At 46.1% G+C, this 71018-nt stretch overlaps 3 protein-coding genes and 4 pseudogenes across 6 annotated transcripts; 2 read left to right on the forward strand and 5 right to left on the reverse strand.

The window, feature by feature from the left end:
* Positions 1 to 4241: 4241 nt before the first annotated feature.
* Positions 4242 to 7991, reverse strand: LOC136459477 (protein FAR1-RELATED SEQUENCE 5-like; annotated as a pseudogene).
* A 4862-nt stretch (positions 7992 to 12853) lies between these two features.
* LOC136456885 (uncharacterized) lies at positions 12854 to 16190 on the forward strand. 2 transcript variants are annotated; one of them, XM_066456876.1, is made up of 5 exons: positions 12854 to 14455; positions 14568 to 14643; positions 14778 to 14953; positions 15023 to 15388; positions 15466 to 16190. In XM_066456876.1, the coding sequence occupies exons 1-5, from the start codon at positions 14168 to 14170 to the stop codon at positions 15703 to 15705; spliced, it is 1146 nt and encodes a 381-aa protein (XP_066312973.1). In that variant the 5' UTR covers positions 12854 to 14167; the 3' UTR covers positions 15706 to 16190. The 2 variants fall into 2 exon arrangements, with proteins under 2 accessions (XP_066312973.1, XP_066312974.1); XM_066456877.1 differs by having other exon boundaries at positions 12869 to 14455; positions 14778 to 14941.
* LOC136456884 (RNA polymerase II C-terminal domain phosphatase-like 2) lies at positions 16173 to 25564 on the reverse strand. 3 transcript variants are annotated; one of them, XM_066456873.1, is made up of 16 exons: positions 25059 to 25564; positions 24134 to 24604; positions 23631 to 23841; positions 23057 to 23214; positions 22901 to 22971; positions 22706 to 22811; positions 22539 to 22628; positions 22169 to 22226; positions 20887 to 21017; positions 20754 to 20807; positions 20062 to 20158; positions 18791 to 18999; positions 18590 to 18670; positions 18088 to 18153; positions 16868 to 16941; positions 16173 to 16646 (listed from the first exon to the last, which is right to left on the reverse strand). In XM_066456873.1, exons 1-16 carry the CDS (start codon positions 25413 to 25415, stop codon positions 16634 to 16636), a joined length of 2247 nt encoding a protein of 748 aa, XP_066312970.1. In that variant the 5' UTR covers positions 25416 to 25564; the 3' UTR covers positions 16173 to 16633. The 3 variants fall into 3 exon arrangements, with proteins under 3 accessions (XP_066312970.1, XP_066312971.1, XP_066312972.1); XM_066456874.1 differs by lacking the exons at positions 16173 to 16646; positions 16868 to 16941 and having other exon boundaries at positions 18114 to 18200; XM_066456875.1 differs by lacking the exons at positions 16173 to 16646; positions 16868 to 16941; positions 18088 to 18153; positions 18590 to 18670 and having other exon boundaries at positions 18866 to 18999; positions 19999 to 20158.
* Positions 25565 to 26388: 824 nt separating this feature from the next.
* Positions 26389 to 27717, reverse strand: LOC136456887 (uncharacterized; annotated as a pseudogene).
* A 12-nt stretch (positions 27718 to 27729) lies between these two features.
* LOC136456886 (probable 3-deoxy-D-manno-octulosonic acid transferase, mitochondrial) lies at positions 27730 to 33580 on the reverse strand (annotated as a pseudogene).
* Positions 33581 to 38369: 4789 nt separating this feature from the next.
* On the reverse strand, positions 38370 to 43743 carry LOC136459478 (GABA transporter 1-like). The gene is made up of 6 exons (XM_066459324.1): positions 43350 to 43743; positions 41272 to 41502; positions 39813 to 39910; positions 39502 to 39688; positions 39273 to 39403; positions 38370 to 39138 (listed from the first exon to the last, which is right to left on the reverse strand). Exons 1-6 carry the CDS (start codon positions 43468 to 43470, stop codon positions 38524 to 38526), a joined length of 1383 nt encoding a protein of 460 aa, XP_066315421.1. The 5' UTR covers positions 43471 to 43743; the 3' UTR covers positions 38370 to 38523.
* Positions 43744 to 45235: 1492 nt separating this feature from the next.
* LOC136461184 (uncharacterized) lies at positions 45236 to 46242 on the forward strand (annotated as a pseudogene).
* The last annotated feature ends 24776 nt before the right edge of the window (positions 46243 to 71018 follow it).

Below are 71018 nucleotides of genomic sequence, written 5' to 3' on the forward strand. Positions count from 1 at the left end.
GTCTACCAGTGTCGTTCTCATCCTCCTCCGCCTGCAAGGCCGCCTCTGCTACAACAATTAGCTCACTAAGTCTGGTAGTGTCGTCCTCATCCTCGTCCTCCTCATCAGACAACACAATCGGTGATTCAACAGTGCGACCAGCTCGCTTTCTGTGCTCATCTAACTTCCTTTTCTCGTACCTTGCACGAGCCACCTCTGCAGCATGTTCCTCGCTGTATCCAATCCCTTCATATATAAAATGCAATTAGTTAGCAACGTGATTATATTACATTTACAATCAGGCAATGAAAATAGGCGTTCAAGCACTTACGGGCACATAATGCAGCAACATACTCGTTCAAGACCTGCATATGTACTCTTGTCTCCTCCCTTGTCTCCTTCCTTGCCCTCTCCTCCTTTAACGTCATCCGTCTCTCCAATCCCCATTTGTTAAGCCCAACATCGATCGGGTTACAAATACCGCGTTGTCTCGCAAACTCACGCATCTTTTCTTTGTGATGTTTAACGAATAGGTTGATATAGTCAGGTCCATATCCCCTCTTCCTTACAAATAGTTGCCTCTTCTTCAGTTCATCCAAGAACTTAGCTTGACCATCGTAACGTTCCCACCTGCATTTCCTAGTGCTCTGTTCAAAAGAAATATTATATCATATATGTCTTAGCAAAAGAAACAAAATATGATTTTATGTTTACCATAAAAATAACGAACCTCTTCGTACTCAACCATATGACCGCAATAATGGCCTATTCCAAGCTCCGAAGGGACTAGGCCATAGTTAGAATTAACACCACATTCACACTTAACTGGTGGTGCTTTGTAAATTAACATTTCTTTCTTCTTTTGTTTTGCTTTTGGAGGTTCTTCGGGCCATTTGTTCTTAGGACCATACAACCACTCCTTCAAACGACACTTCGCCATTGAATACACCTAAAGAACGTGACATTAGTACATGACACATATAGCTCAACATTTCAACACATACACTTTGCACTTACTTCATGCTTGTTTGGACACACAAACTCCAACGTATTGTCAGGGTTTATCACGGCTCGGTCTCCGCAATGGCACAGAGGAGGTTCCTCGAGTTGTCTAACTGCGGCTAAGTGCTTCTCCTTAGCCGTCATTGGAGGGGGGTTAGGGAGAGGTGGAACCCACCGCTCAAAGTGCTCTCGTGGATGTCGCTCTCTCCACCAATCGTCGAAAAGGAGATACCTAGAGTCAAACTTGTCTGCACCATTGATCCACTGAAAAAAGCACCTCTCATGGGCATACACAACAAAAACTCAACAAAATATTAGTAACCTAGTAATACAAATGAAAAAGAAAAATATACGAAAACAATTACTTACATTAAAACGACTGCACGTATAGAAGCAACGAGCCGCTGTGTCCGGATGTCTCGATTGAAACACGTCGGCCGGACGACCATAGTCACAATTAGGGACGGGGAGTTCAGGAGGGACAGGGGCATCTTTGCTAGACTCGTCGGGGTACATTTCTCTAGGATGACCCCGTTTTCGCAATAACTGCTCCCGAAACATGTCTTTCATCTAATAAAACGGTTCAAATTATACACCAATCAAAACAACGTAAATTAATGTAAAATGTAATCATTTGCAATGCAACTAAAATATTATAAACAACAATTATATCAACAAAAATATACATGGCAAACATACTTCTAACTAAATAATTAACATTAACATTGACAAAATCATACTAATATATTCACCATAGTTCCCAAACATAATAGGCGGCAATGGAGGGCCGGGCTGCCGCCGTTCATGGCGCGGCGGCCGGCGTGCTTGGCGACGGGTGGGAGCGGGAGCGATGCCTAGGCCGCTTTGCTGCTCGGGCAGCGGGACTGGCCGCGGCGAAGGTTATACCCGGCTCTGCCGCGCCATGGATCAGGACGCGGCACTACCGCGTCAAGATCGGTGGCGCGGCAGAGCTCTGCCACGTCAGCGGCCAGCGCTTCTGGTCGCCGCCACGTCAGCCCTCTGCCGCGCCACCATGCATGGCGCGACACAGGCATTTGGCCACGCCAGAACAATAGGCGCGGCCAAAAGTGTTAGTTTAAAAAAACGAGAGTGTTAGATTTAAAATTAAGTTCAGAAAAGTGTTAAAATTAAAAAAAAAATCAATTCTGATGGGTGGGATGGAAACCACCGATTCCAACCACTGGGCTATCAACCTGTCCTCGGGGTGGGAATACCTGGTGGGCACTCTTCACCGGTGAAGAGAGAGAGACGGAGGCCTCGGCACCTGGTGTAGGGCGGCGGTAGCCCAAGAGAGAGAGAAGGTGACAGATGCAGCGGCGGTGGCAAACGGAAGAGAGGAACGCGAGGAGGGAGACGGAAACGAGGGTCGTGGTCTCGTGGAGGATGGTTGGGCTTGAGATGGGTACTTTCAATTGGCTACTCTATCTGACAAGTTGAAGCATCTTTTGGAGCGCGCGTTGCAGCTGGGAGGGGAGCCGCCTCCGATGGTCCCCAGCAAATAAAGCCGAGTACTCGCGCCAGGGAAAGAGATAAGTTGTTCGCTTGGGTTAGACCAAAAAAGCTGCCTCCGTTGTGAGTTTTGAGAGCTCGATTTTTTTTTTTTGTCTACGAGTACTGCTGCTTTTGGCTTAGGCCAACAAACTTGTTAGCCCGCATTGGTGAAGCCATTAGTCACTCAGTCTCACAACCACATGGTCACTCAGTCACTCCGCCACTCATGTAACTCAGCCACTCAAGAATTTAGAATGGATTATAATGCATACGCATGTGAGTTTATATTTTATTGATATTAATGGCAAATGATGGTGGGAAAATTCACAACCATAATCATCAAGAGCATCATATACAAAAAAAACTTTTTAAAAAAATATAGTAGTCTATAATTATATAGTCCACCAAAAATATATAGCATGCACACCACGAAAAATATTTTATACACAGTAGTTGAATATTAATGAAATTTTCTATGAGTGAGTTCGTATATCACATAAAAATGAAATTGGTCTTTCCAACGGTAGAATCGGATACGACACCATATCCAGCTACAACTCAATTATTTCCAAAGCCCGCTTTCATTTATCCTTGAATGCCATAAATATTTGGGTAGGTACTGCATCAGCAGGTAGCAACACAATGAAAATTCAGTACTCCATAAAAAAAAACACAATAGAGTTAAACATCCTGTTAAAAAGAACCATTCTCACATCATAATTCATCAGGCTGGATTCGGTTAAGCGAATGAAAAGAGCAATACATGTTTTCATTTCTCATGTCAGAATATACATACATAAGGATTAATCTGCATACCTGGCCAATATCAGCAGACTGATGATTAATCATCTCCATATGCTTTTTCTATTGTTCCATTTTCATAGCTCAATCAATTTCCATTAAAAAAGACGATATTTTGGCGGGCGAACAATCAACAACACCTTATATACGTATTTTTATGACGCAGGTTCTAACCATGTTCTTCTCGCTAATAATTTAAGCAACTGGTTCAGTTTAATGAGTGTTCAAAATCATACCGCAAAACCAAAAGCATGCAAGCTACCTCGACATCTGGTTGGACACGGGGCACGCCTGTCCCACATTCATCTTTCCCACCACCACCAGCAGATTAGTAGCAATGTATCATACCACCTAGCGCCCGGACGCCCAGCTTCTGCACGTGTTCGGACGCACCTAGCGTCCGACCGGCTTCAACGCGTTGTCCCGTTTCGATTCGAGTCGAACGCACCAAATAACGTTTCGAGTCGATCCCACCAATCCAAACAGAGCTTCACTCGCCAGTCGCGGCATCCCACGCTCGCAGGCGGCCGGTCCCTCCGCCGCGCCGCCCGTCCCCCAGCCAATCCCCTTGACTTGAAGGAGCCATAGAACTCATCGTACGTAACGAGGAAACCAGATATCTCAATGAAAGGTGGCCTTTTAGAAAAGAAAAGGCGATATAATTACCACAACCCATGTAAAATAAACAATGAACATATAAGCAAAACCTACTAGAACAAAGATGAACGAAGTGTTAAACCAAAAGAAGCTTCAGTTCATAAAACTAAATTGTGACCAATAATAAACTTTGTTGTGACAATCAATGAACCATATATTACTATAGAAGTGTTGAAGCAAATGGTCAACAGAATGGTTAAAGTCTCACTTAAGCTAAATACAACTTTGTCTTTAACTTATAACTTCATGTGGCTCATATATACATTTATTTTTGCTGAAGCAAGATAATTCTATAGCTTTAGCTCGGTGTCCCTGAGATGCTTTGCTGCTGCCACGTATTTGCATGTCTCTACACCATGGCCTTCTTCGTGGCATACCAAGCACGCCGAGTCTTTGGCTTTGGTCTTCCTAGCCTTGGACTTGTTCTTCTTAATTGCTTTATCTTTCGCTTGTCGAACAATGGTCTTCAAACGGTCGACCTTGTCCTTAGGCCTTCCCTTTGGATCTTTTGTCAGAGGGTTCTTGAACTTTGTTCGATTCACCCCTCCCTCCACCTTCTTTTCACTCCCAACTGCACGTGGTGGATCATTTTGCCGCGAAATCAATGCTCAGGTGGTTGCCTTCACCTTTTCCCTCAGCTGGTCGATCCCTTCTAAACCCACCATGTACTCTTCTGGCTCGACACAAGCATCAGCTGCAAGCTGTGTCATTTTCCTGCACATCGCATTGTATCTCAGCTTGTTTGTCACTGGAACACCAAACACTGGTTCAGGCCTGACAAATGTTGAGGCACTTTCAGCATTGCTTCTTCTGACCACCTGTGCAGCAAGTACTTCTGTGATATGTGCTGCACATCAAGTGTGGTAAAGACTTTCAGGATGTGGGGACATAGGAGACCATCTTGGTCGAACATGTTGCAAGAGCATGTGTACGTTTCAGACCCCTGATTCGCAGCAACATTGTATGTTTTCAATGTCGCCTCACCTTCCTTGTATACTCGTTTCACCACCTGGAACACAAAGGAAATATTGTATGTTTTCAGAATAAGAAACTATAAAATAGGGGTATCATGGAACACAAAGGCACCTAGAATTCTTGTTGCAGTAGACTGTGGTTAGTGTTTCAGTAGTAATGTAATACATCTAGTCATGGTATACATAGGCACCTAGAATTCTTATTGTAGTAGACTATGGTTAGTGTTTCAGTACTAATGTAATGCTTGTTTCAGTAGTAAAACAGAGCATCCACTGCAAAAAGTATGCTACAACAGAGATGTGCAGTCTGAAACAAGACAATTCAAGGAAATTGAGGCATGAATGTACACCTTACCTGCACTGTCATTTGGCCGCCCTCTTTAGCAATCAAACCTATAGTTAATGCCGTCGAATCACGCAGGAGCTCTTGGAACTTGAAGAAAACACTTCTGGTGTAGAACTTAGATGCTTGCCTCTCAATTTCATACCTCCCCCACAATGGTGGATTTGTCGTTTCACCTTTGGCTGCTTCTTGATACTCCTTCTCAATCCTTGTTTCCATTATGTACTCATACTGGGTAAGGAACTACAACACTGAGTCCTGTGGGTGCACCATTTTCTTGAATAATGCATTCATACTCTCAGATCTCCCTGTTGTGCTTGTGAAGGGAACGAAGCATTTCCTGAAATATGCAGGCGCCCACATAGACTTGGTCGAAGACATGTTCTGGAAGTGTTCGTTGCCATGCATATCATTCTTCACCTCTATGTTATGCCACAACATTTCAAACTCTTCAGGTGACTCGGTGAAGTTAATGCAATAGTCAAACTCGTCTGCAAAATCTAGGTTGTTCCTGATTAACCAACCAAACTTCTCACAAGCTTTGCTCACACATGAAACTTGTAGCACCTGTGTGTTGCACAAGGGAATACCTGTGCTATTGCAGCTTTCATGGCCCTGTCCCGGTCAGTCATGATGTTGGTTGGTGCCATCCCTCCCATTGTAGCCTTGAGTGTTTGTAGCACACACACAAAGGTTTTAGTAGTCTCATCCTTTCGGGTTCATAAACCTAGGGTCCCCAATGGACCCGCTTCCCCACAAAAAACTCGACCTATCAGACGGCGTTGCGACAACGCACGTCGGGCCAGCCTAGATACATAATGATAGGCCAGGGCAATGATCGGTCCCTGACTGGAAGGCCTGGCCAAGGTGGGGATACAGTCTGACTCCGACCTCCTTTTCTGACCAGGGATACACCGGACCTCTGCTCATGATTCTTCCCCGATCGATACGGTCGGGGCCAACTGGGAATGACTGACCAGGGACGTCTGCTCGGTGAGGGCCCAGGGATCAGGCAAAGCAGATAAGGTAAGGTGCTCAAGTCAACCACGATACCAAGGACCGTACCCTGCCATACCCTGCGCACCTACAGGACGGTGCCACCAGGTCATGCCAGATAGGCACTATGCAACCTTTCAGACGTGTCAGAACCCAAACAGTGTTGTAGGTGTCGACATTTGCCTTACAGTATTGTAGGCGCCGACATTTGCCATACCAGGCGAACACGGTAAAGTCTACCAACATGCATCTGGACATGAACAGTATTATAGGCGCCGACAACCATCTCGTACCCGACAGCGTGGGCAACAAGACTAGGTAGCACACATATACTTTCTCTCTCTTTCTCTAACTTGTAAGAGCCCATCCCCTTCGACTATAAAAGGGGATGAGCTCTCTCCTAAAAAGGGATCGGTTTTTTGGATCTGAATAGCTCTAGAACTCTAGAGCAACATAGAGCATACGCTCCAATACTTAGCGTACGTTAGAGCCCCCGTCACTCAACCCTTCAGTTCAGAGTCTGACCAGACCTTTAGCGCCCCCTTCTTATTCCTACTCGTTTGTAACCCCACAGCAAAACTTTAAGCACCTAGGCTCAGTAATAAAGTCACCGACTGACTAAAACTGGACGTAGGGCATGTTGCTTGAACTAGTATAAATCCTATGTCATTGAGTGCTAGGCTACATCCAATCACAATGCACGGCAAAACTACAAATATTTACTTGTTGGTCACTTTTCGCACCGACACATCTAGAAGCAAAGCACAACCCAGTAGGATGCTTTGGGTGTGATTGTTGATCCCAACAATCGACGCAAAGGGCATGTTGAACTAGTTAGTGCAAAACATCGTGTCAAAGAATATGCAATCCCTGAAGCACTTGTATAACTCCCTTGATCTACCATCAACCCAAAACAACCCCCTCACTGCATTCGGAACATCTAGCATGACAGCATAGAAGAAGCCGGGGCTCTTGGCTTGCAACTTTTGGAAGTACTCTAGGACAGCATCCATGTCTCTATACCATACTCCTGCCCTCAAGTGTGTCCTCATATTGGAGACATCCTTACTATTGAATGTTAGGTTTCCCATGCCTCCATGAAAGTCTCCTAACACCGACATAATCTGCATGGTGGATATGTTCTGATGGTGCAGTGTCTTCAACAGCTCATAATCTACCCATGATATCCATCTGTGGGACTGCAGCTGCTTTACCCTGCCCTTTATCTTCACCATAGGGTGTGTGTGCTCTGCTTGAAACACCATGACCCTCCACCTTCCCTCATGCAGACCCACAACCATGTGTGCCTTACAATCTACCTTCTTCAACGTGCTCTGCTTCCTTGTTGCAGTAGTCATTACGGCTGTTGCGCTTTTCTTCTTCGATGCGGCCGTTGCTACTGATGATGCATTACTTGATGCATTGTCTTCCTTTTCACCAGGTGTAATCCTTGCATGCGAACACTCAAACTCCTTCCTTATCAACTGCTTACTCACACAGCTGTTTCTCGATGAGCCTACCCTGATATTGAATCCCATCTTGAATGCATAAGCATTGTACACCCTCCTTGCTTCCTCTAGTGTATCAAACTCCATTCCTTCAAATGGAACCACCGGCTGGGAGCTTACAACGTCCTCTTCTTCTTCATACACCACCTCGTCATCAGTTATATCCACTTCAACAACCTCACATGGCTGACCTTCTGCCCCATAAGAAAGACTCTGATCAAGATTAGGGCCAACGGAACCCTGCGTTGCAAATGTGTTGTCAGATTACACATGCAGTCAATAGCAAATAATTATTTTGATGTAAACAAACAAATTCGGTTAGAGTGTGCCCAGAAACATACTTCTGAAACATAGACAACCATGTTAGCGCTTGAAGTTGCAGCAATAGGCATGTTAGCGCTTGAAGTTCCAGCAATCTGATGATGTCCAGTGACGGTATTTTTCCCATCAATCATGCCCTCCTGCACGTTTTAGAGTGTTGCAAATTTGGTTTAGTTCACATTTTGTTACAGATGTGAGGAAACTACAAAATAGGAGTATCATAGAACACACAGGCACCTAGAATTTTTGTTGCAATTCAATCTTGTTTAGTGTTTTAGGAGTAATGTAACACATGTTTCAGTAGTGGTAAAATAGAGCATCTAGTCATGGTGTACACAGGGACCCAAAATTCTTGTTACAGTGGACTCTAGTAAGTGTTTTAGTAGTATTATAACACACGTTTTAGTAGTAAAACGGAGCAGCTAGTCATGGTATACACAGGCACCCAGAATTCTTGTTGTAGTGGAATCTGGTAAGTGATTCAGTAGTATTATAACACATGTTTTAGTAGTAAAACAGAGCATCTACTGTAAAAGTATGGTTCCAAATCGCCAATGTTCAGAAATTTGTAGTCTGAAACAACACAACTCAAGCAAATTGTGACATGGGGTCATAGATGTACATCTTACATGCTATTTTGAAGAAGGGTTCATCTCCACCGCCTCCTTGCCCCTGGCAATTGCAACACAAGACTCCAATCTGCCATAGACGAAGCTTGAGCCCTCCTTGCGTCCCTCTAACCATAGATCTGCCTCACAGCCCTCAACAATCGACGAGGGACGATGCCCTGTGGGGATCTCCATGTTGGAGAGGAGATGAGACATCTTGACGCGGTGATTGTTGTAAAGCTGCGTGGTGAGGGGATGGGCTGCGTGAGGCAGGATGGCTAGGGGATGAGTGACACGGCGGGATGCGGCGCGGCGGAGGGTCTGGCCGCCCGTGAGCGTGGGATGCCGCGACTGGCGAGTGAAGCTCTGTTCGGATTGGTGGGATCAACTCGAAATGTTATTTGGTGCGTCCGACTCGAATCAAAATGAGACAACGTGCTGAAGCCGGTCGGGCGCTAGGTGCGTCTAGACGCGCGCTGAAGCCGGGCATCCGGGCGCTAGGTGGTCTGAAAAAAAATGAAGTCCCAACATTAGGAAATTGGGGCTACAGTATATGGAAGCACATGTAATGAAACATGTATAGATAGCCACTGCAAGACATAAGGTAGTACCAATGAAACAATAGAAAATTAGGGCTAAAGTATATGGAAACATATATACTGAAACATATATAGATAGCTACTGCAACACATGAGGTGGTACCAATAAAACAGATTAGCAAAGTTATTGCAATGGGACTACAAAAAGAATATAAAACAAAAGGAAAAAATGAACATACCGCCAAAACAGCAAGGCAAGAGCCAACGTAGGGGCTTGCGGCAACACCTTCAGCTTGAGGATCATGGGTCTAGTACTTTTGGACTTGATTCATCAACTCATCAAGGATGTGCCCAGCCCAGTCAAATGATTTGATTTTAGAGACGTCCAGTAAGTTGTACAAGTACCTTGGGGTGGTTGCATTATCTGTTTCTGGGCAGAGTACATACCCTAAGGCAAGCAACATGAATGCCCTCGTAAAAGAGTCATTGTCCTTAGGTTTAGTCAATACCTCCATACACTTGGGCTACTTCCCTTTGAATCCATCCATAAAAGGCTCATGAATCTTCTGGAAGGCTTCATATTGATTGGTGGTGGAAGTAAGCTTAACAGGCTCTTCTCCGCTAGGCACACCAAGAATGTTGCAAACAAGCTGCTTGTCAAATACAATGACTTTATGTTTGAGCCTAAACTCTCTCAAATCAACGTCGATGTGCTTCATGATCCATGCAACGAGCTTCACGGGGATGGAAAACTCAGACATGGGAAGTAAAGCACAAAAACCAACATCTTCAATCCACGCTATCTGATCCTGACTGAACTCGTGGTCACTGATCTTGTGGACTGAAAATCTTGTTGTGAAGGGGTCGCCATTGCCTTTGCCTTTGGTTTTGGGAGCATTAATTCCTACGTAAAAAAGACAAAGAAACAACATATTAAAATCAAATCCAAAAATTGGGGTACACAGTTCATAATAACACATAAAAAAGTAGACACAAGTTGCTACATGTTCCAACACGCAGATGGACAACATAGATGTGCCGATAACACATCACATTTAAAAAAGAGTAAAATACATCATAGGTCTATTAACTTTTCGCCCTGTGTCACTTAGGTCCAACATCTTTCGAAGTGCAGGTTTTAGTCCTTAAACTTTTTATGATGTGCACTAGAGGTCCGTACCATTCGTTTATGTTTTTATTTTACACAAACCTCCCTCTATTTCTTTTTCTTTCACAAGCATATCCCTCCTGCGGTCTAGCTCTCCTATGCGCGCACTCATTGGCTCACCGGCCATGCCCTAGCCCCGTAGGCCCTAGCTCGCCGCCAGCTCGGCTCCACACGCATCAGCCTTGTAGGTTGCTCCGCCCGGCCGCGCGCTCAAGCTCGCCGCCTCGTGCCCGCATGCCGCCTTGCCACGCCACGTGCGCCAGCGCTGGTGCCCTGCGTCTCACCTCCCCGTGTCGTCTCAACATGTCGTGTGGCCCTGCGCATGTGTCCAGCGGATTGACCGAGAACGGTAGCACAGTACCAAGAACTTGGTTCGGAGCGCCGACATGTGGTTGCCATGCATGCACACTGCCGACCGTAGCGGGATTAGCATGTGACGTGTCGGTTGTGGAGAGCGTCGTGTGGACGTGGTGACAGAAACGCTGCAGGTTTGTTGCAGCACCATGGTTGTGTGAACTCGGTGGCAAGAATCAGATCGGAGGTGTCGGAGCGTCGGCGTCCATGGACGTGATTGTCACCGGCACCGGACGATCGGAGAGGTCGAGTATTAGCATCTCTCGTTTGATCTTGAGACTCCAGCTAGTTCATTCAGTTCACTCCGTACCTTGAAACCTTACATGGCATCGCATTCACGAATTGACTGACTCGGTGTACAGGCGATCGATGCAGTGCGTCAGCGGCAGTGCCAGACAGCGAGGTAGCATCGGCCACGGTCGGCGTGCATGGTCAAGGCCGTCGACGGCGTCGGTGGCACAGCAGACCGCGCAAGGCGAACATGAAGTGCGCGACGCGACAGGGAGGAGAAGCCGAGGCTACGCAACCCGTACGTGCCTCTGCTGCGAGCTGTGCGCGCGCAACGCCAGAGAGAGGAGGGTCCGATGACGGTGAGGGGCGGTGCTGACGACGTGTCTGCTACAAGGAATGCTGGTGACTATGCGCATCTTGTTTGTCACGGTTCACGGCGGCGGCGGCGAATAGGGAGCAGTAGGAGGCCCCGGTTGTCGTCTGCAGCGAAGTCCTATGCCACGACGGCGAAAGGCCTCGGGCGCGGCCAACATCCTAGAGGCGGTCGTAGCGGCGCCGAGGCCCATGCCGGCGACCACGGCCTAGCTGTGCATGCGGTTCAGCTGGTTCAGCGCCGGCTACCTGATCTCGTAGAGCACCCACCCGATGGCGAGCGCCACCACGAAGAGCAGCAGCTGGCCGCAGTTGTTGCTCCCAGCGTCCGTCGCCACGTTCGCCACAAGCTGCACCCAGCGCCGTGTCCAACGACGCCAGCGACGAGAAGAAGGCGCCCGCGAGCGCTGCGGCCGCCGCCAGTGTGGTAGACAACGACGACACGGCCACCGCGGTCTTCTTGGCATGTGCCGGGACGTGCAGCGAGACGTTGCTGGTGGCAGTGCTGCCGCTGGTGGACGCCGCTGACTGCGCCACGATCTTGGCGGGTTTCAGCAAGGCCATCGTGGCTATGGTCCCCATGGTAGGCAGGTAGGCGAGCGTGCTTGAGACTTGCGAGAGCAGAGATGGCGGTGGCACCTGCTGGCGGCAGATGCGAGGTGTGGGTGAGCAGTGCAGTGGCGCCCGACATGGAGGGGCATGCATGTGAAAGAAAAAAATAGAGGGAGGTTTGTGTAAAATAAAAACATAAATGAAGGGATATGGACCTCCGGTGTACATCATAATAAGTTTAAGACTCAAACCTACACTTTGAAAGATGTTGGACCTAAGTGACACAGGACGAAAAGTTAATGGACCTATGGGCCCTGTTCGGCTTACCCCATATTCGACTTGTTCGGCTTCTTTTTTCAGTCGGAACAGTGTTTTCCTCTCACAACAATTCAGCCAGAACAGTGTTTTCAGTCAGTTTCAGCCAAGTTTAAGACTAGCGAACAGGACCATGGTGCATTTTACTCTTTAAAAAATGAAACATGCCAATATATAGACGCCCTATAGCTGATTGTTGCAATACATATTTACGATAGTTGGGTTACTATAACACATGAGATATTTACCATAACATTATAGTAAACCACTTAGTAAGGAGTTATTATAATCTCATAAATTAACATAGTAATTATCGTAACTCAAAGTGGCTACAGAATAAGTTATTTTATAGCCAACTACAGGATAGACACACACACACAACGCATGACAACATAATGAAACATATTCAAAGTTTTTATCCAACACTAACCCTAGCAGGAATCAACATACATGTTCAAAGTTGCTATCCGACACTAGCCCCAGCAGGAATTAACATACATGTGACCATATATGATAAACAGAAAATCCATTGGAGATGCAATAAAGAGTAATGGCATGTCTGATCTCAAGATTTCAATTATATTCCTTCAATATCTGCAGTCACTGGACATATGCATCTACTGCCTAGCAAGCACAACCAACATACATTGAAGACACTATCATCCTGTGTGTTGCATTTACGAATTCTGAAAATGTGCATATGAGATGCTTCAGGTATCCAGGAGCTACATGTTCGATGCCATATCTCGCTGGTTCAGGACCTTCTTCATTGGAGATTTCTTCACAGGGATGTTGGTTCGTCCTTTGCTCGAAGATGCTTGGCCTGCCTTGCGGTTGGGGACCTTGCTCATGGCCAAACCCCCTCGTGCCTTGCTGTTGGGGACCTTCCTCGGCTCCTCGCTGCCAGACGCCTGCGACCATGTCCTCGCCCAGCATCTACCTCCTCGTCGCTGCTGCTGGGCAAGTTGGCCCTGACGGGTGACACATCCCTGCCTGATCTCGTATGCATCACTCGCAACCGGCGTTTGGTCGCGGTGGAGAAGGAGGAGTGGGCAGGAGGCAGGCAACCGGCGTGGTACCTAGACAGTTAGGGTTGGGGTGACAGGCAACCGTCGCAATCCCTGTGAAGGCGGGCCACGCTATGGTCGTCATGACGGTAGGATGACACCGTGGAAATGGTCAGCGACTGTCGAGGTGGAGTGGAGCGGCACGGTGGACCAGCCGCTGTAGGCAGACGCCGCGGCGAGCGGGGCAGGCTTGCGGTGCGGGCCAGGCCGGCGGCGCAATGGAGGCCGCCTCGACGAGTGGATGGCGCGGTGGAGTCCACGGACGGCAAGGTGGATGCGGCCGCGACCGCGGTCTGGTGAGGTGCTGATTCAGAGTGAGCGAGGAGTGGGGAAAACTGTTCCCTGGTGCCTTGGCCGCCCGTCCACAGGCCCAGCGAGGAGGCCGCAGGCCGATGCGTCCGGACGCGCGCAGATCGGCCGGACGTCCTCACCCAATCAATATCGGCAATGTATCGCTTTCGTTTCGTCTGGGACAGGAAGCCAGGACCGTCCGTTGCTGGTGGGCACCGCCGTGTTGCGGAGCGAATGAATCATAGTCGTCAGACGCAACGAACGGCGGGAGCAGACGGGCACGAAACGAAACCCCCGCGCGCGCGGATCCTGACGCGCGAGACCAGGAGCAGGAGGGCAGGGCCCCGGCGACGAGCTAACTGCCACAGTCACCACGACCACACAGCCACACAGCCTGACAGACACCCCGCGATCGGCGCGCCACTGCCACACACGTAAAACCACTCCAGAAGTGGCCAAAGCGCAGTGGCCGCCCGCAGCCCGCCTGCGGAGGCACACTGGCACTGCGCAGCTGACGACGACCCGGCACGGCACGGCACGCCGCCTCTTTCCGTGTAGGCTGGCAGCCACCACCACCATGCATCCGCCGAGCTCGAAACCGATGGAAATCGCGGCCGTGGCGTGCCGCGCCGGGCTGCTAGCGCGGGCCCGTCCTGGCAGCAGGGCGCGCAGGCGGGCGTGGGAACACGGCGTTGCCGTCGGCCCCGCCCCGTCCGCCGCTCGAAGAAGGCTGCTCGTCGCGTCGCTCGGGGTCGGGGAGCCACTCCCGGCGCAAACCCTGGTCGAGGAGGCCGTGGTGCTGGAGGTTGGGGTCGTGGAGCCACTCCCGCCGCAATCCCTGGGCGAGGAGGCCGTGGCGCTGGAGGTAATCCGATGTCGTCTTGCCGTAGGTCGTTGGCTTGTTACCAGAAGCTTCGATCGCGAATTCGCGATCACAGATTCACACAACTATATGAAGTCCATTGATTTTGGTGCAGGTGGGTGAGGATGATGATCTGGACTCGCTAGTTTCGGCCGAAAACCTACTGCCTCCCGCTGCTGCTATTGCTGACGGTATGAGCTCTACTCCCAGTGGTCGTGCGAATAGCCGTTTAAGAACAATAGGTTCATGTCAGTGGTGTGGTTTATACGGACGACAAAAAACACTAAACTAACGTTGGCACGTCTCGCGAATCTGACCCTGCCAGTTCCTGAGGCCAGGACAGTGCGCGTCAAGTTCGTGCTGAGGAAGCAGTGCGCCTTTGGCCAGCAGTTCCTCGTCGTCGGCGACGACGCGGCAGTCGGACTTTGGGATCCAGCTAAGGCGATCGCCTTGGTTTGGTCAGAAGGCCACGTCTGGACGGCGACGACGGTGAGCTCCCAGGTCGTGTGTAAGTGCGTTCCTTCAGCGACCCTGCCCATGTGAGTCTGACTCGATCGTTTGTCTGACCAGGATTTGCCGGCGAACAGGTCGATCGAGTTCAAGTTCCTGCTGCGAGATGCCTCGAGGCATGTCCGTTGGCAGCATGGCACTAACAGAACTCTGCAAATTACTGAAACCCCAAACACCATGGTTGTCCACGAAGACTGGGATCACGGCAACAAACAGAAAGTATCAGAGGAGGAAGAGCTCTCCATCGGGGAAGAAGACGTGATGTTTTCCGAGGATCTTGCAGGAACAAATGGCGCAACGCCGGTAGATACGGCAGATAATCCCCAAAAGCATCAGAATCTGGAGACCGACAGGTCGGCTGCGGTGGTTGCAGATGCTCCTCTGCAGGGGGAAATGGTAGCAGCCAATGGAACGGACCAACCACAGGTAACCACAACCCGGCACAACATCTTGTTCCGTATAGAAGCATATATACCTGACAATTCTTCTCTTTTCTGAATCAGCTGATGGTGGACAAACACCAGACGATTCTTGAAGAGGTCCCCGGAGAACAAAACGGCACCCCTTCTGCCGATGATTATGCTGGCAATGGCAACGACGACGACACTACCTTGTATCAGGGATGTGATCTGCTGCCGAATAGGCCGACAAGTATATTTGAGAACGACTTCGCCTGGGCCGGGAAAGCCATGCAGCAGATGCTCCGGATCCTTGGTTTCCAGATCGGCACAACAAGAACATGATATTCAGCTTCAGCAACCGTCGTGTATATGTTGCAAACCTGCTGTTTTGAAGGAATCACCTATGCCTTCAAATCACATTTCTACGCTGAAAGAAACGTCAGCGCTGAGGATTGTAACTGAAACTCCAGTAACAGCGGCAAACATCAGCCGTCTTCCCCTGCACTGTGTTGCATATAGCAATTACTAGGAGATAAGTAACTAGTACTGCAAGTATGTTAAGTTTAGAAATAGTGACTAATAAGGTGAGAATCATCCACTTCTTATCCACTTGTTGTGAAGGCAGACTCCCATCTGTACAATATGGCAAATCTCAGTTCCATGAGAAGTCGAATCTGTGGTGGTAACTCCAAAAGAGGAATAGATGTGAGTGTATTACTCAACAAATATTAGCACTCGAATGAAAATGTATTCATGGTTGAACTAAGTTTGTAAAAGATTTAGCACCATTTATAATAGACATGTAAACATGACAACTGGTACAAGCATTCCATTTTTAACGATCCATAACTGTTAATAATGAGTCACCACACCCTTCAGAACAGTTTAGAATTTTAGATCCACATCTACTCTCCTACTTGTTTACAGCCAACTATGCACTATCCTAAACAAGACAGAACATCTATACTTGTATGGGAACAAGTTGTACATGGGAAGATTCTTTGATGAAGATGGTCAAAAGAATCCATAAAGCACCATCTCCGCTCTCTATGTTACCACCTTCAAAGCCAGGCTTTCCAGAACAAGACATGTGCTTACAGTTTGACACACATCATGTGCTCGAAGTGAGATGCCAACCATACTCACAGAAAGGGTGATGCACTTCTGCGAAATCAATATCTGTAACGGTGAAATGAGCTGTTGCCCTCACATTCCATCCTTCTTGAATATTAAACTCATTTGGTTGTGGAGCTCAGAGCGTGGAAGGAAATCAGCCATTGCATCTGAAATAGACAGGACAAAAGGAAACTGTAAGACTGACCACACGATAAACATTTAATATTCCACCCAAAATGTCCAAATATGACGATTTTCTACGAAGGATACAAAATACACCACAATAATAAACAAATTCAAGCTATTCTGTACTCTACAGAAGTTACAAAAATAAACTGAAGAGCGAGAACATCCTAAAAGCAAAAAAGTGGAACTGTCAAATTATTACCTCACAGGTCTCAGATACTTCTTAATTTGTGGGTCAGTGGTTGATTTTAAGGTCTTCAGTGCCTCTTCTGCAGCCTGCAACCAAAAGAGGTGGGACAAGAATAACTGAGTACAAAAGTAAAATATAGTGCTTGATACCCGTCAGCCTTCCGCAACAAAGTGACATATCACCATGTAATTATGCTAACAATTATTTGTGTATTTGAGGGCAATTACATTTGTCACGATCCTAGCTACATAGTAAATTAACGAATACTATATTTTTCAGAGGAAAGAAACACATATAGCATGCATCATCGTTTGAAGGTGTTCCCGCAAGACTATACATTCCACTATGGGTCAAGTAGCCAATTTGACTGGTAACTGGCATGGCATAAACCCTGAACAAACTGCTCAAATGAGATTTCTTATTTTGAATAAATTTTCAGTTGAAACGATTACTGTTTAAACCATGCTGCAGTAATTTGTTTCCAAAGATACAAGCGCGGATGAAAGTAATCTTTCCATTGCTGCTCTGCAGGTATAATTTGTTTCTTTGTAAATCATATGCATAATTTGTTCCCATTTTCCACATCTGAAGTTTTGGTTTGGGCACCCAAGAAATGACCTAGTGCAGAGAAATTCTCAAGGCTAATTGTTTTGACATGTAAAGAGACAACCATCTCCCAATAGAAACGTGAAAGTAAGTTTGAGAACTTGTCATGACTCTATATCAAATTTGAGATCTCGAGTCCTATAAAACTGTACCATGCTGAGTTTTTGCCAGAACAAAATAGCACATCTTTTGAATAATGAATGCAGCACGTTAGACAGTCCACTCAATTTATTTTTGCTTTTCCAGTTAGTAATGATTTGGGTAATCAATTACCTGCAGAAGTGCATGTAGAATATGGAAACAATTTGAAATTCATTACTACTTAGGTGAAAATGAATTTCAATTCTAAAAAAAGGTACATAATATGTTCACAATTCTATCTAACTTTGTTTCCCCATTTTGATAACGGTTTACATACAGTAACAGAAGACTACTTTCACCTAAACCTGTGTACTAATCTCCTCTAGACCGGATAGTTGTTGGTTGGTTACCAATGCAATTCTGAACTGTGATCCCATCTGCATAAAATTTAGTGCACTTCCAGATGCAAAAAAAAAACAATTTAATGTGGCAATGAATGCAGATATACAAGATTTTAAAAAGGGAAGCACTAGAAAACACATTACCAGAAGCTTCGCAGCTTCTCTGTCCGAACCAACACCCCTCCCGAGAATCAATCCTGCTAGTTCAACCTTCAAAAAGAGAATATAGCGGCTGATTAACAAGCCAGCAAAAGGTGCTGGGGCCAAGCCATCCAAATCAGATCAGTTTCTTAAAAACTGCCGGCAAGTTAAATTTGAATGCAAATATTAAATTCTGAACAGCCGTCAATAGTCAAGAAAACAGGTGGTAGCCAGCCAGTTCCCAATAATGGTTAGGTTGTGTCATCTTTTGAAGAAAAAAATAACAACTGTTTTTCAATTAGCAAAACCTGGCTGCTTTTATATTTGTTCATACACTTATAACTTATAAGCAGTAGAGACAAAAGCTAGTAACAGTCACAGGTGCGACTCAAATCTGTGTTTTCAAGTTTAGAACTACAACACCTTAACACATTACAATATAAGGTGGCCACAAGGCCCAGAACTATCAGGTTTAAGAAAAAAGTAAGCATGAACAGTAACTAACCTGGAAATGATATTCTTCATTTCTGGCTGGGCTAGAATTCTGGACTCGATCTCGAAATACTACATGTTGGTCCTCCAAGCACTACAATATTAGATGCAAATTAGCATTTAATGAAGGAAACAAAATTTGGAAAAAAAAAGGTACAGCGCATCAAAATAGTATACGGACAAAAATAATGGCAAGTGCAACATAGTCTCTTACATGTTCTCTAATAAGACTCATAATAGACGACAACTTATCCATATTATTTGAATCATCCAGTTTCAATGTACTTAAGGAAGGTTCTCGCATAGAGATATCATTGTCTGAACAAGGAGTGTCCTCCAGAAAGCCATTACCACTCCCCGGGGACTTCCTTGAATCTTTCTTAGGAACTCCGGCAACTGGAGCAACAGATGACAAATAACTGCCTGCAATTCAATCCATTAAGTTATTAGTGCACATAAAACTAGCCGCCAAGTGCTCTCAAACAAGAAAAATTTGGAAAGGACTTCACAAAGGTAAGTAAGCTTATTATTATTTACAAACTTGTACACAGATAGTAAGGCAAAGCTGAAAACTGCCAAACATGCCCAGTAAAGAATGATCGATTGTTCTTTCGATGTAAAAGAGTTATCCTCTGTTTCTAAGAAACCAGTGTTTTCCTAAACAGTAAATGGTAACAGTCGGTCACCTACTGTTTAGTCATTATTCAGGCTAAACGATCAATTAACAGGCAAAACGGCTAACAGGATAACGGTCAATTAAACATAAATGGTGGACAGCCGTATAGCATTTAAATGGGTTTAAACAGGCTAAACAACCGTTTAGGCGGACAGTGAAGAAAACCTACCCACAAGTTACTTTACTTTTCAAATAAAATTTCTTAAGAGGATATTGAATGAAGTGCTGTTTCCAGATTCCTAGGAGTAACATCTATTACTGGAACGTCCACCAGAGTGGTATTGAGAAGTATGCAAATTAGTGAATGAGTTATTTCAAATATACTGCGTTATTAAGCACTCCCGGTCAGCTGCTATTCTTATTGATGCTAACTGCCACCAGAAATTTCACACTGCAATGGGGACCCAGCTGTAATATTTGGTTTGCATTTCCGTGGACAAGGTGATCTGTGTGCCCATTAATCAGACATGATATAACCAGCTTATGTTATGTGCCTACAGCTAGTCTGTCAAACAGTACCAATTGACAAAATCTAAAAACCCAATAGATAAGCCAAGATGAAAACTGATCCATCGCATGAAAAATCATAGGCTGCCAAAACATAAAACACAATGATAGTAAAGCATTTACAGATCATCTTCAGATAGTTTACCGACACTTAAAAGGACGTTGTCTATAAAACTACATGAAAGCATTTTAGTGCTTCCAGGATGCTCGGTTGCTCAGGTGTATCCATTACAACTTACAAGTAACTTTTTAAGTACATAGCAAAGCCTGGTGTACACAAGATGTAGAGGATATATACTCACTCTCCAAATTTTGGAGAGCTTTTTCAGCAGCTTGAACTTGAGCTTCATCTCTTGTTTTTCCGATTCCTATTCCAATTTTTTCATTACTAAACAGAACCTGGAACACAAAATAGATAAGGTGAATGTGAAATGATTAAGCAAAAATTTGGTAGTATCCCAATATAAATCTAAGAGTAAAATGCACCTGGAGACCTTAAACTTTTCCTGGATTCTCACCTAGGCCCATAAGCTCTCAAAATGAGGATTTAGGTCGTTAAACCTTTTAGGTGGTTCACTCCAAGCGAAAACCAGGTGCATATCGAGCGCACTCAAAAAGTTGAAGGACCTATAATCCTCTCTTTGAGAGTTTATGTACCTATGTGCAAATCCGGGCAAAGTTAAGGACCTTGAGTGCATTTTACTCTGAACCTAAAAATGCATAACTAAGCTACCACATAAATTTAACCTATAGCAGCTTTACTGCTTTCAAGCCTTGTTACATCTAGAGCAGCTGTAGACACTGAGGCTACATGCTTTTTCAAGTGTGAAATATTTTACCAATCACCACAAAACAAAACTTCTAGAATGAAGATGTTGTTGATGTGCACTCAGGCGGTATGCTAACATAGCTCTTTCAATTCAAAATGGATACAATTGTTGACAAGAGAATATATACTATAAATACTGATAAGTCACAAATTCAAAATACTAACCTCTACAGAAAATAGCATACTTTTGCCATTGCTCACGGTAGATCTGAATTCCACCTGTACGAGAAAGGGTTTAGGATTACTTCAAGGCCAAATAGGAAAACAAATATAAGCTAAAACAATAAGATGCGAATACCTTGGAGTCACATAGCCGCCCGATTTCTTGCAACACTGTGACATATACCGAGGGGGTTATTGCTAGTGATCCCCCATTTGGCTGGATAGTCCTAACTCCTCCAGTACCTCGGATAGGCATTCCCTCGTCATCTAGACCGAAGATTCCAGTTAGTTAAACCACCAGGTGTTGATTCTTATACAGCATATGCAAGGTTGTCAGGAATAAGAATCCTAGGCAGGAATGCATTCAGGATGGCATTATTAAGATCATATGATAACTGGCCTCAAATGAGAAAGGCCATATGGTCCACCAAGTCAGGACTGGAGAATATGGTATCTCGTAATTACATATCTATCCCTAATATTAAAGAGCAAAAGGTTTCTTCATCGTTCATCGCTCACAGCTGTCTGATGGGGAACAGATCGACTAAATCTCTTCCGTGCATGTACAAGTAAGAGTAGTGTGTCCAAGCACGGTATGGGATCCAATTCTGAAATGAATTGGAATACGAAATGTTTCCATGGTCGGCTACTCTCTCCCATACCCGTACGAGTTAAGTGTTTGGGCATGATGCAAAGTCCAATGCCAAAACAAATTGGAACTTGGAACGCATGACACGACATTGATAAATCTCTAAACATCTCGTACCCATACGAGTTAGATCAACATGGGTCCAGGCATAGTACGGAGTTCGATTCCCAGACGAATTGAAACGCATGACGCGATATAGCTAAATAAATCTCCAAGCCACAAGTCATCTAGGTAACCACGCAACAAGCTGAACATCCCGTTGCAAAGTATGGGTATGTTTGCTAGTGAGATAATAAAAATAGGATCTGAGATCCAGACAGCCTTGGATAAAAGTCGTACTGATTTAAAAAATGAATAACAAATCATGGGGTAATGGGGGTAAATGAAAGAGCAGCACAATTCCTTCATATGTTCAAAGCATGGCCAGTGACAAAAGAGAACAGACCATTAATAATAATATTAAGTAAATACGAACCAAGTGCAATGTTCTATCAAGCATCAGACAAGAAAATTTCTTCTCATGCCAAATGGCTCAAGATAAAGTTCACCATGAATAACACAGTAACATTTCTTTGATAAAGGAAAATGGCAGAAAAAAGGCCAAATCCTCTTAGCAAATAAACACAAGAATCCAATCAATGGAATTTTTTGAGCTAATAGACAAAATAAATATATCTGGAGATGCCTAATATAAACATAAAAGGTAACAGGAATTGCCAGAAAGAGAAACCAAAAGATAGCTAACCAAATTTATGAAATTGAGAGGTACCTGGTGAACGGGTTAAGGATGACATTTGCTGTCCTTCCCTTTGCTCCCACCGATATGACTGATAAGGAAAATAATTGAAAACTCATCCTCTTGAGTTTATTTCGAACGTTACGAGATTAATAACAACAATTAGTCAAGTGAACAGACTAGAGTACTTGGGGCCCTAAACTTTGTAGAGGTGCAGATCCATTCTCAAGAAGAGCAATGTAGTAAATAAAAAGGCATATAGTTATAAATGGCTAAAAGCAGACTGCATGAACCATATGTTGCCATTTAAACAGTGCTTGCTAATATATTCCAAAGGAAATAGGGCACTATTAGCCTGCATCCTCTAGTTAGATCCAAGTAACACGAAGATATAAAAATTCACCTGCCCATTTAATCTCTTCTCTACTTCAGTTCCCCTCATGCCCTCAGGTATAGGAGCCTGATCTTTGTTGCCTGGTACAAAATTGGTATCCTGTAGAGAAATTGGAAGGTAGCATAAAATTTCAGAAAAAATAAACTGTAGGGAGAACATATCCAGAATATTAATACCTCGCAGACTAAATAGTCACCAACATCTGGAGCATATGGAAGATCCAGTAACCCATTTTCATAGTATAGTTCAAACACTTTCCTCAGTAGATTCTCATCAAACTCTCTGCACGAAGAAGAAAAACATGCCCAGTATTGAAGAAGTAAGAAATATATAATTACAATACAGAAATTTCATTACACACATTTACCAACCTGAAAAACCCACCACGAACATTGCAAGCAACATTCCTTGCAACACATAGAACTGGAACAGCATTGGCCATCTAAAATTTATAGAAAACACACATATCATTCCATAATGGGTATATGTTCAACACAAAATACACAGAGTAATTAAATAATAAGTACCTCTGCCTGTGGAGCATAGTATGGAGTATATGCAGGGACAACATGAACTCTGTGTTGATCTTTATCATCCCAAACATTAAGTCGGTCATCAATTACCATGGCCATCTTTGGATGGCATCCTCTGTCTCGGAAAACATTCTGCAGGGACTTTCTGGAACCTGCCATGCAATAAAGAGAAAGGATGCAATAGATGGTTAACCCAGAAAAATTCTGGAGGAAGATGAAACCAGAGTGATAGGAAGGTTGTGCACTGTTCCATCCAACCACACTGTACGCTATTTCATTTACTCCTATATATTACAGCAGTTCCACTGGGAACAAGTTATTTAGGAATACAAATGATGCTGTATAGATAAAATGGAGCTAAATACCTTACTCATAAGTGTATGCATAATGACAATATGTTCCAATAAAAGGAGGGCATCGTAATATTAGGAAAGAAAAGCAAAAACAAAAAGAACATTTGGAATATAAAGTTTATGGCAAAAAGGTGTTGCTGGTGAGTTTGTCAGGATAAACGAAACAAAACAGATACAGGAAATCATTGCACAATAGTTGAAACAAGTTCACTTGCCTGACTTTACACAATTTACGCGTTCTGAGAGCTGTTGTGGACTTATTAAGTTGCCTTCTGGATCAAGAAGTCTCCACATTTCAAGAGCATAATCTCTCTCAGCCATTGTACATACATAAACCTCAAATCTTTTTCGTCCTTTTGCAGTTAGGTAACTCCTCAATTCTTCCCAAGCAGGCCTTAGCTTTACGAAAACACTGGTATCACGAATCTGAAAAGAATATATCATGTAAATGGGTAAGATGATACTAAGCATGAAAAAGGTAGAGTAATCACAGAACAGTAAGTTAAATGAAAGAATTAAATCTCTAGATATCCAAAATTGTCACCTTCCAAATATAAAAGAATTTATGCTGAGTGCCTCAGTCCAATAGTTTTGTATTAAATCTCGAAAAGCTTAGAAGGGTCAATAAATCATGTCCCCAAAGTAGACAAGGCTCTATTGCAGCCCACGAAAAGCCTACAACAATATCATGGAATTCATTCTACTAATTGAAACATACCTCTGGATTGATGCGAGTCAAAATTGCATTCCTGTCAGGCAGTCTGATAACTGGACGAAGAACACGCTCCTGACCACCAGACATAGGTTGAACCTCCTCTTTCTGGGTTCCAACTATTTTGCCATTGTCCGTAACTGTATCGGTGTCAATGAATTCTTTGAGAAGCTCTTTGTCCTCAATATACCGTTTGATTTCTGCAGACATCCCTGCTATTCTGTAAGGATCATCTTCGACATCCATTCTGCGGGAAAGCATCTCAATCCGATCCTCAAAGGACTTCATAGTGTTAGCAACGATAAGGGTCTCATCAAGATCAAACACAATGGCAAGACAGCGCAAGTTGAGCATGCCAACGGACGCTGCATAGAGCCCAGAGCGTGCTGAGCAGCACCAAAAGCATGGCACCTTCCCTGATTTGGTCGGCATTGCCACCAGGTGCAGCTCCTCATCCCCAACTACTACCACAGCGCTCTACACAGACAAATGAGAGAACGTGTTATACAAATCTTAATGTTCTGTGTAAAGTCCTATCAAGAAGAAACAGTCCCTGAATCTAACTACATGAAACTTACAACCCATGAAAGACCCGAAATGAAATGTACACAATGCTTCAGCATATGAAACTTGTCTCACGAAGTACAAGTACCACCTCAGTAAGTTACGTTTTCCGCTTCGACTTCAAATGAATATGGCAATGATATAAGCACATCGAGCCAAGACACCTATGGTAGACCCAGAATGAAATGTGCAAAATGCTAACTCCTGATACTTGTTCGACGAATTACAAATACAGTGAATAGATATTCCTAAGAGGTCACGCTCTTAAATATGTATACTCCTTCGATTTCAAATGAGCATAGAAACTACAGTCACATGAAGACAAAACCACATATTCGCGGTTGTCCAAAAACAATTGGGGACAAACCTTGAACTCGTTGAAACAAGTGAGATACAAGCGCTGGAGGCTCGGGTTGGGAGGCGTCAGCTTGGTCTGCAGCTTGCATCGCACGGAGAAGGGCGCGATGGTCTGCAGGATGGCGAGGGGCGGGCACCTCTCGCTCGCCGGCGAGAGGTGGCTGACGCGGATCTCGTTGCTCGGGAACGGGAGGCCTCCCTCGCCCCCCTGCTTCATCGGGAATACCTCCATCTCGCCGAGGTACACCTCGCCGTGGAACATCCGCATGCTGACTCCGGCGGGCGCCCCGGCGGCGGGGGCGGCGCCACCGCTGCCACCGACCCCGCCTCCCAGTGCCCCCGGCGGCGGGGGTCGAGGCGCGGCCATCGCGAGTGGGAAATCGGAGTGAGAAAAGAGAGGGAGGGGGAGTGTAATTTCACGCAGCGGGAACAGGAGATTGCCCCCGCCCGCCTCCCGCTTCGGCGGAGACGCGGAGCCGCGGGTTTTGGTGTTTGGGGAATGAGGGGGCGGAGAAGGGAGATTGCAGGAGGGGGGCTCGGCTGCGTTTATATAGAACTTTGGGACCGGGCGGCGGGGTGGATGCTTCCGATAGTTCGGTCCGGTCACCGGTCTGGCTGCGGACGCGCGGACCAGCCGACCGCACCGAATCGGCGCCGCCGGGTTTTCTGGTGTACAGTACCGTTTTGTTTTTATTTGGTAATAATTGTCCAATTGTTGTCTAATTAGGCTTAAAACGTTCGTCTTGCAAAGTACAACCAAATTGTGTAATTAGTTTTTGATTTCGTCAATATTTAGTACTCCATGCATATACTGCAAATTTGATGTAACGGAGAATCTTCTTTTTGTATAGTGTCAAATTCTGGAATTCGGGGAACTAAACATGCCCCAAGTCGAGTCCCGAACCGAGGCTGGAGCCGGCGCGTCAGTGACCGTGACTATCTTTCCGTGTCGCGTCTGGCTCGGTGCGCCGCGTGTGGGAGCACCGGGAGTCCGGGATGATTCCGTTTCCTGCTGATTTGGCACGTCTGGCAGTCTGGGGCATGGCTGTGGGTGCGTGTCGCGTGTGATTCGTGAGTGAAAGTGGATTCAACCGTTCAAAGATAGTCATTTCGGACAACGTTTTTGTACTCACGACAACACAAACAGCAGCAATGCGGCGCGGCCCTGAATTATCCTGCGGGCTACGGGGTCAGGTACTCTGGTTTGTGATGCTAAAAAGACATAGCCATCAGGGTGAAGAGGACATCAGTGAAAGATTTAAGATTGCGAAGGGCCATATCGTCGATGACGAAATATGTTATCCTTAACATAGCCGCAAAGCGCTAAAGTCAACGGTTGCATGAATCAAATATATTTGCTGCTCCTCCAGCAGCTGTCTGACTGAATCATATATCTATCCAATCAAGATGAAAGATGCAGCTTGATCTCTAGTACCATTTTGAGTTTATTTCCTACTCTCACAAGAATTAATTGACTGCATACCACCACTAATAAACGGTCATCTACGGATGTTGGTCTCTAGGAGTCCCCAGCACCATTTGTGAGTTGTAGCAAACACCGCCGCGTCATGCTAATACCATGGGCCCCAAACCCATCATCATCCACTGACCAACGCTTACCTGCTATTGACGGTTCAAGCACGCCTTCCACATGGCGCTGCCTGCCTCAGCGCTACAATTTCCTTACCCCGAACCGCCTGTCTCTGCTCTGGAAGGATACCAGTGCCTCGAGGTAGTCGGCCTCTCCGAAGTCGGGCCACAGCGTGTCCGTGAAGAAGAGCTCCGCGTACGCCGACTGCCACAGCAGGAAGTTGCTCAGCCGCAGCTCGCCGCTGGTTCTCATGAGCAGGTCGGGGTAATCAGGGAGCTCGTTGGCATGGCTCGTCTCGAGCTCATCGGCGAACAGCGACTCGTCGATGTCCTCCGACTTCAGCAGCTTGTCGTGCACCTTCTGAGCGAGGTTCCGCCATGCTTGCAGCATGTCCCTCCGCCTGCTGTAGCTGATTGCCAGTGTCAGGTCGAGCCGCGAGTTGGTCCGTGTGGCCTCTTCGGCTTCTCTCGCGGTCTTCTGAAGAGAAACCGGCATTTGTGCCGTCAGATGCATTTTTGAGGAATGCATCTGCCGGCAGTAAGTGTGAGGCAGAGGCTATTATCTGACGGCGCAAATGCATACCTCAAAAATTCAGCTACGCTTTCGCGGATCGCTCGCTCAAACTGCCCCATCAAGAATTCCACCTCCACCTGCGAATTGGCAAAGAGAACCGCCAAGCTCGTCGGTGACAAAGAAGGCGACGGCGCGCGGGGGCAGGAAGCATACCTTGGGCCGGCTCCAGTTCTCATGGGAGAAGGCGAAGGCGGTGAGCGCGCGGACGCCCCAGGCGCGGGAGAGCCGCACCACCTCCTCCAGCGCGCGGCGCCTGGCCTCGTGTCCGGCCGCGGACGGCAGCCCGCGCGCGCGTGCCCACCGCGAGCTCCCGTCCATCACCACAGCCACGTGCCGCGGCAGCAACTCCGCTCGCAGCCCGGCGGCTAGGAGCGCAGCTTCGGCGCCGGTGCCGCCGCCGGGGTCGCGCCGGCTCGCGGGCATGCCAATGGCAATAGGAGCGTGCGGCGGGAAGGGGCGAGTAGCTGACTTGTAGCAGCTGGGGAGTTGTGGGAGAACGGCATGGGAGCTCTCGTTTTGGGCCTCCTGGTGGTGTCGGGTTGGGTCTTCTTGGCTCAAACTTCTCCAGCACCACAGCTCAAAAATCACCCGCGGCAGCGCTGCTATGCCTTGCCCAGTGCGGAGTGCGCCGAACGACTTGGAGACCGGAGACTTCAGAATACGAGAATACAATAAACATAATAGATTAAGAACCTACAAAAACAAGCAGCACTCTACCTTCAACGATAGGGAAGAGAGGCAGAGAGCTGCTTCCAAGAAGGCGATGCGTGCGTCAATACCTATTTTTCAAAGACCTCCATCTCCATGCCACCTTTCAAGAAAAAGAAGACATCCCTGCCAGTACTCCACAGCCAAAAAATCAGCCTGATCGGAACAGCTTGCTGCAGCAGCAAGCCTCAGCCGGCACAGCCATTTGAAAAGGGCAGCCGAGCAGGAAGACACGGACAAAATGCCACGCCTTCACTGATCAAAGATATTTAACGCAACGCACGCAAGAAGACACAGACAAAATAGTCTCTCCTTCACGCGCGTAACAGCAAACACAGGATTTGATATAAATTTAGCTATATTTGATATTAATTGACTCCTCATCAAATGCATTCTTTTGGTACACAAAGCGAGTACTTCTTTACCACGTGTGCACTGTTGAACGAGGTGGGGAAGAAGAGCTACCTGGCTAGCACCTCATATCTATTTGCAAATTGCAGTCCAACCTATGTCATACATTCGTTGTGTCCTTTTCTCATTCCCCCCTTTCCTTTCCCCAAAACTGTACTTTGCCAAGATAGAAAAGGATATCAATCTCACATATCACGCCTGAAAAATCATATGCATTTAACAGTTCACATCTAACACTAAAATTGACATGGTCCTTGAAATTCCTGGAGCCTTGAATGTGCAAATTTTACAAAGGAAAAGGCACTCCAAATGATCATCTGCTGACTGGCACTAGGGAATGACAAAATATATCACATCCATGCCACAAGGAAGGATGACAGACATCCCAGAGGATCTTTTTATGGAATATATTAAATTTACGGCAGGAGCAAGGCAAGCAGATGATGTGGACATACGTTCTTTCATGTGAGCTTAGTGTCCTTTAATTTGAGATTCGTGTCCTTTGTCACCAGTCACCAGGTCGCCAGCATGCCACAATCACCGGTGTCAGTCTCCCTGTGCATTTCCACTCCTCCAACAGCCCCTGCAATAAATCAGCAGCTGTTAATGTGCCGTGAAAGCTTATGATCAGATTATCAGGGAAATTTTGGTTTCATGAGCGTACCACGGAGATTACAAGAAGAGGCCTCCACTAAGTCAATTGTTCCACGTATCTGTTTGGAAGTCAATGGCGAACCTGCTGACTAAATTCCATACACAGTTCACAACTCCATCTGACATAATGGAAAATGCATTTTTTGCAGCTCTTTGACGTGCTCCTAGAGTGCTGGCATCACCAAGCAGTTCTTTTAGTGTTTGCAGAAGTTCGAATTCTCCTGACACCTGAATGAAAAAAGAACACTCTGTGAAAGAATTTTCAGGCCCAATTCCCTCTGTTAAACATCAATTTTATCATGCCCAACTAATTTCAGCAAGCAGTAGGAAAAGAGGCAAGTCTAGAACCCAAAAAAAAAATCACTCATCATACGACCGACCTTGACTGATTACTTTTATGGAGGAGCAACTGAGCTAGTGATCAAATTTACTATGCAATGGTGTGCTAGTCACAGAATGGTGTTTTGTTTAGGTAGCAAAATAGCTGAAAAATAATTTTGTGACTTTGTCACCTGCTTGACAGCTAAAGGATTTATTTGCCACATTTCAACCAGCATATGGTAGAAGTGTCCAACATGGGGTCCTGCATGCCAGAGTTCACTTTGTGAACAACAAATATTGTGACTTTTCACAAAGAAATGCCAAACATAAGTATGTCAATACCATTGACTCACCAGTCATAACAGCACAACCAGCTGCAGCAGCCTCAGAAATATTATGGACAGCTAAGCCAGATAGAAACGAACCGCCAATAACTGCAACTGGAGTGACCCTATAAAGCATTCTTAATTCCCCTGTTTTTCATGGTATTTTACGCTGTTAGCTAATACTCCCTCCGTCTTGGAATGATAAGTGTATTTTATACAAGGAAAGGCAATTTTACAAATTTTGACCAACAATTATTCAAAATAGATGCAACTTTAGGACATAAAACTAGCATTGCATCAATAGATTTTGTATTCAAAGTGCCTTTGAGAATTGAGATGATGGTGATTCTTTCGCAAATGACGACATGTTCTAATAAGAGAAATTAAGGGTCAAAATCTATTTTGCATGACTTTTTCTTGATCAAAATATGCCTATTATTTCGGTATGGAGGGAGGAGTTGAAACATGGTATACACAATTTGTGCAGCAATACATCAACTTTCAGAAGGAGATGATCACAAACCTAAAGTATCGACCATGTATACCCTAGTGCTTGAAGCCACCACTTCCCTAGTTGACCTCAGCACAAAATTGACCTTTTGTTTCTTTAGTGACTGCAACAACATACACAAAGATGTGTTCAGATATATTATACTATCATAACGAATAGCATCTCATACCAGAACAAAGTTGGAATCCTAAATTAAAATGCTTAATCTCTTCACGCTGAAGAAATTCAAATTTTAAACAGTGAAGTCAGTCACCAGTAACTTACCTTTGTGTGTTCAATTATTTTGACTTGAGTATCCAACAAGATATGATACTATAAATACTGGTAACAAACAAGTATTAAAGATTTAAAAGGGGTAAGAAATGCACCATTATCATACCAAGGAAATATTCTTGCAGTCCTCAGGATGTCTTGGCACAAGAATTAGTAGTAGAGTGGGATACATCTTGACTAACTCATCATGAACGCGGAGGATGACTGAAAAAATAAAGTAAGAAAATCGAGATGGCTTGTGAAAAACTGAAAACCATTTCCTTCATGTTGAGAACGCGAGAATAATAAGTCAGCAATGTAATTCCTCCATGTCACTCCACATTGAAAATGTAAAAATGATGAATAAACAACTGAGATATAATTTCACAAAAGCTACTCCATTTTTCCTGATCAGAGTATGAACAGAAATACAAAAAATAAGGCAGAATAATGATATGACAGACGATCATTCATAAGAAACTACATGAATATTGGTCAGGGCAAAAAATAAAACTACATGAATGAAACTATGGCAGAGGTGATTCTCTAAAACAAAGACAATTTTAGTATTACGTTATTAAGCTTGAGGATATAGAAGCATCCACTGACACAGTACTCCTGTATATTTTGAACAAATAGTCCATCAGTATGACATACATGTATACAGCATTTAACTACCTTAAGTAAATGTAAGTCAAACTTTCAATCCTGGTGAGTATGTAACAACATTATATATCTGTCATTCAAAGTATTTTTCTTGGTATAATATTCTAACGGCATTTTCAGCAATTAATTGAAGGGCGGGCCTGGTGCAAGCGGTAAAGTCTTACCACCTGTGACCGGAAGGTCCCGGGTTCGAGTCGCGGTCTCCTCGCATTGCACAGGCGAGGGTAAGGCTTGCCACTGACACCCTTCCCCAGACCCCGCACAGAGCGGGAGCTCTCTGCACTGGGTACGCCCATTTTCAGCAATTAATTGTTGCAGGAGGTGGAAATCGAAGTTGTTCTAGGATAACTCGAAGAAGTCAACAAAGTTAGGGATAGGAGTAACCATTATTATGAAAATGTGAAATGCTAGCAGTTTTTTGTACAGCTTACTGGAAGTGAAGTGATATAATACATTGTATTAGTCCAGGAATCAGCAAAAGGTTCAGCTCCTGAGTTCTTACCTTCTTCTTCACCTCTGTGAATAGAAGCAGACATCCAGAGGGGCCTATTGCTAAACTGCTGTTGCAGATCTTTTATTTCATTGACCTGATTCTCCCCGGCATTAACATCTCCGACAGCTATGTGAATTACATGAATCCTCTAATAAATCATTTGACTTGTAAACCTGGTTATCTTTCAAGCTCCCAAGACAACCTTTGAAACTAAATCACTTATAGGATCACTTAAAATCTATTCTCAGGAAGGACTAGACAAAACTTGAGTATACCATATTTTAAATCTCCAGCAAAATGTATGATCCCTGGTGGTGTATGTAGCAGCTGAAAACGAACAGCCTGAATAGTACTCTGCAACGATAAGAAATGAATGATGGCAGCAGTAATAGATGTACATAAAAATAAGGTCAGCATTACCATGGGTACTTACCAATGGGACAACAAGTGATAGTTTAGAGAGCATCAGAGCAATTAATGGGGACCCTAGAGGCATCGACCAGTGGTTGAAAGATATCAATGATATGCGAGCATTTAAAAGAGCCACTGCAATCTGCAGATAAGTAGGCAATTCATAACAAATAAGTAACTACAGCTTACAGCATGAATGTGTGATGCAGAAACTACGAATAGTACAGACAAAAGTTCTGCTCTTGCAGTATGAAAAACTAAAGAGAAGGATGAACACTAGGAACTAGAAAATAAGCATTATCATGAACAGTGATCTCATGCTCCAGAATTATGAGAAAGCCACTTACCCCTTTTGCTGCTGCAGACGTAATGAGGTTTGGCCAGAGTTCACTTTCCAGAAGAAGTATCAAACTTGGCTTCCAGTATACAATAAAACTGTCTATTGCATTAGGATAGTCAAGAGGAGCAAACTACACGCATAAAAAAATGAGGTTGGAAGGGAGAAATAAACAAAGCATGCAAAAATTGCGCATGAAGCTGCTTCCAATGTACATTTCCGAAATACTTAAGGCAGCCCGTCCCAGCATCTGAACATACTACACTTTCCCTCCCAATTTGTACTCAAAGTTTACTATTACAACCTAATAGCTGCAGTTAGGTAAATACCCTGTAACCTTCTTAGGGCAATAATCCTGTGAAATTTAAGTGATAGTGCAACTGTACTGTATCAATGTATGGTTATCTCATTAAACAGAAGTACTCGAGCATGAAGAAGCATCAACAGATGACCAAAGCCAGACCAATTCGAATTATCAAATAGTAGTTACGAAGAAAACACACTGTTCATCCTCACTAAATCCAGCACAGCCACAAGGGTCTGAAGCTACGCGAGCAATCTGCAGACGCACCTGATATATGACACCATCAGGAAGTAGATCCTTGATAACTTCGCTGCATACAAGCCAAATAGCAGTATTTAGGGGACGACAACGCAATATACGGATTTTGAAAATGGCACACGCGGTTGAGAACGGGAGCTTACAACGAGGAGAGAGTGATGGTGGTGACTGGTGAGTAGCACGGGGAGGCCGGGATGGAGGCGGACGCAGTGGCGGACAACGGGGAGCGCGGCCATTCCCTCCCCGAGGGATACGGCATGAAACCACACGAGCGGAGAGCCCGGCCGAGGCCGCGCCGCAGACGGCCGGCCTAGCCGCTCCGGCCACCGCGTCGGGTGCTCCAGCCCTTGCAGTCGCCGCCACAATAGCACCGCCGGCGCCGCCGCGCGGCTCGCTGCCCTGTACAGCTCGTATAACGCCCATCCCCCGCGCGACGCCGGCGACGCCGCGCGGGCCGGCAGCATCGAGAGTTCGAGTAGCCCCGTTTGGCAGGGCTCGGCGGCCAGGCTCGCCCACACTCTCGTTGCCGCCGGCAGAAGCACCTGTCGGCCGCTCTGGGGCCGATAGCCTCCGCCTCCATCTATGAGAGAGAGGAAAAGAGAAGAGAGAAAAACAGCTCCGATAAACAGTACCAGGTGTCGGCCGCTCAGGGGCCGACAGTCCGGAGTCGGAGCCGTCGGAGCCCGACCAAACGAGGCTTAGCGTTGTTTTGGCGGCGGAGATGACGGAGGCCACTTTCGGGGACATATAACTTTTTTTCCTATCATTTTCATATAGACACCTACACATTTACCATCATAAATAGTAATACTTCTATTTTTTTTACCATTTTTACTGTGGTGGCATGCCACACAGACAACTAGCTTGGCAGAGCCTCTCCTCCCACTGCTTCTTCTCTCTCCCTTCACTCGCTGACATGTGGGCCCCACCAGTCAGGTCGGAGAAGGGCGAGCATGCATGCGGGAGGGGGACCATGTTCCTGTGGGCGCTCTTCCTGGTGGCCATGACGGCCACATACCTGAGCGTTAACTCCTTCGTCGCCACCTCCTCCCGCTACTTTGCCGCATCCTGGGGCGAGCTGCAGTGGGAGTGCTAGATCCGGGAGTCGATGTCGCCGCGGCGGCCTCCCGGGTCCGCAAAGGGCGCCGCCGGCATCGTGGGGGGCGTCCTCCTCCTTCGTCTATGGACTCAACGACCGTGTCCCCCCACGCTCACGCACCACGGCGAGGCTCCGACTCCGGCTCTGGCTCCGGCCACGGCTGTGTCCGCCCCGCGCCCAGTGGTCGGCCTCCTCCGTGGCCCCCACCATCGTTGCCCTGGCGCCCCAGGCCCGCGCGCCCCCAGGCCGACCCCGCGCGTGGACGTGCCCTGCTTCGGGCGGCCCTGCGAGGAGACTGCGCCCACAAGCAGCTTGGGCACGGGTGCAGTCGCCGTCAGAGAGATTAGGGAGCGGGAGCGGGTCAGCGTCGGGGCATGTCCACGGCGCGAGGGCCTGCGCAGAGGCGGCGGCGAGCGCGTCGGGGCATGTCCACCTAACTATTGGGGCCCACATGTCAGCGAGTGGAGGGAGAGAGAAGCAGCAGCGGGAGGAAAGGCGCTACCACGTTGGCTGACTACGTGGCATGCCACATCAGCAAAAATGATAAAAAAAATTAAGAAATTTACTGTTTACGATGACAAATATGTAAGTATATAAAACTGGCAAACAAAGAAGTGTCGTCCGTAATACGATAAAAAGTTAAATATCCCCCACTTCTGAACAGACAGACCGAACAAGAGAAGGCGTAAAGAGAACAATACGCGTACTCAAGGACGGGAGACTATACAGTAGTAAAATACTGGTACTCATCCGTATCAATGACTGACTATTGGGCCCGAGCGGCCAGTGGATGTACGATGGGTGCTTAAAAGCAACCTCTGCGATTGGTTGTTCGCATCCTCTTCTAAATCTAGTCTTATTTAGTCATTTTTACTCAAACACTATAACTAAAATAGACTAAAAAGTACATTAGCCAACTAGTCACCTAAGTGTTGCTAAGTTAGACTAAAATCCACCTTTTAGTCAGGCTGTCTCATCTTTTAGTCACTTTGAATTCAAACACCTTGACTGAACTAAAAGACCTCTTTTAGTATTTTTTACTCCACCAAACTAAATAGGAGGTGACTAAAATTTAAGAGCTTATTTACAGACTAAGAGTTGTGAACCAAACTCGCCCTAAGAACTGATATGCTCACCCCTTCATCTGAATAGGTAACCTTACCCCACACTATTTTTCACGTTCCTGTGAAAGGGCCGACGCCGAGCCCATCTCCTTTCTCACCGTCACATTTCACCCCATCTCTCTCACCAATCTTTCCCTTCATCCTCTTACTCCTTAGACGAGCGGCGGGGAGAGTTGCTGACATCGCGAGCGATATGGAGTGGTCGGCGAGGAGGCGGCTGAACTCGGCCTCGAGGACATCGAGGACGGCGTCCAGGAGCCCACTGTCGAGGTCGCGGCAAGGCCCACGGCGTGGTCGGTATGGGGCCCGGCGGCGGCGAGCTCGGCTCACGGCGTGCGGATCGGGAGCGCCGCCTGGATCTCCTCGAGATGGGACTCCATGCGGGCCAGCACGTGGCCCAGCGAGCAGGACTCGTCCACGCCGGCACGGATCGTGTGCCGCACCGCCGTGAGCGCTGCCGTGATCCATCCCGCCGCTCAACAGGGACTTTCTCCTCGTCACCACCAGTCACGGACACGATGGGAGCAAAAACTGCAGAGATGAGCAGGAGAGCAAATGGGAAAGAGGGACGTGAGCACATGGTGACCCCTCAAGCCCCGCCTGCATCGGGTGTTGCAGAGCGGATGCAGGAAACACGCCGCGGACTGCACAACGCGTGCACTGCTGGTTTGCATAGCTGGATACGCCAATTTCTAGCGAATAGTGGGATACAATTTCTGGGTCCTTTGAGGATAGTGCTGTGCTGCTCGTCAGCGACAACGTGTGTGACAAGTGACATGACTATATGAGACACCTATTCTCCGTTATCCTATTCTTTGGCACAACTTCAGCGGTATCTTTTAGCGAATAAACTATGTTTTCTTTTCACGACAAATCAACATAAGCATCGATATAAGCTAAATTTCAGCGAAATGAACTGGTCCTTCCATCGGTGGGTGATTTGAGCCTTAGAATCGTAATTCTCGCTAGAATCTAACTTCAATTCCATCTAATTGAATTGAAGGGATGTAATCAGATCGATGTTGTCCTCGTCGCTTGTGCTCCATCCGTCCCAAACCATGTCACTGTAGGATACGTGATAGTCAAACTTTCTTAGGTTGACTAGTTTCGTAGAAATGATAATGATACGGTGAGGGCGTTCGTCCGCCCGAACGCGCTCTCCTAAGCCTATGGGACCAGCCCGGCCTGCTCCTCCTCACAGTCCATTAAAAAATAAAAAAACGGACGCATTTCTCTTCATCCATGTCTTGTTGCGCAGTTCCTTCTCGTCTCCGTAGCCACGATGCCCGCACCGACAGCTGAGTCGGCACTCCCAGCGGCCTTCCTTTGCATCTCATCCCCACTCCTCTCCACGCCGCTCCCCGGCGCCACACTCTCCGCCTCCACCGCGCCCTCCTCCATCCTTCATCTCCACCGCATCTGAGCGCCGATGTCCGCTAGGGATGAAAACAAAAATGATAATTTCCGATTTTTGGATATCGTTTTCGAGTTTTTTTTCGATTTGCGGGCCTAAAGAAAATGGTAGTGGTAAACAACAAAACAAAAATAATAACGATAAAAATAACCGGAAACAAAAACGAAAACAATTTTGCCTTATTCCGACCGTTTTCGAAGATTGCCATATTTAGCTAGTAATTTACCGTCGGTATTTACCGATTTAAAGGACTTGAATCCTACAGACTATATAATGCATATACTTTAGGTCCAATTGTCCTACGTCTAAGCATCCCATTTGCACATACAGGCACACATAAGACAAATTATTTTTTTTGGAAAGGAACTATACAGAAGTATTTCATCCGTATAAGAGCAAGAAGGCAATCAACCAATCACATACCGCATCCGTGGCTCTAGCCAGTGACCATGAACACGAGTGGACTCTGGGGTTTAGCTTGTTTGAGATCTGAGATGGTGTGAACCATGGTTTTAGCTTGTGGTCTTGTCAATTGTGACTTTATTTATTATTGTCATGTGAAATAGGTCGAGTTATATGGCTCTTCTCATGTTCTACGTTTTGGCGTGTTTATCATTTTTGAGGATATCTTTCTCATGGGCTCCGATCGTTATCGATGTATTTTCTGATCGACTACTATCGTTTTTGAAATTATCGGAATATCGGTGCCGTATTCGTTTCCGACAATATCGTATCGATTTTGGTTTCGAGAAAAAAATATATGAAAATGAAAGTGATTTGACCTCCTATTTATCGTCTTCATCCCTAACGGCCGCCTTCCTCCGTCTCCACCGAGCTCACCGACCGCCTCACAAGAGGGGGGTCGTCGCTGGACGGGCCCAAGCCTGGCGTAGGCGCAGCTGGCCATTGCTAGGTCGCGCCACCATCCTCGGCCGTTGGCTGGCCAGAACCGACCGTTCCCCGCTCTGCTCTGCGTCGTCCGGAAGAAGAATGGTGAAAACACGTGTTTCAAGTGTTTCAGATGTTCCATAGATATGTTGCAAGTATTTCGTACGGATGTTGTAAAGTAGATCGTGATGTTTTCATATGTTGCAATGGTTGTACACCTATGTTGCAAGCTTCCATTTTTAATGTTTCATCTATTTTTCAGACGCATGGTGTAAGTGTGGTTATCTGAATATTGCATATATTTCCAAACATATGTTACAAAGTGTTTTATCTAGATGTTGCGTATATTTGCAATGATTTTCAAGTGTTTTTATGTGTTTTTGCAAGTGTTTCGGGCGCATGTTTCAAGTGTTTTATCTGCCTTTAGACGTTTCAAACGCTGCATACGGATGTTTTAAAAGTATATCGGTGTTGCACATGTTGCAATGGGATCCACCTTCCACAGCCACCAGCTGCAGCTGCTGGGGCGTCATCGAGCGAGCACAGACGGCGGAGGGAGCACGAGCGGCCCCGCACGCGGGCGATGTCCGGGCGGCGTGGGCCCGTGTGGGCGCGTGAAACGCGGGCGTGGCGGGGGGGGGGGGGGGGGGGGGGGGGGGGGGCGTGCTGCCGCGGGTACGGAGTGCGTGCACATGCAGGAAACGAAGTGAAGCCACGGGCGTCCGAACGCACGCGTCCGTCTAAACGTCCGGGCTCTAGCACTGCCGTTGCAAAAAATATTAATAACATTTAAATCTCCAAGCAAGTCTATGATAAAAATATATTCAACGGAGTGAGAATGACATTTAGGACGAAGTGAGAATATATATTTATCTAATAAAACTAATTATGTATTATAAATATTAATATTTTTATATGTTTGGTTAGAGTTAAGAATGACACTTGTTTTGAGAGTTGTGCGTATGACTTGTACTCATCGATAATCGACCATACCCAGACTAATTCTTGGCTTACTTGCGAGCTTCCTTAGGAAAACACATTTTTTGCGTGTTTATACCCTCGTAGATACACCACTACAAAACGCTCACGACAAAACATCTAGGGCGTTTGCAGCTGCGTCAGTTTGGGGTCTCCTCACACGTTGGCGAAAAGCTTGTAAGTTTTGGCGTCCAAGGCAATCTGCCGCACCGCCGCGACGGACGCGATCACGGCGAGCCCCGAGAAGACGACGGCGATCGTCGTGTTGAGCCAGAACACGACCCCCTTCTTGGACGGCTTGAAGGTGACGTTGTAGAACAGTGCCGGCACGGCGAAGTCGAGCGGCAGGAAGCCGAAGGCGCCGATTAGCGAGTTCATGTCCCCGAAGAAGGGCAGCATGGCCGCGACGGTGGTGGCCAGCGCGACGGCCACCGTGCGCGACACGAGCCGCGGCACCACGTTCCACGCCGCGTACTGCCCTTGCTTGGCGTCCGAGAAGAGGCCCTCCAGGACCTCGTTGGTGGGCTGCAGGTACACCACGCCCACCGCCGAGAGCTGCAGCAGCGTGAAGAGCTGGGTGACGAGGAGGAGCCCCTTGGGGATCACGGCCGCGCCGTCCACCATGAAGTTGCTCAGCAGGATGCCCTGCGCCTGGTTGCCGACCGCCCAGTACCCCGAGATGGCCACGCTGAAGAAGGTCGTCACCACCACCGCGTAGCACAGGCACAGCCCCCGGAACATCTTCCCCGTCACCGGCGCCGCCACCGTTGCCTGAGGCGCACATGTTACATGGCAAAGTCGATGGTTACAGGAATATGTTACGACTGCGACCATCATTGTCCACAGCTAATGACTACTACTAGTAGATTATTTGATTCAGAGCTAGCTCCGGATGACCAGGGCACCTGTATCTCAGGGATGATGCCGTTGCCATACGTGGTGGCGATGATGGCGATGGCGTTGAAGACGCCGAACACACGGTTCTGGGCGTCACCTGAGATGGAGTAGTCCTTGGGCAGCGCCTTATCGGAGTTTCCTGTCATGTGCATCGTCGTACCGATCGATTACTACTGGTCACTGGATTTTTCCCCCTTTGAGCTGCTGAAGTGCTGGTCCAGGAGCTACTATCAGTACCTAGGTATATGGAGCCGGCGACGGCGCAGAAGCTGTAGGCGAGGCAGAGCAGCAGGGAGATGAGGTTGACGTGCCGGAGCGAGTGGAAGGACGGCAGCTGCGCCAGGATCATCATGAAGACGCCGAAGATGGCCACGAACACGTACAGCTTGATCGTGCCGCCGGGGTTGGCCAGCAGGTAGATTGCCTGAAAGTGAAGTAGGAATACACATTCATGCTCAGGCACGTCAAAGAAAAAGAGTAGGAACGCATGTGATGGATCATGCTCGATCCATCTCTCTGCCATAACTGGCAGTGGGTAGCATCGGTACCTTCAAGCTCTGTCCGGCCAGGAGAGTGCACCCGATGACTGCTCCGAAACACACCAGGAACTGGATCGGTCCAATGTAGTATTTTCCCCATCCAGGACCTTTAGCATAACAAAGTTTATCACATGTCAGTGAACGGGTTAGCCGAAAATCTTACATGTGTCATGTGTGATTTTTTTGGCAACTGATGATATTTTTTCCAACACGTATATTTGACACTGACTAGTCGTCCTATCTTAGCATCTGGTAGCGCGTGATGTCATATATAGGTGCTTCCAGGTTTGAGAAACTTGCATGGCAGTGAATAGTGATGGGAAGTCTCGGTCAAGCCAGTGCTGGACTGCTGGTTTTCGTTGCAAATCTCCAACGACTTCAGATCTGGCCCGTTCGGCTTACTCTATATCCGGCTTGTTCGACTTCTTTTTTCAGCCGAAACAGTATATTTCTTTCACAATATTTCAGCCAGAACAGTATTTTTCAGCCAATTTAGCTAAGATTCATCGAGCCCAACGGGGCCGAACTCTGAAGTTGTACATTCCCTAGGACCCCGGACAAAACTGTCAGCGTTGGGCCTTGGCCTATTACTGTTTTCAGAGGAACTGCGCTGGGCCAGCGCACATAACGTGCCCTGTTTTGTGGAAACAGTCGAGTTTTCTCTGATGGCCACGTCCTGGCGTCTATCTACTGCTACTCTACTAGTAGTCGTACTAATCGACATGAGCAATGAGCACTAGTAACTCGCAGATGACCTTCTATTCTGGCTTGGCCGCATCGAGGTATAACGAGGTTCATCAATTATTTGAAGCCGCTGTGCCGACATGAGACTGCCGCCTCTACCTTGACCGATCTGCTGTCCTAGTCGTTAACCACGTGCTTTGAAGTTTCAAGTCTGAAACCCCCCCTAAAACAACGGCTAACAACGTGTGTGGCTGGACAAACTGGCATCACGGGGGGGCTAAGTTCAAAGCAGGACGATTGGTAAGAAACTGAATTAGAGATGCAGTAGGCGTATTAATGCTGCCAACAAAGTGCCTAGTATAAGAAAGTCTACTCTGCATGCATGATTGCAATGGGCTATGGGCAGCACAAAGGGGCAGATAAGCTCGTGATTCAGTGGATGCGCCAATTGGTGTTTTCAAAATGCTCAGTTGTGCAATTTTGCTACTCTTTGATACGTCCGTCCTTCCGTCGGATGCACCCTTATTAGCACAAATATCTACGCTAATTGGCATCTTGGACCCTTTAATTAATTCAGGCTGCCAATGGACGCGACGAGAATGATAGTGTATGGTTAGTCCAACGCAGTCGTCATCATCATACATTATTTGCCCCAGCTGCGGTTACCATTCAACGAAAAGCTCTCTTTGAGAGGTTTCAGCTCTCTACTACAATGCCGCTGCGACTCGCGAGGAGTAGGAACCGGTAAAGCGAAAAGAACTTACTTTTGGCAGAGTTAACTGACCTAGTATGTCCGTGGCCATGTCCCTGAAGCGGAGCTGTCGGCGGCCCTGCGCCGCGTGGTGCTCCAGGACGAGGGAGATGAGGTTGTAGGAGTAGAAGGTGACGGCCGCGCCGATGACGAGGCAGATGATCCCCGCCGTCCACCCCAGCGCCGCGAACGCGAACGGCAGGCTCAGCAGCGCCGGGGCCACGATCGACGTCGTCAGGTGGTACCCGCAGTGCAGCCACGAACCTGCATGCGGCATGTATAAAGCTCAATATTTACCACCCCAAATAAACCTTCAAATTGAACATCATCCAAATTCAAAAGTCTTCATTGATGAAACAAGTACGCATAGAGAGTTTGGATGTGCTTCCCTCAAGTACGTGCATGTGTGCTATACTGCTATCCACGTGTATACACGTGCACCATATATAAACCATATAAATATACATCATCTTTGAACCGATACATTCGCCAAGTTTTCAGATGTGCACGTCACGGCTTATCAGGTCCCTTCAAGATTCAGAAAAGCAGAAGATACCGAAGCGGCGATGTGCCTCGTCCAGTGGTCAAAAGATGCGACTTTTGGAGTAAGGGAAACTTGCTTCGTCAAGTCTCAACTGTATACCGTATCGTCGGCAAGCAACTCCAACCTGTACTATATCTGCACTTGATTCGTTCTTAATTTTCTTATGTGATGAAGTGCAGCGAACATGATTAAGCGGAGCCTGACCCATAACCAAGCACTTGGCCAACCTCCCGGCTTATTTCTGCCACAATTGTTGCTCCTCGAGTGTGTATGCAACATGGGCGCATGATGCTTGTAAGTCAACGAGGTGATGATGGCCCGAACTGCACGGACCAAGTTTCCAAATAAAATAAGATCAAATGGTCGGATCCGTCAAATAAAACCCACATATTTGACTAAATCAACTGAATTTTGTTAGAGATGTTTTACTTAAATGGATGAGCGCTGTTGTGTTAGTTGGTCCTGTTTCAACTGCAATGACAATAAATACAAATATGCGCTATTCCCTGGAGCATCAAATTTCGTCGCTCGTCGTGGTTTAGTAGTTGTGTGAGAGCATGGCTAATAATATATGTTGGCTGTAAGGATCTTTACGGCCTTCTCTCAGCTTATTCATATAGGAGTTAGGTCTTCATTATTAATACATGATCCACATGTCTCTCTTACAAAGTTTATCGATTCTTATGTCTAAACTGACTGTAAACTTACGACCCGCTTCTCTTCTCTCCTCTTTCTTTTACCTTAGCATTACAGCTTGCAATTATACTTCTCTTATGGGGACAGATAGTATGGCACGCACATGTTGGAGACTGGAGCGTTCATCGCTGAGGCATCGGCGGCAGGGATCGGAGAGACACCGCAAGTACACCCTGTTTTGTCTCTTCTTTCTCGGTTGCAAAACACCATGAGGGGGATGGACAGAGCCAGGGAAGTGATAAAAGCAAGAGACGAGCCACTACCGTAAAGTGAAACTGTGAAAGGAAAAACTTGGATGACCACGTGATTGGCAGGAGCATTGAAACATGCATTCACTCTCCGAGATCTTTTGATCAAGAGATGGTCTGTGGTCAGAGGAGGAACAGTGGCATCAGCTGGCCAGGTCATTCTCCAAGCACCATTCAATCAATGAAGTTTCCTATGCTTCTCTCTCTTTTTTTTTAAAGGAAAAATGTTGAGTCATCGTCTTCTCGATCTCTCGTCTGCCAACAGCACTTATTGATGATAGCTGGGGGTATGCAACCGTACCGTGAATTCACTACTGGCTGTGGCTAGTCCTTAGTAATTAGGACTGCAATCATCTCCAGGTGAATCAAGCAGAATCGCTAAGGTCGTGTTTACTGTTTAGAAACAACCACCAGTTATTCTGCTTGTTATTACTTGCAACAAGGGGAGAGAGAGAAACAAAAACCCAGCGGTCTCACCGTGAAGCTTGCTGATGCTCAAGAAACACAAAGATGCATGCATGGTTGCAGGTTGGTAAGCAGCACACATGCATGCGCTTGGCGTGCAGCACGGAAAATATGCCGAGAACGGAAGAAGCGCCGCGGTAATTAATTAATTAAATCACCTTTGGACTGGAGCACGAAGAGCGCGCCGGCGTCGAGCTTCTGGCCGACGGTGTCGTCGCCGGCCTCCATCTTCTTCGCCTCCTCATCCTCCCGGGTCGCAGCCACAGCTCCCATCCCCATGTCGTCGTCGCCCCTACCGCTGGAGCCTGGAACGAAGGGTGCCTAGCTAGCGTAGCTAGTTTTTGCCGAGCTGCGAGCTGCACGTTGGAGCTGGGCTGGCTGAGACGACCCCCGGCTGCTGTGTGTGCTGTATCGTCAAGCTGGGTTTGCGCATCGCAGTCGCAGAGCTCGCGAGAGCTAGGCAGCTAGCTATATGGGAACGGGAGCTGGGAGCTGGGAGCTGGGGGCTGGGGCGAACTGTATCGAGCGCGGACGAAAGGGCAGGCAGCTCCGTGCCGCAATCTTTGTTTTGGGGTGTGACTGGCTAAACGGCAGCGACGATAAAAAATGGTGACAACAACTAATAGGACAATATGGCGATCGAACTGATGGCGTCGACTGGAGTCTACGACAAACGGTGTCCTTTTTTTTTTTTGAGTGAACGAAAAACGGTGTTCATTTCGGTATGGTACAAAAACTAAGCCTACTGCACAACGTCTCTGCTCTGTTTGGTTCAAGTACTTTTCAGTTTAATGGACGCTTGTGTTGCTCGCATCAACGTTGATGGACATGGACCAACCGAGACATATATGGCGCATCTTGTGGCTCCGGGCTCGGGGCTCCCCTGCTGTATTGCACCAGATCAAATCTCTGCTCTATCCATGGGTTGTAGTGTATGTTGGATATAATATGGACTTTGGCCATATAATATTTAATAAATCAAATAAAACTCTATGGTACGTAACATTAAGTGTTGTGTGACCTAATACCATACGGGATTTTGACTTAACGCTGACTCAGCTTATATGGTTGAAAATTATTCATCTAAATTGAGAAGCTGAGAAAAGGATAAAGACGTGCCACACACGCGCGCCGCCGGCCGGGCCGTGGCTGAGGCGGGCGGCGAGCGCGTGGGCACTGGCCGAGGCAGGCGGGCGGCGGGCGGGCATGGCCAGTCTTTTGCCACTTAAATCCACATTATCACAGGAGTTTCACTCTTTGATGGTGAAGGCGAATAGACTGCGTCAGTTACCGTCTCTTGGGATTCTCCGCTGCCTTCATCTCCTTCTCCGGTCACAGCCATATATCCGTCAGTTCAGCCCCTGTCTTCGCAACCATTCCCGAGAGAATCCACATCTCCGCAGCCCTCTGTCTTCCCCGTTCCGTTCCTCTGCGCGCACGGAGTAGCGGGAGAGCAGGTGCCTCCGGAACCCTCGTTCGCCTGAGAACCCTACACGGGGTGAGCGGCGATTAGGTTTTTGGGGAGCGATCCGCGACTACTCGTCCACGTACATCTTCTTCCCGGTGGTTGCCTGTGGAACGTCAAGGCGTCTTCTTCCTGGTGATTCGTTCGTGGGACTGCACTGCGAACATCTTCCTGCATTGACTGTGGTCCGCGACTTTGAACAACGCACTATATCGACTAGTGTGAATGGAGCCTCCGATGCCCTCGGCATGGGACCCTCCGCCGGGTACAGTCTAATTTCTGTACTTTGTGTTTTTACTGTATTCACCAGTATATCATTTCTGCATGCTGTAGTGTTCATAAGAAATATACACATGCACATATACGTTGTCACAAACCTGCTGATGTTATTTTTCTAGATTAAACTGATTATGAAATTGCCTAAATTTCTAACAATCCAAAAACCTAATGTTAGGCAATTTTCTATCAGTGGTTTTACTATTGCTTTGAAGCCAAATAATTTTGATAGCAAGAATTTTATGATATAGCGTGCCAAGATGATATTGTGGTTGACTGCGATGAATTGCTATCACGCCGTACATGGGAAGCCTGAACAGTTTACTCCTGAGGAGGAGCGAAAGTTCTTGGCTGCCGATAACCTGTTTTGAGACGCCGTGATTAGTGCACTTCATCCCAAGTATAAGAAAAACTACATATCTTACACATCAGGCAAAGAGTTATGGGATGCTCTTGAGGCAAAGTTTGGGGTTTCTGATACTGGCAGTGAGCTATACCTTATGGAGCAGTTGTATGACTATAAAATGGTTGAAAACTGTTCTGTGGTAGAACAGGCTCATGAGATACATGCGCTAGCGAAGGAACTAGAACATTTCTCATGTTTGTTGCCCGGCAGGTTTGTGGCCGGTGGTATAATCGCTAAGCTGCCACCTTCTTGGAGGGATTTTGCTACTTCTCTAAAACACAAGAGACAAGAGTTTAGCGTGGCTGAGCTTATTGGATCTCTTGATGTTGAGCAGAGGGCGAGAGAAAAAGACAACCGTGGAAAAGGAGTTGAGTTTTCCGCAGCCAATATGGTACAGAAGAAAAACTCATTTGCATCTCGTAATAAAAAGAAGAAAAACATATAAGAGAACAACAATGCAAAGCCTAAGCAGACTGCACAGTTTAAGAAGAAAAACGACAAGAAAGGTGGAGGATGCTTTGTTTGCGGGAGTGATGAGCATTGGGCAAGTGCGTGCTCAGACCGCAAATATAAGGAAGAAAAGAAATCAGCAAACATGGTAATTAGCGAGACTGGAGGAGGAACATCTGGGTATGGTAATTCTTTACCTTTTGTTCTTTCAGTTTGTCTTTCACCATAGTGGTGGATAGACAGCGGTGCTAATATTCATGTGTGTGCTGATGTTTCTTTATTTATTTCCTATCAGGCTAGCAGGAGTGAAGCCTTGCTGATGGGAAACGGCTCGCATGCGCGTGTTCTTGGTACTGATACGGTCGTTCTGAAGTTTACTTCGGGAAAGACGTTGCTATTTAAGAACGTGCAGCATGTCCCCTCCATCAAGAAAAATCTTGATAGCGCTTCTTAGATGTGTCGCGATGGCTTTAAAATTGTACTTGAGTCCAATAAATATGTTGTGTCGAGACATGGAACTTTTGTTGGAAAAGGTTATGATTGTGGAGGCTTGTTCCGCTTATCTTTGCTTGATGATGTGTGTAATAAAGTGGTGAACAATGTTAATGTTTTGGATGAGTCGAATATATGGCATTCACGATTTTGTCACATTAATTTTGGCTGTCTCACGCGGCTTGCAAATCTAAATTTAATCTCAAAATTTAACTTAGTCAAAGATTCTAAGTGCTAGGTGTGTGTGCAATCGAAACAACCGCGTAAGCCTCACAAGGCTGCTGAGGCGAGGAACTTGACACTATTAGAACTCGTTCATTCTGATTTATGCGAAATGAATGGTGAATTGACTAAAGGCGGTAGACGATACTTCATGATATTTATAGACGATTGCACTAGATTTTGCTACGTGTATTTATTAAAAACAAAAGATGAAGCGTTGCATTATTTTAAAGTCTATAAAGCTGAGGTAGAAAATCAACTTGAGAAGAAAATCAAGCGTTTGCGGTCCGATCGCGGAGGAGAATATTTCTCAAATGAAATTTCTGAGTTTTGCGCGGTGCATGGAATTATTCATGAGAGTACGCCACCATACTTACCACAGTCCAATGGGATTGTAGAGAGAAAGAACCGCATTCTAACTGATTTGGTTAATACCATATTGGAGACTACGGGACTATCTAAGGAATGGTGGGGTGAGGCTATATTGACAGCGTGTCATGTCCAAAATAGAGTGCCCACAAAGAACAAAGAAATTACAACATTCGAGAAATGGGAGAAGAAGAGATTAAATCTCTCTTATCTGCGAACTTAGGGTTGTTTGGCAAAGGTGAATGTGTCAATAAACAAAAAACGAAAGCTTAGACCAAAGACTATTGATGGTGTCTTTCTTGGTTATGCCATTCACAACGTGGGTTATATATTTTTAATTATAAACTCTAGTGTTTCTGAGATGGCTGTTGATACAATCATAGAATCTAGAGACGCTATATTTTTTGAGAATGAGTTTCCCATAAAAAATGCACCTAGCACAACTGGTCATGAATTTATAATTCCCCATGAGCATGAAAATTTTATTCCGATAGAACAAATTGAGGAACCCTATGTGCAAAATCCTAAGGAGAATGACACTATAGTTACCAGAAAAAAGCAAGAGACAGAGGACTGTAAAGTCTTTTGGTGATGACTATATTGTGTATCTTGTGGATGACACACCAACGACCATTGAAGAGGCATATTCCTCTCCTGATGCTGACTTATGGAAGAAAGCAGTACGGAGTGAGATGGATTATGTTATGTCTAATGGAACTTGAGAAATAGTTGATCGTCCCTATGGGTGCAAGCATATATGTTGCAAATGGGTGTTCAAGAAAAAGCTCAGGCCTAATGGTACTATTAAGAGATACAAGGCAAGGCTTGTGGCCAAGGGTTATACTCAAAAAGAAGGTGAGGATTTCTTTTATACTTATTCACCGGTTGCCCGATTGACCACAATTCGAGTTTTGCTTTCCCTGGCAGCCTCTTATGGTCTTATCGTTCATCAAATAGACGTTAAGACATCTTTTCTAAACGGAGAGTTAGAGGAGGAGATCTATATGGATCAGCCTGATGGGTTTGTAGCAAATGGTTAAGAAGGCAAGGTGTATAAATTATTAAAGTCATTATACGGTCTAAAATAAGCTCCTAAGCAATGGCACGAGAAGTTCAATAGAACTTTAACATCTGTTGTCTTTGTTGTAAATGAAGCTGACAAATGTGTGTACTATCGGTATGGTGGGGGTGGAGTTATTTTATGCTTATATGTTGATGACATACTGATCTTTGGATCCAGCCTCAAAGTGATCGAGGAGGTGAAGGAATTTCTGTCTAAAATTTTTGAGATGAAAGATTTAGGAGAGACTGATGTTATTCTTAATATCAAGCTTCAAAAAGAAGGTGATGGTAGGGTAACTCTGTTACAAACCCACTATGTGGAAAAAGGTGCTGCGTCGTTTTGGGTTCAGTGACTGTGCACCTGCCCCTACACCTTATGACCCTAGTGTGCTATTGAGGAAAAATCGAAGAATAGCAAGGGATCAGTTGAGATATTCCCAGATCATTGGTTCGCTCATGTATCTTGCTAGTGCAACAAGGCCTGACATCTCATTTGCTGTATGCAAGCTGAGCCGGTTTGTGTCAAACCCAGGAGATGATCACTGGCGAGCTCTTAAGAGAGTGATGCGCTACCTAAAAGGAACCATGAGCTATGGTATTTGTTATACTGGACATCCAAAAGTGCTGGAAGGCTATTATGATGCCAACTAGATTTCTGATGCTGATGAGCTTTATACCACAAGTGGATATGTGTTTTCGCTTGGAGGTGGTGCTGTTTTCTGGAAGTCTTATAAGCAGACTATCTTAACGAAGTCTACAATGAAAGCAGAACTCATAGCATTAGACACTGTTGGATCTGAGGCTGAGTGGCTTCGTGATCTTCTTATGGATTTACCGGTTGTTGAAAAACCCATACCGACTATTTCTATGAACTGTGATAACCAGACTGTGATTACAAAGGTTAACAGTTTCAAGGATAACATGAAGTCCACAAGGCATGTTAAGAGACGACTAAAATCTATCAGAAAATTGAGAAACTTTGGAGTAATAGCATTGGACTATGTACACACGTCTAACAATCTGGTAGATCAGTTCACTAAAGGTCTATCACGTAATGTGATAGAAAGTGCATCGAGAGAGATGGGTTTGAGACCCACTTAAAATTTACTATAGTGGTAACCTGTTCTACGTGATCGGAGATCCCGTGAAGTAGGATGGTGAAACAAGCTAGTAGTAAATTGTGAGGAAAGATCCTTAGTAAGACTCATTTCTGATGCATATCTTTTCTTTCTGTAAGGCTGGCTGGCTTTTGCCTTAGGCCTCGTTCGTTTGGCCTGGTTTTGAGGCTGGAACTATTCTAGCTAATACATGTCAATACAAATAAGCCTATCATTCCCGTTGGAATAGTTCCAGGGCAACTAATCCAGAATAAACGAACGAGTCCTTAATGTGCTCCAAGTGGCTTGTCAAAATAAAGATGTCCTACAGAACATCTGATGAGGACATAGCACCTTCGGATACGAACAATGATTATAAGGTGCGCTTGTTCCTACATTTGCATAGTGGCTTTGGTTATAATTCACTTGGTTCCACATGTACATGTCACTATTTGATTGTAGGTTCAAATGTGTTTCATAATGAAAGTTCATCAAAGTTGAACTTTCGGTTCATCGGCAGCCCGACAGTGCCTCATTGGGAAGGCCATAACTCATCCATCCGGAGTGCGATCGAGGTCAATCAGCACTTGATGGAAAGCTTGTTTGATAAGCTTTCAAATAGATCTGGTCCCATCTCAATATCACATCGGTAAGGCCTCCAAATCACCAATATATTCTATCGCTATTTCTGGCTGGAGCTACACTGTCATCATAGGCTTGTTAGACATCCTTGGGACCCAGGCCCAAGTTGGAGCACGCCCTAAGAAGATGGAGAACGCCTAAGAGATGGCCTTGGACGTCCTCCTCCTTGGCCACGACCTTAGGAGGCCAGCAAGGACGTCCAAGCCAAGCCAGAGGCCCAGTTCAATCCGAGTTCGAGTCTACCTCGGCCGCCAGGACCAGTCTACAATAAAATGGACGTCCAGGACGCATCCAAACTCTGTTTTTTATGATCCACATATGGATGGAAAGATAATTTCATAAGAAAACCAATGGAAGTGGTCCCACATCAAAATTCCATCAGAATCAATGGGAAGTATCAAAACAAGTTGACATCCAGAATCTATCACGGCGCTGCGTCGTCGTCTTTTGGGCCGTTGGGCCTTGTAATGTGTTGGGACACCTTTAGGACGTGAAGAGGGATCCTTGGATGTCTCTTAGGCTATATAATCAGTAGCCACCACCTACTTTAGGTTTTGGATTTTGTTTTAGATCAATCTATCATTGAACAGTCGCCGTTATCGGTTTGTAAGACCCCAACTTCGAGTGCTTAATCATTCATCTACAATTGTCACTTTAATTGAGTTGCTTTTTATCTTGTTCTTACTTGTGTTCTTCGATTCACAGCAGGGATTAGCCTTCTTGGCGAGGTCAACTGGATTGTGACACGGTTGATAACCAGAGGAGACGTGGTGCTAAGATTGCAGGATTTGAGTCTTTGTGATCTGAAGCCGGATCGGTGTGTCGCTCTCCGAATAAATCGTTGTTTATCTTGAACCTGACGGAAGATCGGGATCCCCGTTCCCATTAACATCTTTTGAGGAACACACCTATATGAGTCAAACTGTTGGTCACAGTCTATGAGATTTGGATGATCTCTAAATACTCATGAAAGGCACTGAAGTATGACTTATATGCTTCAAATAGAGGGGATACCTTTTACTGCCCAGTATCAGCTAATGACTTTAGTGACATTCACCTCACACAAAACTGTCAATTCAAGGCTTAGTCTATTGTTCAATTGTGACTGAGTGAAACTATTGTTCTAGATGGATATTCAACTTAACAATCTCCATCGAAACAGTAGTATATAAAAGAAATATGGTTCTAAGACTACTTTGTTACAAACCCTAGAGTTTGGTGGGAATTGTTGGATATAATATGGGCTTGGTCCATATAATATTTAATAAATCAAATAAAACTCTATGGTACGTAACATTAAGTGTTGTATGACTTAATACCATATGAGATTTTGACTGAACGCTGACTCAGCTTATATGGTTGGAAATTATTTATCTAAATTAAGAAGCTGAGAAAAGGATAAAGGCGTGCCACACGCGCGCGCGCGCCGCCACCGTCGGTCGGGCCGTGGGCGCGAGCGCGGGCCGGGCCAAGGGCGAGGCGAGCGAGCGGGCAGGCGTGGCTAGTCTTTTGCCACTTAAATCCACATTATCATATGAGTTTCGCTCTTTGATGATGGAGGCGAATAGACTGCGTCAGTTACCATTCCTTTCGCTTCCCGTCTCTTGGGATTCTCCGCTGCCTTCATCTCCTTTCCCGGTCACAGCCATATATCTGTCAGTTCAGCACCTGTCTTTGCAACCGTTCCTGAGAGAATCCACATCTCCATAGCCCTCTATCTTCCCCGTCCTGTTCCTCTGCGCACATGGAGTAGCGGGAGAGCAGGTGCCTCCGGAACCCTCGTCCGCCTGAGAACCCTGCACGGGATGAGCGGCGATTAGGTTTTTGGGGAGCGATCCGTGACTGCTCGTTCACGTACATCTTCTTCCCGGTGATTACCTGTGGAACGTCAAGGCGTCTTCTTCCTGGTGATCTGTTCGTGGGACTACACTGCGAACATTTTCCTACATCGACTGTGGTCCGCGACTTCGAGCAACGCACTATGTCGACTAGTGCGAATGGAGCCTGCGATGCCCTCGACATGGGACCCTCCGCTGGGTACAGTCTAATTTCTGTACTTTGTGTTTTTACTGTATTCACCAGTATGCCATTTCTGCATGCTGTAGTGTTCATAAGTGTAGGATACGTGGACGCCTAAGAGGGGGGGGGTGAATTAGGCAACTTAAAATTCTAACTCCAAACTATGGCCTCTTTTTCTACCTCTAGCAAAACCTATGCAAAAGATAATCTATCTAGATGTGCAACTACGGTTTTGCTAGTGTGTTGCTATCTCTACCGCAAATGATAATAAAAAAGATCAATGTAAATGCGGAAGCTTAAAGAGCAAGGTAGAGATATGTAAACTCTCGTCGACGACTCTGGTATTTTTACCGAGGTATCGAAAAGCGCGCAAGCTTTCCCCTAGTCCTCGTTGGAGCCTCTCGCAAGGAATCCCTCGCAAGGGCCAAGCTCCCGGTCGGGTAACTCCGTGGATAGCCTCGGGCCTTCCCCACGCGCAAGTGGGTCTCCGATGTGCCTTCCGGCAAGCCTCTCCCGGATGCTCCCCGCTGTCTTCACTATCAAGCTTCCGGCCGAAACGCCGCGGGCCTTGTTCCCTTCGGTACACGGTGGCGGCCGCACCACAAACGCGGTTGGTGCGATCTCGCAAGACTTCAAGCCCCTCCGATGTACAACTCTTGTGCTCGCAAGCATGGGGTGGCAAGAGGTATGCAAACCTCACAAACACTAGGCATACACCTAGAGCAAGCGCATAAGCGGTGGTCTAATCAACCTAAGCACTTCGCAAAGCACCTACGCTAATCACCGGATGAAACACTAAGCACTATGCAAGTGGAGATCACTAAAATGGTGTATCAACACCCTTGGTATGTTTCCTTAGCTCCACACTTCCCAAATGGCCGGTTGGGGGTTGTATTTATAAGCCCCACTGAGAAAGTAGCCGTTGGGGTCGAACTCCCGCAAATCTGCTACTGACCGGACGCTGAATCGTCCTGATCGGACGCGTCCGGTCGTCCCGACCGTTGCAGCCGCGAACTATCGATCGGACGCTGCCAGCGTCCGGTCACCTGCCACCGGACGCGTCCGGTCGCAGTTTCGCGCGCCTGGAACCTCTCTGTACTCGATCGGACGCTGTGTTTTTGCGTCCGATCGATTGCCGCCAGCGTCCGGTCCTCGCGTCCGGTCGCCTGTCTACCGAGCCACCGGTCCAGCGTCCGGTCGTGCTTCTAGCGTCCGGTCCAGCGTCCGGTCGCCTCTGCGAGCTCGTTTCTTCGCGATCTTGCATACGGCTTGGTTCCTATCTTCATGCTTGGACTTTGCTTGATATCTTGGGTCTTTTCTTGTGCTTCTAAGGTCTTGCTTGAGGTGTTGATCATCAGATCATCACGTCGCCTTCGTCCAAGTCACGTCTTACACCCTATTGGACTACAAAACAAACACTTGCAAATTCATTAGTCCAATTTGGTTGTGTTGGACATCAAACACCAAAATCCAAAGTAAATGGGCCAAGGGTCCATTTTCCTTACAATCTCCCCCTTTTTGGTGATTGATGCCAACACGACCAAAGCAAGTAAATAATAAAAAAATTTTAAATTTAACAACTACCTACTTGCTAGGATGCAATGCAAAGGGCAAGTTTATTTGATACTTAAAGATACCAATTAAGACTAAATGAAAGGTTATCTTGCCCTTGCAAATGTCCCCATGTGGCATTATGGATTCCTACCAATTTTACCATTACTTAGACTAATCCATAATCCACTTTCCTCCCTTTCTCGGACCATTACCACTTGTAGACATCAACTTGATGCTTGCCTTTGGTCCTTCAAATTCTCCCCCTTTGGCATCAAACACTAAAAAGGAAGACATTAGTGGCATAAGGGAGGGTCAATATTTCATGATCCTTTGTGTATAGAGTGAAATGGATCACAAAATTTGACTCTCGGATTATATAGACTAAGCTCCCCCTAAATATATGTATACATATAGTAGAAAGCAAAGCATATGCATAATTTAGCAATTTGTTGCACAAGAGAGTTTAATCTATATAATGCATGGAGAAAGCATATAAATATGAAATGAAATCAACATGATGATGCTAATTGAAGAATGATGCTTAACTCCGGGGACTCTAATTTCCTTATAATGAGACTACTACACAATGTGATAGGTTTGAAAAATTGATACCATTTGTAAAAGTGTTAGTCTCAAAGCATCCAAGTTGTAGAATTACTCCCCCTAAATATGTGCATACAAATGTAGAACACTTAGTAGAAATCATGCACATTGATTTTGGAAGAAAAAAATACCACTTGAAAGATGACATCTTATGAATGTGAGAATCATTTTCAAAATAGATATTCGGGAGAGATTATCTACAATTTGAACTTTGGCACATATTAGATGAACAATAGTAAAACAAGCTATGTGCCGTGCTCTTAAACAATTATGAACCATGTAGGTTTGCTCCAAGGGTTAAGAATGAAACCGAGCAAGCCTACCATATGATATACCTAGTGTATGCATGACAAAAGATATAAGAATTCAAATGCAAACATAGGCAAGAAGAGTAACTAGATGCTAAAAGATACCAATTGTAGGAAAATTTTAAATCTAATATCAATTGAAGTAAATTGAATCTAGTTACCTAACATGGGAAGGGGAATTTGGGTCCATAGTATTCACTAACCCACTTGGCAATAACTTTGTCCAACACGATGCACCCCATGAAATGCACCCGTACTTTGCCAAGTCTCCAAATTCCCCGAAGGTCCGACGGACTTCTCACTTCCCTTTTGGGATCCAAACCTTCTTGGTGCTCTTCATGTTGGAAATGATTTCCTTTAGCACCCAAAAGCGTTTGACCCCATTGTTTGCTTGCTTGTTCACCTTGATGGCCACCACCTTGTCATTTTTCTTCTTCTTCAAGAGATAAGGTATGGAGGCCTTCTTGTTCACCTTGTTGGTGTAGGTGTTGGAGAGCTTGCTTGTTTGCTTTTTCTCCTTCTTCTTTGCTCCTCTCCCATTCTTCACCTTGCACTCATAGGACTTGTGGCCTTCTTTGTGGCACACGTAGCAAACCATGGTTTGTCCTTCATCAAGCTTCTTCACTCCCTTGATGGTGTTATCTTGATGAAGTTGGGTTTGCTTTGCCTTGCCTTTCACTTGAGTCAAGTCCTTGGTGAGGCGAGCTACTTCTTGCTTGAGTTGCTCATTCTCTTTTGCAACCTCTTGTGTGCATGTATCTACAATAACTTTCTCAACACAAACTTGGTTGCACAAAGGTGAGTCTAAACATAAATCATTGCAAGAAGTAGAAGCATCCTTTTTAATGATAGAACTTTTCTTTTTAGATGCCTTGGTGGGGGTATTTTTGACGGCTTCAAGATTAGCAACTTTATTAGTTAGCTCATCACAATGTTTGCACATGATTTCCATTTTAGCAAGCAAACTTTGATAATCATTTTGTGAGCTAGCTAACTTTTCTTTTAATTTTTCATTTTTCTTTTCAAGTTGCTTATCATTAATTGTACATCCACTTGTTGTTGCACTAGCCTCAAGTTGCTCAATTTTAGTGGATAGTTCAACATTGAGATTTGCAAAGTTTTCATATTGTTCAAGCAAATTCTTGTATGCTTCTTGTGAACTACCTAGCTCTTCTTTTAAATTTTTGAGCTTCTTTTGTTGATTAGTGCAAACTTTAGCATATTTAAGATTTTGTTGCACAATTGTATTGTAAGAAGGCAAATCATCATCACTATCACTCTCACTAGAGGATGAGCTTTCGTTACCTCGTGCCATAAGGCACACACGAGAAGAGCTTGATGATGAGTGCTTGTGACCTCGCCTCTTGTGATGGTTTTCTTCTTCACTTGAAGAATCATCCCATGACCTTATTATTGTGAGGGCTTTGTTCTTGCGTGCCTTCTTCTTTGTCTTGGGTGTGGGCTTGTTTGGACAAACTTCCACAAAGTGCCCCAACTCGCCGCATCCATAGCATCCCTTCTTTTTTTGCTCATTTCTTTGATTGGTGAAAATGAGATCTTGAATTTGGATGGGCACACCCTTGACATTGAGCCTTTGGATCATCTTCTCCACCTTGTTGATTAATTTGATTGATTCTTCATCAAGATCGGAGGTGGAGGAGGAAGATTGATCATCATCACTTGAATCTTCATCATCATCATCATCCTCATCTTCTTCTTCTTCACTTGAGGAGCTTGAGCTTGAGCTTGACTCAACTTTCTTGCTCTTCATCTTTTTCTTCTCGCTATAAGCGAGAGCTTTGCCTTTGCTTGATGAAGAAGCTTCTTCTTGCCCCATCTTATGTGACATTTCAAATGCCACTAGCTTGCCAATGACAATGCCCGGGGTCATGGTGCTCAAGTTCTCCATGTTGTGAAGGATGGTGATGATGCTTGAATATTTCTTTTGTGGTAGAACGGAGATGATCTTCCTCACGATGTCGGCATCATCTAGCTTGAATAATCCTATTGAATGGAGCTCATTGATAATTAGATTCAATCGAGAATACATATCACGAACAAGCTCATCATCATTCATAGCAAAGGAATCATAATTTTGCTTAGCTAGACAATATTTTTGCTCACGGACATTACTTGTACCATCATGGAGCTCTTGGAGTTTTAACCAAATTTCATGTGCCGTATTTAATGTGAACACTTGGTTAAACACATCCATGCTAAAAGATTCAAACAAGCAATTCTTAGCTCTAGCATTAAAATGCATTTCTTTTTCGTCACTCTTTGTGGGCTTTTCGGGATTCTTAATGGGTTTCATCCCGTCACGAGTGACTCTCCATATTCCTAAATCAACCGCCTCAAGGTGGCAAGCCATTCTTACTTTATAGTAAAGGAAGTTAGTGCCATCAAATTGTGGAGGCCTAGCGGTATCCATCCCAACCACTTTACAATAGCGTCGACTCAACGGCGGTTAAGCCAAATGTCCAAATATGAGCCAACCGGCTCTGATACCACTTGTAGGATACGTGGACGCCTAAGAGGGGGGGGGTGAATTAGGCAACTTAAAATTCTAACTCCAAACTATGGCCTCTTTTTCTACCTCTAGCAAAACCTATGCAAAAGATAATCTATCTAGATGTGCAACTACGGTTTTGCTAGTGTGTTGCTATCTCTACCGCAAATGATAATAAAAAAGATCAATGTAAATGCGGAAGCTTAAAGAGCAAGGTAGAGATATGCAAACTCTCGTCGATGACTCTGGTATTTTTACCGAGGTATCGAGAAGCGCGCAATCTTCCCCCTAGTCCTCGTTGGAGCCCCTCGCAAGGAATCCCTCGCAAGGGCCAAGCTCCCGGTCGGGTAACTCCGTGGATAGCCTCGAGCCTTCCCCACGCGCAAGTGGGTCTCCGATGTGCCTTCCGGCAAGCCTCTCTCAGATGCTCCCCGCCGTCTTCACTATCAAGCTTCCGGCCGAAACGCCGCGGGCCTTGTTCCCTTCGGTACACGGTGGCGGCCGCACCACAAACGCGGTTGGTGCGATCTCGCAAGACTTCAAGCCCCTCCGATGTACAACTCTTGTGCTCGCAAGCATGGGGTGGCAAGAGGTATGCAAACCTCACAAACACTAGGCATACACCTAGAGCAAGCGCATAAGCGGTGGTCTAATCAACCTAAGCACTTCGCAAAGCACCTACGCTAATCACCGGATGAAACACTAAGCACTATGCAAGTGGAGATCACTAAAATGGTGTATCAACACCCTTGGTATGTTTCCTTAGCTCCACACTTCCCAAATGGCCAGTTGGGGGTTGTATTTATAAGCCCCACTGAGAAAGTAGCCGTTGGGGTCGAACTCCCGCAAATCTGCTACTGACCGGACGCTGAATCGTCCTGACCAGACGCGTCCGGTTGTCCCGACCGTTGCAGCCGCGAACTATCGATCGGACGCTGCCAGCGTCCGGTCACCTGCCACCGGACGCGTCCGGTCGCAGTTTCGCGCGCCTGGAACCTCTCTGTACTCGATCGGACGCTGCGTTTTTGTGTCCGGTCGGTTGCCGCCAGCGTCCGGTCCTCGCGTCCGGTCGCCTGTCTGCCGAGCCACCGGTCCAGCGTCCGGTCGTGCTTCCAGCGTCCGGTCCAGCGTCCGGTCGCCTCTGCGAGCTCGTTTCTTCGCGATCTTGCGTACGGCTTGGTTCCTATCTTCATGCTTGGACTTTGCTTGATATCTTGGGTCTTTTCTTGTGCTTCTAAGGTCTTGCTTGAGGTGTTGATCATCAGATCATCACGTCGCCTTCGTCCAAGTCACATCTTGCACCCTATTGGACTACAAAACAAACACTTGCAAATTCATTAGTCCAATTTGGTTGTGTTGGACATCAAACACCAAAATCCAAAGTAAATAGGCCAAGGGTCCATTTTCCTTACAATAAGAAATATACACATGCACATATATGTTGTCACAAACCTGCTGATGTTATTTTTCTGGATTAAACTGATAATAAAATTGCCTAAATTCCTAACTGTGTACACGTGTGCATGCCCGCTTGACCAACGACCACACTCTAGAATACTCCCTCTATCCTAATATATAAGACGTAACTACTTTCTATTCATGTCCTATAATATAAGGCATGTTCTCACTAAACACGCGTACATTGATGCAGTAATACTAGTGTTGAGAGAGAGAATTACATATGTTTCTGTGTCTTTGAACCAGAGGTAGTTACGCCTCGGCACGTTTGGATAGGGATGGGGATTGGCATAGGAATAGGAAGATATTGTATCCTAGCCATCCGTTCTTCACGTCTTATTTAATCCTAGCCATTCATTTATTTCCCTTTTCCTATCCCACACCCAATATCCCAATATCCAAACGGCTCATATATATTGGGACGGAGGGAGTAACTAGAGATACCGAGATAGCAATGCTCAATGCTACCTAAACATGATCAAATCTCTGCTCCACTCCTTACATTTTGTTGTCTCTATTTTTCTCTCTTTTTCATCTTCAATTCTGTACCTTTTGTTTTTTTTAATATGAGTCTGTTTGGCAACATGAGGAGGGACTTCACCAAAGAAACTTTAGGAGTCTGACGAGGCAAAAATGAAGTCTTCGGGCCTGTTTGGTGGAGCTACGGCGGCTCCGGCTCTGGCACGATAGCATCACTGTGGCGGAGCCGCCGGAGCACCAAATCACAGGCTTCTCCACTTGCCCCGTTGATTTTTGGCTGAGCGAGAGCCGGGCAGCTCCGTGCTACAGGGGTAAACAGGGCTGCACAGTGCCCATGTAGATGGAGCCAGAGCCGGCCGGCGCCGTGCCAAACGGCCCTTACATCTCTGCAGTTTAAAAATGACTAGCTTCACTCGAGAGCCATTTCTCGCACAGTCGCACTAGTGTTTAGTAGACATTCTGTTAGAACCATAGAGGAGCCAGAGCTATTTTTTTTTATAAAAAACTCTGCTAAATAGGAGTGAAAAACCTAAGAATGTAAAATCAGAAATCTCAATCCCTACTTCAGTCAGCCCATCTCTCTCTATAATATGAATCCTGCAACAAAAACGGGTAGCAGATAGGGCCACGTCACCCGCCAAATAGCTAGCCGTCGGATCTGGCCAAAGCACCCTCTGCAACGTCCCATCATGGAGTGGTCGGGTCTCCGCCCGCTCCACACACACACGCTCATGCTCCCGAAGATGGCGGGCAGGCTCCTTGCGCAGCCTGTGCCTGCGCTCGCATGGACAGGGCACCAGAGGCCCAGAAGGCCAGAAGCTGATGAAGGGCATCTCCAGCCTCCGTGCCCACTCCTGCTCATGTGTACTCCCCATTGCCGCCTACAATCGACCTCAATACTGGCGTCAATAATTTCATGGACGATGCCCTCGACGTGTTCGATGAAATGGGCATAAGGTATGATTTTCCCCTTTTTTATCTCCGCAAAAAAAAAAGGTTGCTGATTTTGTACTATCCCCATCTCTATCAGTGCATATTGAGGAACAGAGTTCAGTCAGAGATTGACATGAGTTCAGTGATTTCGCACCAGCTCTCCTGTGAGCCGCTAGCACTCTAGCAGCCATGCAGAGCCACCTAATGGGTGGGATCTGCAGAATGTTTCTTCTACATGAATAGGTTAGGAAATCCTCCTTGAATGTGCCATCGCCTTCTCTGAGTAGCCTGTGTATCACTATCAATGTTTTCAGTGCAACCTGTGACCAAGAAATGGGTTGGCATGTGCTCATGGTTGTCTTCCTCATCCTTAGTGAGGCTCTCTTCTGTAACTGTAAGCAGCCTTTAGCATTTCTTAATGGCTTAATCTACGTTTCCATTAACCGATAAGTAAAGAACTTAGCTATTAGTTAGATTTGAGAACTGAATGGCCCTTCACCAGTCCAGTATGAAAATTTGTTCATTGTATATATTATAGAAAATAGTTATTTGCATCTATGGATTGCCTTCTGCCCTGCTCTGTTTTATCTCATATATTCTTGCAGCTATATCGGTAGGTGCAATACAAATAGCTGCTTCACATGTATATTTTGTAAAACTTATTTTGATGGCACTTCAATCAATAATAGACTTCCTTATTGTTTTCCTTTGTTCTTTTTAATCGTCATACTGGGTTCTTCACATTCTAGAACCAGGCCCAACACTGATGCTACTGTTTTCTATCCATTGTCATTTGAGTTGCTTAGATCAATAATTCATAAAAAAATGTCTATGTAGCCCCAACAATTAGACTGTTTAGTGATCTGAACTTGGGAGATCTCATAGAGGTTCAGAAACCTGCAAAGGCCATTGCATAAATGAGAGATTAGCTCCAAGAATGTGTCACATTTATTATCCAGAGCTAAACAAACCATATGCATAGGTAAAATGTAATGATTGAAACAATTGTACTCCATTACTTCTATCCAAATTTACCATTTACTTTCTCTTACACATATATTTTTGTATGTAATAGAACTTGTAGGTGCCTCCAAGTAATCTATGAAGGTACTAAAGACCCTAGCAGTGTGGAATCTTCTTTTTTCTATATTTCTAATTTCTCAACCCAGATTTCTAATTCTAATTCGGATTGACCACTGGCCTAGCAATAGTTTAATCTGCTGATTACCTGCTCATTGTAGTGCAAACTGCAAACTGTTATATAATACCGCTAGGTAATTCATACGCACTCCCTTCTTTTAGGCTCTGTTTGGTTGAGCTGCAGCTTTTGAAAAAGCTGCTGTGAGCTGTGGGACGTGGAAAAGAGGTGTGGGAAAAGGTAGAAGACTGTTTGGTTAAAGTGGCTGTGAAATTGTAGGCTTTGTATTAAATACCTGTAATAACTAATTTGTTCACTGATTCGCATGTAAATGAATATTTTATAATGAATGAAAAAAATAATTTTTCTAAGTTTTGCATCATCTTGGTGATATATAGTCCACAAAAATATAACAAATACTTTGTTTACAGAAGGTAAAAGGACTTGTCATCCATCCGTATAATTATCTTCCTCTTGCATTAACAAAAAAGCATCAAGAGATGGATGGATGGTTCACGCTTGTTGCCTGTATAGGGCAGGTACAAGTGTATTCTAGGTGTATTTCTTCTTTTATTTTTCTATAGGAAAACGGCGAGGTGGCATGCTTGCTCGTCCATTACACAGCACGGCAGGCACAGAGCACGCAGCAAGCAGAGCAAGCATTACCGTGCAGCAGGAAGGGATAGAGGAGCGGTGGAGGGTGGTTCACGGCGAACAGCGGTGATGACAGAGGAGCAGATGCTGGAGCTGCCCGCTTGGTCAGAGAAGAAGGGAGAGGCGGGGATGGGATGACCATCGCGCTGGTGGGCAGCTCCGGCTCCGGAAGACAGCGCATAAGAGCCTGCGCTCACCCATGGCAGCCGCGAGGCTCGCAGCTCGCTGTGGTGGCCACGCCCGCCGCTGGGGCTCCCGCAGGAGCTGCGCCCACGCCGGGGATCGCCGGGCAGGGCCGCGCGCCGGAGCTCCCGCCGGAGCTGCGCCCGCACCGGGGCCGCTGGTGGGAGCAGCCTGACGCCGCCGCCGGCCTCGAGAAGTGGAGATGCACGAGAGGGAGCGCGACGACGCTGCTGGAGTGGAGGAAGAGGGCCACCGCCGGCCTGGAGATGCACGAGAGGGAGCGCGACGATGCCGCCGGAGAAGATGTGCTCGACGACCGGAGAGGAGGGAGAGGGCACCGCCAGAGAGGCCGGAGTCGTAGCCGAAGTAGAGGGAGAGGGCGCCCGCGGAGGAGGCACGGAGGAGCGCCGGAGAGGCCGGAGTTGCGGTCGACGGCGGGCTCGCCCGCGCTCGACGGTTGCGAGCTCTGTTTCTCACGCGGACGGGAAAGAAAGAAGGGGAAAAAACGAACAGGTACGTGTGTCACTAGTACTGGCTAATTTTTTATCAAAAGCAGCTGAAAGTAGGGGAGAGCTGTTTTCATTTTTGTATAGTAAGTTACCGTTTAGTTTCCTTCCAAAATACCAAATTTTTCAAGATTTTTCGTCACATCGAATCTTTAGACGCATGCATGAAGTATTAAATATAAATAAAAAATAAAACTAATTACACAGTTTAGATGAAATTCACGAGACGAATTTTTTAAGCCTAATTAGACTATGATTGGACACTAATTGTCAAATAACAACGAAAACTGCTACAGTGTCATTTTGCTAAAAATTTCGGCATCTAAATATGCTGCAAAAGCTGCTTTTGGCATAAAACAGCCGATGTTTTTGATGTTTTGATTGGCTTTTGGCTTTTGCAAAAGAAAAAGGGGTTCAAAAGCTCAACAAAGAGGGTCTTAGTATTACTTCAGCTATCATTCGATCGCTACCTATCTCAACATTTGTTAGATTATTGAAAAGAAGAGCATTAATATGGCAATTCCACCACTGTATAAAGTTTGTTATTTTCTTTGGGATGTGCATTTCTTATTGCTTCTCATTCCGATGAAAGAATTCCCTAGAAAACATGGAATCGCTTTGAGAAATCTGATCCTTCATCTTAAGTGAAGTACGTTAATTCTGTACCAAAGCTTTGCATTATCTGTGTCACAGGAATACCATAGAAACATTCTATCTAGTTATTATAGGAAACTGTACTGTTGCATTGCTTTTATAACTGATTGTTCTGCAAAAAAACTAATTGTCGGGTTCATAAACCCGGGGTCCCTCATGAACCTGCTTCCCAGAAAAAGCTCGGCCCAGCAGACGACGTTGTGAACGACACACAACTCCTGGCCGACTCAAATACCAAACGACAGGCCAGAAGGGCGATCCAATCTCCGATCGAAAGGCCTGGCCAAGGAGGAACGGCGCCCGCTTCCGACTCCGGCCCGCCTCTCCGACCGGAAGGTCTGGCCAGGAGGAACGACGCTCGTTTCCGACTCTGGCCTGCCTCTCCAACCGGAAGGCCTCGCTTCCGACTCCGGTCCGCCTCTCCGATCGAAAGGCCTGGCCAAGGAGGAACGTCGCTCGCTTCCGACTTCAACCGTTTCTCCGATCGAAAGGCCTGGCCAACGCCGCTTTCGACTCTGACCCGCGTCTCTGATCGGGGATGCACCGAACCTCTGCTTACAGCTCTTCTCCGACTGGCGCAGTCAGAGTCGACTGGGACCAACCGACCGGGGACGCCCGCTCGGTGAAGACCCAGGAAACATGCAGACCAAGTAAGACAGGGCGCTCAAGTCAACCGTAACACCAAAGACCATACCCTGTACACCTGGAGGACAGTACCAACATGACATGTCAGAAGGGTGTCCTGCCACCTTCCAGGCATGTCAGAACCCAAGCAGTGTTGTGGGCGTCGACGTTTGCCCTAGAGTGTTATGGGCGCCATCAATCCCCAAACCAGGTGAACATGGTAAACCCCCCGACATGCCTTTGGGCGTCAACAGTGTTGTGGGCACCGTCATCTGCCATACATGGTGAAAACGGTAAAACCTTCCACATGCGTCTGACATAAACAGTATTATGGACGCCTACAACCATCTTGTACCCAACGGCTTGGGCAACAAGACTTAGTAGCATACGTACACCCTCTCTCACTTGTAAAGCTATCCCTTTCCTCTATAAAAGGGGATGCGCTCTCTCCCAATAAAAACGATCGATCGACGACACTGCAACAACTCTTCAACGATTCAAACAACTCTCCGACGATCGACTCACTCTTTGCTAGCTTTAGACACTCTAAAGCTACACAGAGCACACGCTCGAATACTTAGCGCGCGTAGGAGCTCCCGTCACTCTCGGCCCTTTGGTTCGGAGTCCGACCAGACCTATTGCACCCCCCATCTTTCTCCATCTCGTTTGTAACCCCACAACAAACTTCGAGCACCTGGGCTCAGGAATAAAGTCACCGACCAAATCAAACTGGACGTAGGACATGTTGCCTGAACCAGTATAAACCCTATGTCATTGAGTGCTAGGCCACATCCGATCACAACGTATGGCAAAACTACAAATATTTACGTGTTGGTCACTTTCTGCACCGACAGTTGGCACCGTCTGTGGGGGAGACATTGTACGTTCACGCTTTTGGTCATCGGATGGCCCACCTTTCCGCCATCTTCGCTATGGCGGGCTCAAGCGATACGACTCGCTTTGGCTCGCTGGAGTTTCCCGTGCTCCCACCTGTTGGGATGTGGGTTCCTCCCGTCTTCGAGCCGTCCCAGGCCTTCCTCTTCGGAAGCCTGGACTTCGTCGCCAACCGGCTCGGTGTACTACACCTCCACGAGGAGGCACTTGTTTCGGCGCCGGTCGGAGGAGGCGCGCCCTCCGTTGGCTTTGGGACTCCTAGCGACTTCAACAATGAGGCGCCTGCGCTTCGCTCTGAGCCCACGCTGGGCTCAAACCCAACTGTGAGTAACGTATGCTTTGTTCTTTACTCGCTTTTTACTATTTTCCGCCGATTCTCTGGAGGGACCCCGTTGCCCCTGCCACGACCACCATGTGACTGGTTCCATTACGGCCTCGCGTCCCTCGCGGACACGTACGCCCGGGGCTCCGAAGGATGCTGGCGTCGCCCCATCTCACATCTGAATTCATGGGGATGGCGAGCTATGCTCCTGCCTCTTTTCATGACCTCATGGATGACGATGTTGAGAGCGATGGCTCCAGCATCGGCGACGTCGTGGCACCTCGCCACCCTCTGTCTCAGGAGTGCGCTATGGCGGATGCCTCGGGACAGCCGCCGGTGGTAGCTGAGTCTCTACAGACCCACACCCCTCTGGACCCTCGTGCTGAGGCTCTCCTGTGTGCGCAGGCGCATGGCGAGGAGCTACGACAACGGCGACAGAACCAGCCGCCACCTACGCCGGCGCGTTCGATGCAGCACACTATGTCCCATGCGTGTAACCCGGCGAGCGGCGCCCGGGGTCACACCCGCCAGGTCCAGCGCAACATCATTGGCAGGGGTAACGATCCCCCATAGTTCGCTTGGGCTAGCCAGAACATCGCTGCGACGGCGATGCTCCTACGCCGCCTTCCCGAGCCAGACAACCCCTAGGAATAGGCGATCCTCTAGAACCTCTGGGCCCTAGTGGAAACCGCCGCCGTTCAACAGGCGGAGAGCTCCGCGTCGCGCCACCGACTCGCGGCCTCTCTCTCCACCAAGGGAGTGGGAACGCACCAGATGAATCGCTCCATCCGCTCACCGCTGCAGCCACCAGGCACAGAACAGGAGGCCACAGCTACACCACGGCCTGACCTGGCGCCTGCTCCACACTGGTCGCTTGTGCGCAAATGCGTCGGGCCAAATCGAGACGCTCGCAGCGTCATTGTAAGGAAAATGGACCCTTGGCCCATTTACTTTGGATTTTGGTGTTTGATGACTAACACAACCAAATTGGACTAATGAATTTGCAAGTGTTTGTTTTGTAGTTCAATAGGATGCAAGACGTGACTTGGACGAAGGCGACGTGATGATCCGATGATCAACACCTTAAGCAAGACCTTAGGAGCACAAGAAAAGACCCAAGAGATCATGCAAAGTCCAAGCATGAAGATTGGAACCAAGCCGTACGCAAGATCGCGAAGAAACGAGCTCGCAGAGGCGACCGGACGCTGGACCGGACGCTGGTGTCTCGGCAGTCAGGATGACCGGACGCTGGACCAGTGGGTCGGTAGTCGAGACGACCGGACGCTGGACCGGTGGCTCTACAGTCGGGACAACCGGACGCTGGACCAGTGGCTCTATAGTCGGGACGATCGGACACGGGCGGCGAAACCGATCGGACGTAGGGAAACAGCGTCCGATCGAGTACAGTAAGGTTCCAGAGCGGCAAATCTGCGACCGGGCATGTCCGGTTAGGACGATTCAACGTCCGATTAGTAGCAATTTCACAGGAATTCGACCCCAACGACTACTTTCTCAGTGGGGCTTATAAATACAACCCCCAACCGGCCATTTGAGAAGGGTGGAGCTGAGAAAACATACCAAGGGTGTTGATTCACCATTTTAGTGATCTCCACTTGCATAGAGCTTAGTGATTCATTAGGTGATTAGCGTAGGTGCTTTGCGAAGTGCTTAGGTTGATTAGACCACCGATCATGCGCTTGCTCTAGGTTTAGGTCTAGTGTTTAGTGAGGTTTGTATACCTCTTACCACTCGGTGCTTGCGAGCACCATTGTTGTACATCGGAGGGGCTTGAAGTCTTGCGAGATTACGCCAACCGCGTTTGTGGTGTGGCCGCCATCGTGTACCGGAAGGAACAAGGCCCGCGACGTTTCGGCCGGAAGCTTAATAGTGAAGACGGCGGGGAGCATCTGGGAGAGGCTTGCCAGAAGGCACATCGGAGACCCACTTGCGCGTGGGGAAGGCCCGAGGCTATCCACGGAGTTACCCAACCGGGAGCTTGGCCCTTACGAGGGATTCCTTGCGAGGGGCTCCAACAAGGACTAGGGGAAGCTTGCGCGCTTCTCGATACCTCGGTAAAAATACCAGAGTCGTCGATGGGAGTTTGCATATCTCTACCTTACTCTTTAGCTTCCGCATTTACATTGATTACTTTACTATGTTTGCGGTAGAGATAACAACCCACTAGCAAAACCATAGTTGCATATCTAGATAGTTTATCTATTGCATAGGTTTTGCTAGGGTTAGAAAAAGATGCCATAGTTTTGAAGTAGAATTTTTAAGTTGCCTAATTCACCCCCCCTCTTAGGCGTCACGGTCCCTTCAATTGGTATCAGAGCCGATTGGCTCATATTTGGACCTTTGGCTTAACCGTCGTTGAGCCGACGCTATTGTAGAGTGGTTGGGATGGATACCGCTAGGCCTCCACAATTTGATGGCACTAACTTCCTCTATTATAAGGCTAAAATGGCTTGCCACCTTGAGACAGTTGATTTGGGTGTATGGAGAGTCACTCGTGACGGGATGAAACCCATCAAGAATACCAAAAACCCCACAAAGAGTGATGAAAAAGAAATGCACTTTAATGCTAGAGCTAAAAATTGCTTGTTTGAATCACTTAGTATGGATGTTTTTAACCAAGTATTCACTTTAAATACGGCACATGAAATTTGGTTAAAACTCCAAGAGCTCCATGACGGCATAAGCAATGTCCGTGAGCAAAAACATTGTCTAGCAAAACAAAACTATGATTCCTTTACTATGAATGATGATGAGCTTGTTCGTGATATGTATTCTCATTTGAATCTAATTATCAATGAGCTCCATTCTATAGGATTATTAAAGCTAGATGATGCGGACATCGTGAGGAAGATCATCTCCGTGCTACCACAAAAGAAATATGCAAGTATCATCACCATCCTTCACAACATGGAGAACTTGAGCAACATGACCCCAGGCATAGCCATTGGCAAGTTAGTGGCATTTGAAATGTCATGTAAGATGGGTCAAGAAGAAGCTTCTTCATCAAGCAAAGGCAAAGCTCTCGCTTGTAGCGAGAAAAAGAAGATGAAGGGCAAGCAAGTTGAGTCAAGCTCAAGCTCAAGTTCCTCAAGTGAAGATGAAGAAGAAGATGAGGACGATGACGATGATGATGAAGATTCAAGTGATGATCAATCTTCCTCCTCCACCTCCGATCTTGATGAAGAATCAATCAAAGTGATCAACAAGGTGGAGAATATGATGCAAAGGCTCAATGTCAAGGGTGTGCCCATCTAAATTCAAGATTTTATTTTCACAAATCAAAAAAATAAGCAAAGAAAGAGAGGATGCTATGGATGCAGCGAGTTGGGGCACTTTATAAAAATTTGTCCAAACAAGCCCACACCTAAGACAAAGAAGAAGGCATGCAAGAACTAAGCCCTTACATCAATAAGATCATGGGATGATTCTTCAAGTGAAGAAGAATCCCATCACAAGAGGCGAGGCCGCAAGCACTCATCATCAAGCTCTTCTCGTGTGTGCCTTATGGCACGAGATAACGAAAGCTCTTCGTCTAGTGAGAGTGATAGTGATGATGATATGCCTTCTTGTCATGAACTTGTGCAAGAAAATCTTAATTATACTAAAGCATGCACTAGTCAACAAAAGAAGCTCAAAAGTTTAAAAGAAAAGCTAGATAGTTCACAAAAAGCATACAAAACCTTGCTTGAACAATATGAGAACTTTGCTAATCTCAATGTTGAACTATCTACTAAAATTGAGAAACTTGAGACTAGTGCAACAACAAATGCATGCACAATCAATGATGAGCAACTCTTAAAGAAAAATGAAAAATTAAAAGAAAAGTTAGCTAGCTCACAAGAAGCATATAATAGTTTGCTTGCTAAAATGGAAACCATGTGTAAACATTGTGATGAGCTAACTAATAAAGTTGCTAATCTTGAAGCCGTTAGCATAACCCCCACCAAGGCATCTAAAAAGAAAAGTTCTATCTTTAACATGTCTAAAAAGGATGCCTCTACTTCTTGTAATGATTTATGTTTAGACTCATCTTTGTGCAACCAAGTTTGTGTTGAGAAAGTTGTTGTAGATACATGCACACAAGAGGTTGCAAAGGAGAATGAGCAACTCAAGCAAGAAGTAACTCGCCTCACCAAGGACTTGACTCAAGTAAAAGGCAAGGCGAAGCAAACCCAACTTCATCAAGATAACACCGTCAAGGGAGTGAAGAAGCTTGATGAAGGATAAATCGTGGTTTGTTACGTGTGCCACAAGGAAGGTCACAAGTCCTATGAGTGCAAGGTGAAGAATGGGGGAGGAGCAAAGATGAAGGAGAAAAAGCAAACAAGCAAGCTCTCCAACACCTACACCAACAAGGTGGACAAGAAGGCCTCCACACCTTACCCCTTGAAGAAGAAGAAAAATAACAAGGTGGTGGCCATCAAGGTGAACAAGCAAGTCAGCAATGGGGTCAAACGCTTTTGGGTGCCAAAGGAAATCATTTCAAACATGAAGAGCACCAAGAAGGTTTGGATCCTGAAAGGGAAGTGAGAAGTCCGTCGGACTTCGGGGAATTTGGAGACTTAGCAAAGTGTGGGTGCATTTCATGGGGTGGATCATGATGGACAAAATCATTGCCAAGTGGGCTAGTGAATACTATAGACCCAAATTTCTCTTCCCATGTTAGGTAACTAGATGTTATTACTTTTTAATTGGTACATCTTTCAATTTGATATCTTAAGCATCTAGTTATCCTTCATGCCTAGGTTTGCATTTGCACGCTTATATCTTTCGTCATGCATACACTAGGTATATCTTATGGTAGGCTTGCTCGGTCTCTTTCTTACTCCTTGGAGCAATCCTACATGGTTTAAAATTGTTTAGGAGCATGGCACATAGCTTGTCTTACTATTGTTCATCTAATATGTGCTAAAGTCCAAATTGTAGATAATCTCTCCTGAATATCTATTTTGAAAATGATTCTCACATTCATGAGACGTCATCTTTCAAGTGGTATTTTTTATTCTAAAATCAATGTGCATGATTTCTACAAAGAATTCTACTTTTGTGTGCACATATTTAGGGGGAGTAATTCTACAACTTGGATGCTTTGAGACTAACATTTTTTCAAATGGTATTAATTTTTCAAACCTATCACATGTGTAGTAGTCTCATTGTAAGGAAATTGGAGTCCCCGGAGTTAAGCATCATTCTTCAATTGGCATCATCATGTTGATTTCATTTCATATTTATATGCTTTCTCCCTGCATTATATAGATCAAACTCTCTTGTGCAATAAATTACTAATTATGTATATGCTTTGCTTCCTACCATATGTATGCATACATTTAGGGGGAGCTTAGTTTATATAATATGATAGTCAAATTTTGTGATCCATTTCACTCTATACACAAAGGATCACGAAATTTGACCCTCCCTTGTGCTACTAATGCCTTCCTTTTCGGTGTTTGATGCCAAAGGGGGAGAATTTAAAGGACCAAAGGCAAGCATCAAGTTGATGCCTACAAGTGGTAATGGTCCGAGAAAGGGAGGAAAGTGGATTATGGATTAGTCTAAGTAATGGTAAAATTTGTAGGAATCCATAATGCCACATGGGATTTTTTGCAAGGGCAGGATAACCTTTCATTTAGTTTTAATTGATATCTTACAATTGATTTCAATTGGTATCCCTTAATATCATATATGATTTCAATTGGTATATTTAAGTATCAAATAAACTTGCCCTTTGTATTGTATCCTAGCAAGTAGGTAGTTTTTAACTTCCAAATTCTTATTATTTGCTTGCTTTGGTCGTGTTGGCATCAATCACCAAAAAGGGGGAGATTGTAAGGAAAATTGACCCTTGGCCCATTTACTTTGGATTTTGGTGTTTGATGACTAACATAACCAAATTGTACTAATGAATTTGCAAGTGTTTGTTTTGTAGTTCAATAGGATGCAAGACATGATTTGGACGAAGGCAACGTGATGATTCGATGATCAACACTTTAAGCAAGACCTTAGGAGCACAAGAAAAGACCCAAGAGATCAAGCAAAGTCCAAGCATGACGATTAGAACCAAGCCGTACGCAAGATCACGAAGAAACGAGCTTGCAGAGGCAACCGGACGCTGGTGGCTCGGCAGTCGGGACGACCAGACGTTGGACCGGTGGCTCGGCAGTCGGGACGACCAGACGCTGGACCGGTGGCTCTGTAGTCGGGACAATCGGACGCTGGACCGGTGGCTCTGTAGTCGGGACGATCGGACGCGGGCGATGAAACCGACTAGACATAGGGAAGCAGCGTCCGATCGAGTACAGTAAGGGTCCAGAGCGGCAAATCTACGACTAGACACGTTCGGTGGCAGGCGACCAGACAGTGGCAAGCGTCCGATCAGTATATTGCCAGCTCAACGGTCGGGATGACCGAACACGTCCAGTCAGGACGATTCAGCGTCCGGTCAGTAGCAGTTTCACGGGAATTCGACCCCAACGGCTACTTTCTCAGTGG

The sequence above is a fragment of the Miscanthus floridulus genome, chromosome 6 (genome assembly GCF_019320115.1).
Source record: "Miscanthus floridulus cultivar M001 chromosome 6, ASM1932011v1, whole genome shotgun sequence".
NCBI classification, from domain to species: domain Eukaryota; kingdom Viridiplantae; phylum Streptophyta; class Magnoliopsida; order Poales; family Poaceae; genus Miscanthus; species Miscanthus floridulus.

Excerpts from the sequence above, each read along its gene's own strand:
- LOC136456885 (XM_066456876.1), top strand. The coding sequence starts at position 14,168 with ATGCATCCGCCGAGCTCGAAACCGATGGAAATCGCGGCCGTGGCGTGC. Across the intron at positions 14,644-14,777 it reads CGCTGCTGCTATTGCTGACG|TTCCTGAGGCCAGGACAGTG; the intron begins GTATGAGCTCTA and ends TGACCCTGCCAG. Across the intron at positions 14,954-15,022 it reads CGACGACGGTGAGCTCCCAG|GATTTGCCGGCGAACAGGTC; the intron begins GTCGTGTGTAAG and ends TTGTCTGACCAG.
- LOC136456884 (XM_066456873.1), bottom strand. The coding sequence starts at position 25,415 with ATGGCCGCGCCTCGACCCCCGCCGCCGGGGGCACTGGGAGGCGGGGTC. Across the intron at positions 18,671-18,790 it reads TGAGTCTTATTAGAGAACAT|TGCTTGGAGGACCAACATGT; the intron begins GTAAGAGACTAT and ends CTAATATTGTAG. Across the intron at positions 18,154-18,589 it reads ATGAAGAATATCATTTCCAG|GTTGAACTAGCAGGATTGAT; the intron begins GTTAGTTACTGT and ends CTCTTTTTGAAG.
- LOC136459478 (XM_066459324.1), bottom strand. The coding sequence starts at position 43,470 with ATGGGGATGGGAGCTGTGGCTGCGACCCGGGAGGATGAGGAGGCGAAG. Across the intron at positions 39,911-41,271 it reads CATGGCCACGGACATACTAG|GTCCTGGATGGGGAAAATAC; the intron begins GTCAGTTAACTC and ends GTTATGCTAAAG. Across the intron at positions 39,689-39,812 it reads TGGCCGGACAGAGCTTGAAG|GCAATCTACCTGCTGGCCAA; the intron begins GTACCGATGCTA and ends CTTCACTTTCAG.